The sequence below is a fragment of the Elgaria multicarinata genome, chromosome 20 (assembly GCF_023053635.1).
Source record: "Elgaria multicarinata webbii isolate HBS135686 ecotype San Diego chromosome 20, rElgMul1.1.pri, whole genome shotgun sequence".
Lineage (NCBI taxonomy): Eukaryota > Metazoa > Chordata > Lepidosauria > Squamata > Anguidae > Elgaria > Elgaria multicarinata.
This window is the reverse complement of record NC_086190.1, coordinates 857996-928937: the sequence shown is the minus strand read 5'-3', so window position 1 is coordinate 928937 and position 70942 is coordinate 857996. Positions and strand designations below refer to the sequence as shown.

The 70942-nt window shown below is 50.7% G+C and overlaps 1 protein-coding gene and 1 non-coding gene across 15 annotated transcripts; both read right to left on the bottom strand.

Moving 5' to 3' along the window:
* Positions 1-21433: 21433 nt before the first annotated feature.
* On the bottom strand, positions 21434-49173 carry ZBTB40 (zinc finger and BTB domain containing 40). Of its 14 annotated transcripts, none has more exons than XM_063145135.1 (15): positions 49120-49173; positions 47618-48379; positions 46486-46628; positions 35840-36032; positions 34574-34710; positions 32612-32813; positions 31489-31622; positions 30855-31023; positions 29289-29696; positions 27266-27472; positions 26567-26731; positions 25554-25771; positions 24729-24891; positions 23579-23745; positions 21434-22189 (listed from the first exon to the last, which is right to left on the bottom strand). In XM_063145135.1, the coding sequence occupies exons 2-15, from the start codon at positions 48315-48317 to the stop codon at positions 22070-22072; spliced, it is 3126 nt and encodes a 1041-aa protein (XP_063001205.1). In that variant the 5' UTR covers positions 48318-48379; positions 49120-49173; the 3' UTR covers positions 21434-22069. The 14 variants fall into 14 exon arrangements, 8 of the variants coding, with proteins under 8 accessions (XP_063001205.1, XP_063001206.1, XP_063001207.1 ...); XR_010026340.1 differs by having other exon boundaries at positions 22123-22189; positions 22470-23745; XM_063145136.1 differs by lacking the exon at positions 23579-23745.
* On the bottom strand, positions 28410-28481 carry TRNAG-CCC (transfer RNA glycine (anticodon CCC)). Its single transcript has one exon. It is a non-coding gene; the product is annotated as a tRNA-Gly (tRNA).
* Positions 49174-70942: the final 21769 nt, after the last annotated feature.

Genomic DNA, 70942 nt, shown 5'->3' with positions numbered 1-70942 from the left:
AGAAACTTTTTAGGCTTGGACTTTTTCGAAGTTGAAAATGCTGACTCATCTTTCTCCTTCTTCACCAAAGCCTTAACCCCTTCCTACCCAGACCATTTTGGAAATACGTCTGGTTTGCCGCTTGAACTGTTTTGGGCTTGCTTTTGTAAATTTTTCTTTTGTTGCTCTTCTATCAATCTCCCAGATATTGTATTTAATGATGTCCTGGACTCGCAGTGCTTCTAACGTTGTCACCAGAACGTCTCAAGACGGTGGTAAACTGGACAAAACCACATACACTTTCATCTCATCTGTTAAGGGTAAGCCCGCTGCACTTAAACTTTCAAAGCAGTCTCTTAATTTCTGCAAATGAGCTTTTATATCTTCTCCCTCTTTCATAAGTGTACGGTAAAGCTTTCTTGTTAAGCTTATTCTAGCTCCTGCTGTCTCTCTGATACAAGTCTGAGTTTAGTCCAGATAACGTCAACAGTGTCCCCTCTGCTTATATAAGACAGTTGATCGTTCCTCATAGACAAAACAATTTGAGCTTTTGCCCTCTCAGTGCGACGTCCCCACTCGCGTAACTCGGCTGCATTCAAATCTTCTGCTGGGGCATTTATTACAACTTCCCACAGTCCAAGATTTCTTAGGCTCATTTCCATCTTAAATGACCATGACATATAATTTTCGTCTGTAAGTAACTCAATAGGGACAGTGTTCCCAACATTTAATGCCATAATTTCAATTTAACAGGTTGTTTCTGGTTTACAACCCCTTCAGTGGTTTAATTTCTCTCAGGGCCTGACTGGCTATCCAGATTCAGATTCTTCAGTGCCCTCTTAAATTCAAACCACTCCTGCCAGTCTTTTCTGTGTGATTTTCCAGACACTGCTATCCGAAATAGCTTCTGTTGTTTGTCCCAATGACTTTTACAAAGACGCTCAGGGATTTAATCAACCACGGCTTAATTCTTTAGTCCTACTGCACTTGCTGAGAAAAACTCGTGCGTTTTGGCTCAGCTTGGAGTACTGGGCCCATAACCTTTTGAGTTATGGCTTTATAAGCTGATTAGTTATGGCACAGACTGGGTTCCTGGCACATAACCTTTTGTGTTAAGTCTCTGTCTGGGCACTCCAGAGAGTAGCAGAGATTACAGCGGTTCTCAGCCAAGTCAGCAAAGACGTGAATTAAGACAGAGATTTATGTAGGTTCAAATAAACCTTTTTACTGGCAAATAAATATATAATTTAGTTATGGCAGTACAGATACAAATACTTACAAACGGTCAGTCAATACAGCTCACATCAAGTTGGGTAAGGGACATGGAAGTAGTGAACATGGAAACACATTTACTTTTATAGACAATCTGTACAATGATGCAACTCCTTGCAACCCTTAATTGAAGACAATCAGTTAGACAATTATTCAATTATGACACTCAATGTCCAGGTGTAGAGTTGACCTTTAAGTTTCTGCTGAGTCCTCTGTTCCTCCAGATCCTCAGCAATTAACAAAGCAATGGAAAACATAACCAAGATCCATTCCAGGATCCAACAGATTCCGGCTGGACATCAGGAAAAACTTCCTGACTGTTAGAGCAGTGCGACGGTGGAATCAGTTACCTAGGGAGGTTGTGGGCTCTCCCACACTAGAGGCATTCAAGAGGCAGCTGGACAAACATCTGTCAGGGATGCTTTAGGGTGGATTCCTGCATTGAGCAGGGGGTTGGACTAGATGGCCTTGTAGGCCCCTTCCAACTCTGCTATTCTATGATTCTATGATTCCTCTTAATTTTTTTTTAACTTGAGGTACCCTTGAACTGTTCAGATGCTACTGTTTGCAGAGTCTAGAAAGTTCATTCACCTTGCTTTTGTGCAGCTAGTACGACATCACATGTGGATTTGCGTAGCTGGTTATGTTTAATGATTTTTCAACATTTGTGGACATAATACTTCTTATTGGTCTGCTCTTAGATCCAGGAGAGGGATGAAATATTTGTCCCTGCTTATTGGTTGTGATAGGCTGAGGCAGCTTAACTACATAGGAGTCTGCGGAATGAGTTGGATAAATACTGAACATGCCGTCTTTCATGCCCCCTGCCTTCTTTGCTGGAGAAGTTGGCTTAAGGGGATGTTGAATTGCTACTTTGCAGGTTGTCTCTTGGTAGCAGCAATGGTTTGTCATCATGATAAAGATTCATATAAATGTGAAAGGTCCACCTTTCATCAGATGGTGATGTTCTTTAGATGTTTTCTTAAAGTTTATTCCTCCTATATCATATAATTCAACAGAGGCCTAATTTAGACCAAGCAGAATATTGCACTATGAAAGCGGAATCTAAAAGGTAGGGGCCACGCTACTTCTTGATAGCAGTATTTAAATACTTTGACAATAACACATGGTCATCACACTCCTAAATTAATAGCACAAAAAGAAGGGGACAGACACCAAACCGGTTCTACAGGTTAAAAGTGCTTCTACCAGGAAAAGTAATGATATTGTGGAGTTACCATACACCAACATTTATATCATAACCCTGGACCCCCCCACCCGCTCACCCTGACAGCCCCTGGCATGACCCCTCCCCACCGCTGTCTCCAAAATTGGAGTTCCAATGTCAGAGAGGTGAGGGGGTGAGGATGTTTCTGTGGGGGCTTGGAGAGGGAGGGATCTGAGGTCGGATCCTTTCCTCCAAGGGCAGATCTCTCTCTCTCTCTCTTTCCTCAGAAGGGAAGAACTGTTGTATCCAACTTTGGAGGGACTGTAGGATTGCGCCCTAAGGAACATTAGCATTCCCTTGTCAAAGGCCTGGACCAACCCATTCATGGTGGTCAAAGAGCAAACCCAGAACTTAGGGACAGAAGAAGGTGGTGCTGGACTAGGCCAAGGGTCCTTCCCGTCCAGCCTTCTGCTCACACGGTGGCTATGGCTACATGGAGAAGCAGAGGCCAGCAAATACAGGCTGTACTGAATAAGAAAAGGGTGATGGAGCAGAAGGTGTTGAAAATCTGCTCTGGCTGAAACATTACAAACAAAACAGCCCTCTCTGTCTAAATTTAGATGGGACAGGCGAGCATCTGTTTCCTAAGTGCCCACTCTGAAGGGCTGCCTCCTCTCAAGCCTCAGCTCCTGGTGGACTCTCAGTCCAGGCGGCTCGTGTACTCCAGCCTGCAACTATGTCACCGGTGGCAGCCTGTGGGCTGAAGGGCGAGACGATCACTGTGTCTTGGAGCTTCCGCTGCCAAAGTGGACAAGCCTGATAACCATCCGGCAGAAGGAGGAAGATCTCTTTCCTAAAGGAAATTGCAACATTCTTCTGAAGGAGGAGGAGGAGGTGGCAACTGCTTCATTGCCAAGCCACTGTTTTCAGGCAGCAGAAGCAAAGAGGTCCCCTGTGCTTGCCTGGTGTCTGAAAGGCTGGTAGTGTTCCCTTTCCAGGGCAAATCTCTCTTGCCCTCAGTCCATCCTTGTGTCAGGCTGCCAATCTTCACTTGCCTAGATGCCCCCCCCCCCCGCTTCTCCCAAGCAGCCGCCACCCCAAATGGCGCTTCAAGGCCCCTGTCATAGGGCCAGTACTCCGCTTCCATTCTGATCAGCTTCTGTGCAGGTGTGTGGGTGCAAAATGTCTTGGGCTGGCCCTGCTTCCTACAAAATGCATTGGACGATTATGAGAACTGGGTAGGACATGCTACTCAGATGATCCAGGACTGCTCTGCTCAGGAGAAGTGGGGGGAAATAGGAGGTGGCTTGTGAGACTCAGCGTTAGAAATGTTTGGAGATGTCAAGGCATACAATCTGCCTTCTGGTCATGCCAGAAGGAGGACTGGATCCACAGAAGAGCATGTCTGGATCCACAGGCGAGACAAAGGGTCTTTCTTTCTGTTTCAGAGGAACAAATCAGCAAGAATGTGGAAATGAAAATCTGATTTTTCTGAGGGCGCTGGGATTTCTTTGAATATTGGTTGTGAGAAAAAAGGGGATTGCTATCAGTGGATCTGGACTTTGCTGAGTTAGCGCAATTGATCAGAGGAGCACAAGGCTGGCAGAATGGTTGTGCATTTAAGGCTACGAGAAAGAACATTCCTGAAGCTGTTGACCGAAGGCAGAGCCAAAGAGGAGCAGGAGGCCGTGATTCAGGCACTCTGCACAGCCAAAGGTGTTTCAGCCAGTGGAATAATAATAACCACAAGGATTTCTGAAGTAGTCAGTTCCACCATGCAAGGCAATGGCTTGCAGGGAAGGACTGAAGCTATGAGCAACAGAGTAGCTGTACCCAAAGCGGTCCCTATCGACACGCCTGAAAGGAGGAGGGGCAGGACCTGGATCTGCCTCAGGGGAGATCCAAGGCCACTCACAGAGATTGCAGATGCAGTCATTGGTCCCACAAAATCATGCAGGGACCCCTTGGAAGCTCCGCATGTACCTGGGGAATCCAGGATCTCTAATGGAGGCCTCTCAGAGGGATTAATTGTTGCCTCTCAACTACCTGATCCACCAGTGTACCAAATACAGCAGCAAGAAGGCAGAGGAATTCATGAACACCAGTAGCTTGAATCGTCTGTTGCCAATGGGGCAAACAGTCAGAGGGTGTCTCTACATTAAGGAACATCTCTGCACCCTTACCAGGATTTCTATGACTGGCTCTTTTAGATGACGACAATGTGATTTTGAATCAAAAACTTCCCCTCTCAGCAATGCTATTCTGTTCAATGAAACAGTGCCATTTAGTGGTGGGATTATAGCAGTATACTGGGGACATCCTGTGATAATGTGAACACTGCATTGTATCAGATTTTTTTAAAAAAAGCAAGATTACTGGGGGGAAGCGCGAGAGGCATCCTGGGGGTGGGCAGCATCATGAAAAGGACCCGTGAACTTTGGTGAGTGTCCAATCATGAACATATGACACACTCATGTAGAGAAGCTCAGAATGCTGCTAACAGTGGACTAATGGACAAACAAACGAATTTTGTTCTTGTATATGGTGACAGCAGCAAGATTGCTATTTGCACAGAACTGGAAAAATGAAACAACACCAACAATGGATGAATGGATGTTGAAGATGTTGGAACTTGCAGAGATGGCAAAACTTACAGCGATAATGAGAGAAAGGTCAACAGCTATGTTTATGTTGGAATAGAAGCCTTTGATAGAATATTTGAAAGAGACAGAGAAAAATGATGTATTTGTTTGTGGATTTTAGTATTAAGATGGGGAAAGGGAGGAAAGAAGCATAACTCAGTGAATCCAATGTATGAGACGTAGATAAATTATAAGAAAAATTGAATTGGATGGATATGTAAATGGTAATTAAGAAATTAATGGCCATCTTTGGCATGAAGAGGGCAAAAGAAAAATATACCTTAACCTCACCCTTAAATGTTTTTAGAGTAATTGTAGTTGTTATCGGTATACCTTTGTTTGTATGTATTATATGTGATGTCTGTCTAGTTGCTGTTGGAAAAAATAAAATATTTAAATAAATAAAAATGTTGCTAACTAGGGGTGTGCACGGACCCCCCGCTCCGCTTCTCTTCCAGATCCACGATTTGCGGATCGGCCCGCTCTGCCCCACCCCCACTCCGCCTATGTCCGCTCCGCTCGGAGCTCCGGATCCGGATCGGAGCTCCGTTTCCCCCCCCATGCATTAAGCTAAAAAAGTATACAACTTTTTTCTGTGAAAGTTAGAAACCTCAAGTTTGGCACCATGACACCTCATGGGGGTATACACACGCACGCCAAGACTCAAGGCAATCCCATCATCCCCTGATTTTTGGGGAATTTATGAAAATCAGGCACCCCATTCACCCCTTCCGTCAATTTGCACGTTAAAAATCTCAAACTCACCACCATGATAGCTTGTCCAGGGATACATATGCATGCCAAGACTCAAGGCAATCCCATCATCCCCTGATTTTTGGGGAATTTATGAAAATCCAACACCCCATTCACACCCCTTTCCATAGCTCCGTCAATTTGCACGTTAAAAATCTCAAACTTGCCACCATGATAGCTTATCCAGGGATACATACGCATGCCAAGACTCAAGGCAGTCCCATCATCCCCTGATTTTTGGGGAATTTATGAAAATCCAACACCCCATTCACACCCCTTTCCATAGCTCCATCAATTTGCACGTTAAAAATCTCAAACTCGCCACCATGAAAGTTTATCCAGGGATACATATGCATGCCCAGACTCAAGGCAGTCCCATCATCCCCTGATTTTTGGCGGGGCTTAAACCTGCAGACATCTCAATGGGGCCATTTCAAAGGAAATCCCAACATGCCATGAATTGGGAAGTAGAGATAAACCTATGAAATCTTCTTCCACACTTGAAAAATGGATTTGGAACTTCCAAAAGTCTAACTTGAGCGCAGGAAGGACTTCTCCCCTGAGTCAAAGCCACACACACACAACATCCCTGCGAGGCGGGCAGGGGAGGAGGGAGGGAAGGCAGGCAGGCAGCAGACATTTCTGGGGGCATAAGGAAGTGAGCCAAGGATAAGCCAGTAATGCATATAAAATGGAATAAATAAATAAATAAAAAAATAAAAAAATAAACGAAGGAGGGGTGGAATTAAAAGCAGCAGTGTTGCTGAATAAACAACAAGAAGAACTTTTTTAAAAAGGCTATATCTGTCTTTTACCAGTAATAGGGGGATGTGCCCAGGGGAGGGGGAAGCAGCTGCCAATTTGACTGGTCCTAGTGACCAGTCTTTTAAGAAGCAATGCTGTCAGTTCAACTCATGATAGGCATTGCTCCACCAGGTTACTCTCTTTGGAGGGCTGTGATAGCCCCCCAAGTACAGGAGAGAGTGGGGGCACGTCCACGTGGCATGCCCTAGGGGAGCTCATCCCCTTGCACCACATCTTTTCAGTTGTTCCCCAAAGTTAGGGTGGGTAGCAGTGCTCTCTTATTATTGGCTTAGTATATGATTTCAAGTTGTGTTTGTGCATTTGGTGGGGCTACTGTTTTAAAAAACACTGGGAAAAGTCCGTTCAGACTAAGAAAGAGAAGTTTCCCAGAATCCCAAGTTACCCATTTTGCCTATCCCCTCCTCCAACTTTGGGATCATGTGATCATGACCGGGAGTTGACTCTGCCCCTCAGCCCTTTGAAAAAGGTATTTCCCGCCGGGTTTTTTTAAAATTCTAGCGCGCGACCCGCACCATGCAGAGAGCTGAGAGTAGTCTCAAAATGACCCCCATCCACGACTCTCTGAGCACAAGAAATTTCAGAACGATAGCTTCAAAAACAACACAGTTATCCCCCTTTCTTTTCCGCAATGCAATCCTATGGGCGAAATGTTTCAAGATGGCGATAGAAGCGGAACGCGGAAACCGGAGCGCTCCAAAAATGGGCGCTTCTCTTCGCCTTGCTTCTAGGGGTCCGCGGTCCGCTTCTACTCTGCCTCTGGGCAAGGCGGAGCAGGCCAATTCGCTCCTGCTTCTGCACTTCTAATCGGAGCGGAGCACATGACTATTGCTAACAGTATATATCTGAACATTTGCATCCAAGGGTTATGACAGGACCTTCTTGATGACCACAGACTAGGCAGTAGTCTCAGTTAAACAGAGAGAGGTCTCTACCGAGCCAAACATTTTAGATGAAGAGGACAGTGATTCTGCAATGCAACTTCCAATATCCACCCATTGGTATAGCAATGGGACAGATCCCTTTGAATTAGTAAGGCAGCTTAGAAATGCTAAGCCATCAGTTTCACTGAGGAAAAACATTAACCCAACACAACCTCCTGCTTGGGACAGTAGTGCACCCTTAGTAGTTGAACCTGCCACCGATTCTCACCAGGCATGTGAAGAGCAGATTAGGAATGGGACTTGAGCAGAAAACTGCCACATCTAATCCCATTTCCCTAGTTTCTATAGGGGAGGCAGAGATCTGCCAGGAAGAATGCTCAGATGTAACCCCATTTTTCCTGCAAACTGGGATCACCCAAACAGAAGAGAATCTCCCAGGTCAGAGATGAGGGAGGAGGAGGTTGTGGGCACGGTGGGAGTGGGAAGGAGAGAGCAAAGGCTTTCATGGGGGTGGGGAGAGAGAGAGAGGCAGTGAGCGAGCAACGGTGGGGGCCCCAGAGAAGAGCGGGGTTCACTGGCATGGGTGCTCAGGGCTCCTTCGCCTTATTATTATTATTTATTATTATTATTATTATTTATTTATATAGCACCATCAATGTACATGGTGCTGTACAGAGTAAAACAATAAATAGCAAGACCCTGCCGCATAGGCCTTCTGCCCGTCTGCCATCTCTGGTCTTTCCCATTTGCTTCAAAGGCTGCTCTGCACTACCGGGCGCTCCGGTGTGTTGGTGCTCACATCTGCTGTCCAAAGGTCGCCGTTTCTGCCAAGAAGATGATTAGCCAACTGACCTGACCGACCAGGGCCTTCGTTCTATGTCGGACACACTGCAAATATTTGTGTTGACTTTATCCTGCAGTTACCTGGAACTGGGAGGCCGATCCACCACCCACCAGTCAGAGCTGAGTCAAGGCTGTGGGAGGCAGGTGTTGACATAACAGAACGTCCTGTCCCCATTTCCCTTTCCTTATTTTTTTCTAGGAATAACAGCCAGGGCAGGGGAGGCGCTGGTGGCTAACAACACGAGCTGTGTTCTCTTGGCCCTGGGCTTTGGGCAGATGCAAAATCGGCTCCGGTGTCTGATTTTTGAGTGACCTCAAGGTGCACCTGGAGGTGGGAGGGGGAGGCAGGCTGGCATCTGAGGCTTACTTCAGCATGTTTAAGTTTCATAGATTCTGAATTCAATCAGCAAAGCAGACCACGTTTGCTTTTTTTTAACATGCCAGAAAATGTGGAAGGAAACCACATAAGTTTGATAGAACTGAGTTTTTTCCCCAGGCAATAGGGCTGCCTCTTTTAGGGACAGCCTTATGTGATGCTCATGAGAGATTTGCTTATTTATTGCATTTATACTCCTCCTTTTTACCTCTAAGGAACCCAAGGCAGTGTACTCAATCGTCCTCCTCCTCCTCTCCATTTTATCTTCACAACAACAGCCCTGTGAGGTAGGTTCTGCTGAGAGTCTGTGACTGGCCCAAAGTTGCCGAGTGGGGACTAGAACCCAAATCTCCCGTCTCCCAGTCCAACACTCTAACCACTACACCACATTGGCTCTCATGCATCTTATGCCAGAATAAATAAATTGGTTAATCTTTAAGGTGCCACAACACTTGTTCTTGGTTTTGCTGCATCAGGCTAACTCGGCTACCCCTCAGGAAACTCACCCCATACACACACACACACACACACACACACACACACACACACACACACCTCACCCTGTTCCTAACATGACAGGAGAAGTACTTTGTCCACAGCTCCTCCTTTTCCACTGAGGTAAAAACTCCGACAGCCTCGTAGACAACATAGACCAGGTTTTGACAACACAACACAGCTCAGCATGGGTTATTTATAGAATTATAGAATCATAGAATAGTAGAGTTGGAAGGGGCCTACAAGGTCATCGAGCCCAACCCATGATGAGCCATGACTGCATATCCAACAGTTGTTGTGTTGTGCAGACCTGGTGAATATGGGTTAAACAACCCTCGTATAACCCATGGTCTATTTTAGGGTAAGGCAAACATTGAACAATCCTAGCCCATACTTGCTGGGTTTGCATGACACAAAAATCCCAAGTCATGGTTTCATATTCAAAAGAGCGGGACTCTACCATGGTAGTTCTGAACACTGAAATAAGCTCTCAGCATTTTCCGGAGGCAGTGCTATTATTTATGTATTTATTTATTTGTATCCCACCTTTTGCCCCAAACGTAAGACTGACCTTTTTGGACTTACATTGTGAGTGCTAGCAGTTTAAAAGGTTTATTTATCCTACTTTTCACAGGAGAAATCAAACACATGATCCTCTCTGTGCCCCTGCAGCAGGGCCAAAGGCAAGTTTAAATGCACTAAATCCCCAGGACGTCTGTTCACGCTGGATTGGTGGGGTTCAGGGTGAATGGAACAGGTTACACCAGGGAGAAGCAAACTTCCTTTGCAAAATGTTGCTGTCCTCGATGAAACTCTTTTAACATTTCTTGAAATGTCTTGGCCATTCTTCTGGCCAGGGGCCTCTAAATCAATCCGGAAATTTCACTTCCAGCAGGATTTGCTCTGACTCCCAAGTTGCAATACATCACCCACTAATGCTGCTTCCCCGCCCCCCCCAAGTGTAGAAGCCCAGCACCCACCACCACCACCACCACGCTACTCTCTAGCTGCCCTGCGTCCTCAAGGCCAGGGAGAGGCAGTTGCCCCCCTGTGGGGTTAGTCCCCCTCGGGCCTTTGCCCAGATGGATGAGCCTTCAATGAAACCCTGGCGGGGACGTGGGGCTGCTGGTTTTTCTGGCTGGAGCAGCGTCAGTCCCACCATTAGGTCTGTCTCTCCTCCGGTGAGGGCGTCATGGTGGCCGCCAGAGCCAGCGTGACTCATTGTCACCCTCGCCGTTCTGCAGGAGAAGGAGGCTGTTGAGTGGCAGATCATTTGCCTGGCCTGCAGCTGCTTTTTTCATTCCTCCTGCAATGGAGAAAGGGGCACAAACAGCAGTGACTCTTAAGGACCCCTTGAAGCCAGACGCCAGGTTTCCAGCTACAACGTTTTGCAGTATCTGAGATCTGGGAAAATCCTCCCACACCCCTGCTTCCTTCAGGGTGCCCACCTGAACCCTGGCGACATGTGAGGGGTGTCACATACCTTTGACCCTGGGAAGATATGAGACAAGAAGTTTATTCAGCTTTCAAGTGTTGATCAGGGCTGAAGCCTGGTTTCAGGAGTACCTGAGCAAAATAGGAAATTAATGCGAGCCAATCCAGCTGTAATGTAATGATTGGGGGCGAGGAGAAGCCTGTTGCAAGGAATGCCCACCATCCAAGAAGGTTTTGTGTTGGGGCCTGTCTACACACAGTCGTCGGGGCGCCCTGAAGGCACTTCAGGGCGCCCCGAAACTCCTAGTGTAGACACCTCAGAAGAGACGGAGGAAGAGGCGGCGGCGGCGGCGAAAAGTTCCTAGGGCTCGGCGGCTTCGCTGGTGAGTCCTTGCCGCCGAGCCCAACTCCCCGCCGGCCTCCTGCTGCCGGCGAAAGAGCTCTCAGACCCGGGTCGCTCTTACCCCGGCAGCAGGAGGCCGGCGGGGCGGCGGCGGCGGCAAGGACGCGGCCGGTTCCCAGCCGCCTCCTCCCCGGGTAAGAGCGACCCGGGTCCTGAGAACTCAGCTTCCGCTTCCGCCGAGCTCTCCGACCCGGGTGGCTCTTTCGCCGGCAGCAGGAGGCCGGCGGGGAGTTGGGCTCGGCGGCAAGGACTCACCAGCGAAGCTGCCGAGCCCTGGGAACTTTTTGCCGCCGCCGCTGCCTCTTCCTCCATCTCTTCTGAGGTGTCTACACTAGGAGTTTCGGGGCGCCCTGAAGCGCCTTCAGGGTGCCACGACGACTGTGTGTAGACAGGCCCTTGGTGCCTTGGTGAGATGATACAAGCACCACCAGAAGCGTGTTTGTTTGTTTGTTTATGCCCATCCCAGACCTTATCACAAAGGCCAACTTGGATTCATGGACATCCCCTGGAATGAAGGGCACCAGATTGGGGAAAGCAGCGCTACAGAGTTGCAGCAGCGTCTGTGGGGAGGGTCTTTAGCAGTGGAAGGAGAAAGGAGTATGCTTGATCAGGGTGCAGGGCTCTAGAGGAGCCTGGGGTTACCCACTTTCCACGTTGTTGCCTGCCAGTTCTTATACCAGCTAACAACGTAACTTTCGCTTGGCTTGGATTGTGAACTACAGCCATGTTTCTTTTGGATCTGAACTGCACATTTTTTTAAAAAAGCCCTGACAGCTGATAGATCTGGAGACTGAGCATTGATAAGGTCTGGGCACCAGGTCTACCAAGACAGATAGCACTAGCCTCTGAGAAAATTGTATAGCAGCTCTACAGAGACCAAGATCTAATTTCTGGGCTGTGCAACCCACTTCCAAATCAATTCCATGTGTAAGAACCCTTGGATGCTGAGTATCTGGTTCGCAAACAGAACCGAAATTGGAGAGGAGAGAAAGAGCAAATGAGAGCAAAGACAAGCAGCAATTCTGTATTTATGTAATTCAGTTGCCAACCTGACAACGTAAGTCAGGCCCTCATGTGACATCACCCCAGGATGCAACACACTTCTTTGCTGACTTTAAAATCAGCACAGGTGTTCCCTAGAACATTCTCCCTAGAGAATACTCTTCAGTTGGTCTGACTCTGCCAGAATGTCCATGTACCTGAAGGCAGTCTGTGGCCATCCGGGCTCCACTTGTGACTGTGGGGTTTCAGCAAGATCCAGAGAACATAGTCCCTCTGAACTTTGCAGACGGTGTATATAATATATTGCATGCTGAATTGATTTTCTCTCCCAATCTCTTAGTGTCCTCTAGTGGCCGAATTCATGCAGGTACCGAGATAGGAAAGGCAGGCCCAGAGGAGGAGGCTTAGAGCTGAACTGAATGGGGAAGGTTGGAACCCCTTTATGATTCAAGCCTCAAATTCTGCAGTATCACCTCTGATATTTACATTACAATTCAAGTGATGGGGAAATGGCCTCAAAGGTTCACTCAGCACCTAAAACGAGGGCTGCAGTGCATAGAAGGATCACGGACGGACATGGATGGGTCCAAGTTTGAAGGAGTTGGGGCTAAGCCAATCAGAGTTCCGAGAGTCCCAGGTCATGGGAAGGAGGCCCTCAGAGGCCGGCCGGTCCTTCCGCAGATCGAGGATGACCAAAGGAGAGGGGCAAACGGAGGACCTAAATTAAGCACACTCACACTCGTGACCAGTGCCTTGCATGCAACCCAACAGGGCTCCATCCTGTCCGTGATGCTGGGGACAACATCTACAAGAAACCGCTGGAGGCGGTTACTAGTACGTGATCTGACGTAAAGCATCATCAGTATGTATGCCGATGACACCCAGCTGCATTTCTCCATACCATCTGAGCCTGGAGATACTGTGCAGGCCCTGGGCTGGATGGGGACCAATAAATGGAGACTGAATCCTGACAGGACAGAGGCACTGTGTCTTGATGGTTTCTGTGTCCAGGAATTAGGGGAGCTGCCTTTCTGGATGGGGCTGCAGGTGCATAGCTTTGGGTGCTCCTACACTCATCCCTGTCTATGGGGCACAGGTGGCCTCTACCGCCTTTCCTGGACAGAGAACACTTGGCCACAGTGGCCTAAGACCAGACGATTGCAATGCACTTTATGTGGGGCTGGCCTGGAGGCTGTGCTTCAGTTCTCTAAGCTTGAACTGATGCTCTACTAAGCTGAAGTTTGGAAGGGGGCAGCACCACGTCATGCAAAGTATTGGGGTGGTGTGTTCCTCAGGCACACCTGCTGAAAAGCAGCCTGCCAACAACAGGCAGAAGAGGCTGCTTCAGAAAACACATCAGTGCCTTGTGCAGCCATTGCCACATGCCTGGGTTAAAATCGGGACTGGCTCAGAGCACTCAGCCCCTTTTTTCCATTAGGGAGGGGTGTGTGCGCACGCGCACATATGGCAAAACCCATCCCCAAATGCCCAGGCTGGTGGAGGAAGCGGGAAACCTTTCTTTTGGGCAACCTGAGGGTTTTATTCCCCCTTCTCTTTCTCTTTCTTAAAGCCAAGCCAAGCCAAGCTGCGCCGCCAAGCTGGCTTCCCTCCACAGCATGATTGTGAGGACGCTGCAGCAGCAGCACTGTTCCCAGGGACACGCTTGGCTCCAGTTTCAAAGCACTTGGCCGTTGGATGCCATGCAGGCAGGAGCTTATTTTAAGTAAGAAAGAGAAGGGGGGACCCCCCCACCCCCCCAGCCCCTAAGAACTGCAACTTTTGCCAACCCCCTAAGTCACAGGACTTTGCAGGGGGCAAGCTCTGGCAAAGGGGAGGGGCTTGTGCCCAGCCCTAGGTGAGGACTACTACCTAGATGGCTTTTTTGAGGGTTAGACAAATCTGCTTCAGCCGCACGACCACCAAGAGCTACAAGCCCTGAGCAGCTGGCTGAAACCTCTCTGATGGCCGCACACTGCACACCTCCATCAGAGGTGGCCATCGCCCGCCCTGCCCGAGAGCTCCCCTCCGCCGTTGGACGGAGGCCACTGAGCTGGATGGCTGCTTCAACAGACAAGTGTGCTCATGTTGTTGGAAACCCTGGGCCTAATCATCTGGGGGCAGGAGTGGATGTCTGCAGTTGACTCCTCATGAATGAGGGATTCAGGCCCATTGGGTTCACCTAAGAAACTACATCAGAGATGGTATGACGAGATATCTCCCGCTTTCATTTTCTTATATGGAAAACTCCCACCCACACCAAGATGTTCTGTTTCAGTGCTGTAAAAGGAACTTCCATTCAGCTGGAGCTAATGCTTCCTTCGGAGAAAGGATTATGGAACGCATGAAAGGGAGGTTTCCAAGAAACAGAGCAATAAGTCCCAATCCAAGTTCAGGACATAATGAAGAGCTTGTCTCTTGGCAAGCAAGGCTGCCAAGGATAAAATGAAGCTGCAAATGAAAGGAGAGATGAATACCTTGTCACAAACCATTTCATAGGAGAGCTACACAAAGGGGGGGGGGTGGCTAATGAATATGGAACATCTCATCTGGATGGAGGCGGCGTCATCATGGAGAGAACACCAGGTATACAAAGGCATTCATCCCAAAACGCTCCTTTGAGGCAGAGGGACAAAGTGGAATGTCACTTCCAAGAACAATTTATGTGTAAATCCACATGTACAGTACAAGGACGGAGCGAGAGATTTGTAGCATCTGTTATGTCTAAATTCCCTCCAAAGAATGGAATTGTTGGGAACATTTTTGGTTCCCACCCTCTGTGTAACACTGGGGAGGCAGAGACACTCACCCCGCCCCCCCCCCACATAAAACAACTTACAATACAGAAGCCACCTGGCTACAGTCCAGCCCGGTGACTGTGGGACTGCAGGAAACTCCAACGCTCTGGATTTGCCCCTCGTCCAGGAATGAACAGACTCACAGCCTCTGACGGACTGGTTTTGCAGGTCACACAAAAGGCCCTTCCATTATTCAGTAGCTGCCCAAGTTTTCTCTGCTGGCATAGAATCATAGAATAGCAGAGTTGGAAGGGGCCTACAAGGCCATCGAGTCCAACCCCCTGCTCAATGCAGGAATCCACCCTAAAGCATCCCTGACAGATGGTTGTTCAGCTGCCTCTTGAATGCCTCTACTGTGGGAGAGCCCACAACCTCCCTAGGTAGCTGATTCCACCGTCGCACTGCTCTAACAGTCAGGAAGTTTTTCCTGATGTCCAGCCGGAATCTGGTTTCCTTTAACTTGAGCCCGTTATTCCGTGTCCTGCACTCTGGGAGGATCGAGAAGAGATCCTGGCCCTCCTCTGTGTGACAACCTTTTAAGTATTTGAAGAGTGCTATCATGTCTCCCCTCAATCTTCTCTTCTCCAGGCTAAACATGCCCAGTTCTTTCAGTTCTTTCTGTCCTGGCTGCTGTTCTCTATTCAGAGGCCTTGGAGGACTCAACATTTCAACGCAGGTTGGATCAGACGGTTCATTAATAGGGTTGTTAACTGATTAGATAATTTTAAGCGATTAGTCACTGGCCTTTTAACAGTTGAATTTATTCAGTTTAATGTATTTGCATATTGCCACAACCTCAAAATAGGGAAGAGCATTTTTTTAATACTATTTTTATTGATTTTCAAGTAAGGACAAATACAATAAACACACAGAGTAAAAGAAAACACTCAACAACAATATAAATGTTCCCACAGCACCACTTTAAAAAAGCATGGGTGTTCATTCCTTCAATAAGCACTTGGTACAGAAAAAGATGCAGGTTAAGTTAGAACCTCGGACCAAAAGGATTCCTGAGTCATTGGGGGTCTAGGTTCGCCAGGATTCACATTAATAAATGTGAAAAAGTCCAACCAGTTTTCCACAAATGTGTCTGATGTTATTTCTCCTCTTGCTAACCTGCTATATTGTGTCAATTTATCATTTAAAGCTAGTTTCCAGATCTTATCAAACCAGCGTTGATGGTCAAAAGGTCTGTCGCTTTTCCAGAATTGGGCAATTTCCCACCTGGCTGCAACCAGCAAATGGGTGACCAGAGCTTTGGGAATAATGTTTCTATTGGCATTCCTAAAAATAGAAAGTAGAGCCAGTGCTGGGTCAGTTTCTACTTCAACATGAATAATGTTTGTAATGGTTTGGAAAACCCTTGACCAAAAAGTTTTGACCTGTTGACATTCCCACCAAAGATGAATGTAAGTGCCAGGAACTGAGCAACCACGCCAACAGAGCGGGGATATATTACCACTAATATGGTGCAGTCTAACAGGGGTGATATACCACCTGTGAGTGATTTTCAGAGTGAGCTCTTTAACTTTTGCTGATATTGTTTTATAGGGTGCTGATTGCCATAAGTTTTTCCATTCACCTTCAGTGAAACTGGTGCAAAGATCATGTTCCCAAATCATTTTTAACCCTCCCTTATCTGGGAATTGACAATTCAACATCATGTGATATATATCAGAAGCTCCCCCTTTAACCTTTCTAGAATAAGTCAGGCAAGCTTTCTCAAATATAGTAAGCAAGCGTGGAATGTTATGGAATCGATATAGAGCATTTGCAAAAGATACTATTTGCAGTTTTTGGAGCCAGGTACAAGGGAGTGGGCTCAGTTTTGCCTCTAATTGTTGCATTGATATGATTTTTCCTTGTATAAAGAGATCACGAATATGGAAAAAACCTTTTTCTTCCCAACCTGCAAATTGTCTGTACTTAAATTGATCTCTGAATCGGGGGTGGTCTAAAATCGGGGTTAGGGGGGAAGGGGATGCAAACCATTTTGCCCATACCTTTAAATTTGCTTTCAAAAATGGGTTATTAATTGTTTGAATATGTTTTTTCAGTGTTGGAAGGAATGGGATCGCCCTGATCGTAGGGATGCAGGGGGCGCTTTCAATTGACACCCACGGGATTGCTGTCTCATTTCTAATTATTTTGAGTAGTTGCCTCAATTGAAAAGCATCATGGTACAGCCTAAGATTTGGGACACCAAACCCCCCTAATTTAGTTGGTCGGAATAGTGTCGCTTGATTGACCCGGATGCGTTTGCCCCCTCCACTGAATGTGGATAGAGCTTGTTGCCAACGTTTGAATTCATTTCCAGGAATCTCTACTGGCAGGGTATGAAATAAAAAAGATAGTTTAGGCAACAAAGTCATTTTCAGGGCTGCATTCCTCCCTAGCCAAGATAATTTAAGTTTCTTCCACAGTGTCATATCTTTTCTTAGCGCATTCCATAAAGGATCAAAATTGCGTATACGCAGTTGTTTGATTTCCTTAGTGATCTGAATGCCTAAGTATTTAGGGAAGAGCATCTTTATAATATGGATGTATATGAAAAAAAAAATCTGGTGAAAACAAACTCCAAGAGGCAGAGGGAATCCCACAGGCAGCTCCATGAGGACAGAGGGAGCTCAGCGACCACAGGACACGGCCTGACCCCTGCGGAGAAAAACAGGCCAGCCGGGAGGCCTAAGGGAACAAACAAGGCAGGGCTGGCTGGCTGGCTGGAACCCAGACAAGCGCGCACACAAACACACTCACCACGACGTTTTCCAGCAGGTCCCGCTTGTTTATAGGAATCAGCCAATTCTCCACCTTTGGAGGGAGATATAAATCTGGAGAAGGGCCAATAAACTGAAGCAGAATCCTGGCAAGGCGGAAGCCCTGTGGGTGAGTGGGTCCTGAGTCCGGGAGCTAGGCAGGCTCCCTGCCTGTGCTGGATGGGCTTGAACTCCCTTTGAAAGATCAGGTCCTTAGCCCGGGGGTACTCCTAAATCTGCCACTGTTGCCGGAGGGCCACGGCGGCTCTTGAGTGCCTTTCACCAACTACAGCCTCTTCTGATCAGGGATCACTTGGCCACAGAGGCACAGGCACCAGGCACTGGATTACTGCAATGCACTCTAGGTAAGGCTGCTCCAGAAGCAGTAGCTTGTGCAGAACGCAGAAGCTCGGCTGGACTGTACGGACAGACACAATACAGCTGCAAAAATAATTCACCAACAAGGAAAGGAACCTCTCATGCAAAGCACTTGAGTCATTGCTGACTCCTAGAGGGACGCCTGCTTTTGCTGACATTTTCTTGGCAGACTTTGTAGCGGGGTGGTTTGCCATTGCCTTCCCTAGTCATGGTTACCTTTCCCCCAGCTAGCTGGGTACTCATTTTACCGACCTCGGAAGGATGGAAGGCTGAGTCGACCTGAGCCGGTTGCCTGAGAACCAGCTTCCGCTGGGATCAAACTCAGGCCATGGGGAGAGTTTCAGCTGCAGTAACTGCCGCTTACCACTCTGCACCACACGAGGCTTCTTAATTCACCAACAACTGGCCATCAAATTCAACCTCATCAGACAACCTACACCGTGCTATACATACTCACCCAAAACAATCTTGGAAAATGCAGGTCATAATTATTATTATTATTATTACTGGTACAGAACAATTCATACAGACAAGACAATATCTTTCAACTGACCAGACAGAACAGTTATAGACAAAAAGAAAATCACACGTACCTCATTGACATAGCTATACCTAATGACAAAAATGTTGCAGAAAAGGAAGAGAAGAGAGAAAAATCTACACCACTGGCCATGGGAGTTAAAGAAGTATGGAACACACAGTTATCCTATTAGTCACATCAGTCACCAGCATCACATTAAAAAAACTCTACAGAAAACCTTCAGACACTGGGCCTATCAAAATACATTCACAGCAACATCCAGAAAACATGCTCAGTTGTCAGGAAATTCTTGAATCAGTAAAAGACAGCATGACCTGGCAAAGAGATATAGTAACACCACCACCTGAGAGAGCACCTTCTCCCTTACCAGCCTGCCTGCTCACTGAGGTCATCAGAGGGCATGCTCCTGGTGGGTCCACATGTACCTTTGGCCCAATTGGAGTCCACCCAGAGAACAGCTTTCAATGTGGTGGCCCCCTTCTCTGTGGAACTCCCTGCCCCAGGCAGGTGCCAACACTGTGCTGCTTCCAGCACCTCCTGAAAACAGCTTTATTCCAGGAAGCATTCTTAAACTGAGCAGCCAGTTTTTATTTGTATTGTTTTAAAACGTACTATTTTAATACGCTGATTTCACCTGTTTTAAGTTTCTACTGTTTCATTTATGTTCACTTCTTCAGAATCTATTTTAGTTATGGAGTGGCATATAAACACTGTAAATAAAAGAATCCACCCACCCTGCTGTGCCTGGGTGGCCACTCACCCCCACACCCCACAGGCAAGCACTAGAGGCAGCACTTCAGCCCCACTGGCAAAACATGCTAGAACATTCCAAGCCACCGAATTAGCTATCGGCCTAGAGGAAACAAAGCTGTAGCTACACCAGTTGCTGGGGAACATGGGTGGGAGGGTGTTCTTGCAATCGTGCCCCACGTGTGGGTTTCCCACAGGTAGCTGGTTGGCCACTGTGGCAACAGAGTACAGGACTAGAGGGACTCTTGGTCTGATCCAGCATCAGGGCTCTTCTTCCGTTCTTATATTATATAAGCCTGCCCTCGTCACAGCTCCCAACAAAACCAGCAGTCCCGTTAATTTAGTTGCAATGCCTGTGTTGGAGGATGCAGCCGGGAGGCCTTGCCTTGCGTCTCCAACCGCCAATACTGCCGAGACCTATTGGGGTCCAGCTCTTTCCCTGCGACGGCCATCGTGGAGGCAGTCCAGAAGCCCTCGGCTCCTCTCACAGGACGGCAATTGGCTACACGACCCACAGATGCAGCACAAGCTTTATGCCGCAATGCGGCAGCAATGAAATTGAAGAGCATACCGGCTCTAGGTGACAGGACACCAAAGAGCACCTTGCCCCCCCCCCCCAATACCTTGGCTTAGTGCTTCAGCCCTGGCCAGAGGCGGTGGAAGTTGTCCGTCGAAACAGCTGGGCGGCCATAAATTGCCCACCCCCGGCACAGAAGCTTCGAGCTGCTAGATTCAAAATCCCCTAGGAGACACGCCATTTGCACACACCTCCTTGTGCCTGCCTTGAATTCTGGGAGCTCTGACGTCCTTCTTACAGGTGGGGCCCCCTTGAAGCAAAGCCATTCTGTGTGAACACAGCACGCGACCCAAGCATCATGGCAGGAAAAGCCCAATGGGCACAGTTCAGCCTCGCTTCAAGCAGCCACGTCTTCCGTTTCGAGACCCAGTGACACAAGGTCCCTATTCAGACAAGTCCTGATCCACGTGGAATTCCAGTCCCACCCGCTTCAGTCTGTGGACTCATTTGATGGGGCGGTGGGGGGCAGGCGGTGAGAGGAAAGAGGCCTGGCACGGCTGCAGGCCCTGCACCAGCTGGCCCCATGGTCTGACCCAGCATGGCTCTTCTTGGGCCCAAATGACGCCTTCAAGGCCCAGGCTTTCCAGCCCAGGCAGGAGCCAACAAAGGTGCAGGAGGCGCGTCCTCCAGATCCCTGCATCCCCCACCTTGTGCCAGAGAGGAGCTTCTGCTCGGATGGAGCCTTGGTCTTGGGCGAAATGAACGCTTCGTTCCGAGAAAGCGTCTTCTTCCTCTTCTTCTTCTCAGAGTTCATGGCATCCCGTTGAAACGCCGCTGTGTGTCGCACACCTCGGAAGGCTCTGCGCTCCATGGCTCTTTAGATGGCTGCTTCCCCCCCCCCCCACACACACACCCTTGTTCATCCCAATTCTCCTACACACCCTGAAAAGCACCAGCAGCTGGAAGGCCTGGGAGGAGGGTCCCTTTTGACAGCACTTCGCCACCTCTGGAGGAGCCAGGAGGGAACAGCTGTGGAACATCTGGCCTGGAACCTCCTCCCTCTTTTCTTGGCTTGAAGAGGGCTCAGGCAGAGGATTTGATTGATGGTGCAGCCTTTTCCGCTGATAAATCCAAGCAGGATCTGGATGTGCTGGGCTGCTGCACGCCGGCCTCTCAAATGGTGCAGGTAGGGTTAGGGTCCAGCTAATGCAAATGAGGCAGAAGCCGGAACTGGGTGTGTGTGTGCCTGGGAAGCCCTCTGCCACTCAAAAGACCCCCTCCCCACCCTCCCCTCCTCCCTAGAATCAGCAAGGAGAAAGCGCTCCCCATGCACAGTTCAGGGCACGGTGACGGGAGCGAGCGAGCGACTGAGAGCTCCCTCCAGCCCCCGCCCCCACCCCCCTGGCTTGACAATTCCAAGACCAAATGGCAAGACGGGCCGGGGTGCAGAGGTCATGGTCACACACATGCCAAGTCTCTGGCCAATCCGGCTGACCCCTTGGTGTGCAACAACCCTTGCAAGGCAAGACGCCTGTGGCTCTGAGAGCCGTGGCTTCCAACCAGGGTAAGAGGGACGGGATGGTCGAATGAGCAGCTGAGACACAGCGTCATAGGAAACAGCCCTTCTTCATTCAGCCACTTCCTGCTTGTTTTATTGAATAAACCGCCTCAGGAAGGGGCAGCCGAGGCCTCTCCCGGAGCGCTTCAGACCTCACTAGGCCCAGTCCAAGGCCCTGCCTGCCGCTCCTGAACCTGGAGTCCAAGTCCCGCAGGAGCTCGCCGAAAGGGGGACGCCCTCTGGAGGCACACACAGCTGCTCAGCGCCACGCCGGGGACTCCTGCCTGGGCTCTTCTTCAAAACAGCAGCCAGCAGGTGGGCTGGGGCAGGGGTCCGGAGCCAGACTCAGTAGGGCCCACGGCGGGGCGCTGGCAGTGGCTGGCACAGGCAGCAGAGAGGCTGCTGAGTTCCTGGGAGGCCCAGTTGACTCCGGGCACCACCACCGCCTCCACGCTCTGCTCCTCCCCTGCACACTCGTTCTGTGCAGGCAGTGTGGACGGAGGCACTGGAGACGCCACACACATGGCAACCCTGTGCCCCCCCCCCCACCAGTGGCAGAGCCCACCACACTCCCAGCTCGTCTGCAGTCGTGAGGGCAGCCTTTCAGGAGCCCAGCCCGGCCCACACTCCCTGCCTGGCTTCACGGCTTCTTCACCAGGCAGCGATGTCCTCGTCCACCTCGTCTTCGATGGTTGCTGTTGTCACCGGCTCTGCTCCACCTTGATGGCGCCCTGGGAATCCGGCAGCGCCAAGGACACCTGGGAGCCGGGAAGCTCCAGTGTTGCCGGGGCGACGGCTTCTTGCCTGGGCATCTGAATCGCCTGGCAGGGAGAGAGGCGGCCGTCAAGGGCTGGGCTGGGCTCCAGCTCAACCCCCCACCCCGCTCCCCAGGGGCAGCTGTCCCGCCCCAGCCTGGCTCTCTTGACACATGGCTCCATTTGGCCCACCAGGGGAAAGGACAGGTCAGGGAGGGCTCATGCCCAACGCACTACGTGGGGGCCAGGAGCCTTGGTGTACTCCGGGGGGCCAAGTGCTTGGAGGACACGGCAGCGGTCAGGAGCCATTGCCTCCTGTTCTGCCGGTGAACAGCCAGGAACCTACGGTTGCGTACGCCTGGGAAGCAGAGGATCTGCCACTGGGGTTTGTCCCCCGGCCCTTCGCTCAGTGAACAGAAGCTGCCTTTCCACGTCTCGTGATGGAAGCAGAAACACGCCAGGCTGAGAGACGCTTCGGTCCGACTGATGGAGCCAGAGACCCGAGTCCCATGAGCCCTGGGCCAGAAGGGGGGCACCGCTGAAAGTTCTACCCGTATCCTGCTTTGGAGGGGGAAGAAATGTCTCTGGTGGCCCACAACACACCTCTTGCTTGGGCTCCCTGTTCCTGCAATTGTGAGCCGGTGGCCCCTTTGGCACAAAGAGGGGGGGCACAGTAAGGAAGCCCTCCGGGGGGGGGAGAGTTCTCCATGGGAAGATGGGTCTTGAGGTGGGGGGGGGGGGACGGAGAGCCCCTTTGACCCCATCTCAGGCTCAGGCAGCCGCTCTCTCCACCGAGGGAGCCTTGAGATGTGCACTTTCGCCCAGACAGGTGTGAGGAGGCAAAACGAGGCAGCGGAGGCCTTGAGAACGGGAAGGGAGGAGGAGGAGGAGGCCAGGCTGCCTGAAGACATGCCAACGAAGAGCATTTCCTCCCCCACCCTTGTGGGAGTCCAGCCACGCAGCCTCACTTGCCCAGCTAGCCAGGAGCAAACGGAGGCGGGGAGGGAAAAGACCCAAGGCCAAGCGAGGGAGATGCAGACAGGAAAAAGGCCTGGTCCTCTGGCCAGAGGCAGCGCCACGAGCAGGCGCTTGGGACTCTCCTCAGAAGGGCTACCCTCCCACTTGCTGCAGACACGGGCCCTGGGGAGCGGCTTCCATCCTAGCACCCCACAAGTCGGTGCGGCGATTCAGGCTGTAAAATAGCAGGGGGGAAAGCCAAAGCCTCTTCTCGGGAGCCATGGAGAAGACGCAGCCCTCCTGCCTCTCCCGTCACGCTCCGGCTCCCTTCCCCTTCCTGCACCTGGAGCGGCTGCCACTGCCGCCGCCACCATCTTTGAGGGGATCAAGGCGGCCCAGCCGGAGCCCCTGGAAGACCGGGACACACAGCAGAGGCACGGAGGGAAAATGGCTGCGTGGGGATCGGGAGGGGGCAGGTTGCGTCCGAGCGCCACTGACCTGCATGACGTGGGCCGTGGGCAGGCCAGCCTCTGCGGGTCCCACAATGGGGTGCTCAGCACTGCAGGGCTCCTCCAGCCCAGGGTGCTGGGTGGCCAGGTGGCGCTGCATCACCCCCTGCAGGTGGAAGGAGGCCGAGCAGTGTGGGCAGGGCAGCAGCTGGGACCCTGCAGTGTGGTGGGGGGTGGGGGGAGAGAGAAAGCAGAGCCGTGAGAAGGCGGGGGGAGCGAGGGAGGGGGTGCTCTCTCACCTCCATGCTGGTGTTTCACGTGGGCCTGCAGCAAGGCAAGAGTGGGGAAGAGGCCCTGGCATTTCCCACACTCATGGAATTTCAGATCTGCAGGGGGAGAAGCCATGAGAAGCCAGACCCACCCCCGGAAGGGAAAGAGGGGCCTGGAAGTTGGCTGCCCCAGCAGAGCGCTGCGGGCCAGGTGACAAGCCAGGTGCCTGCTCTTCCTCGGCTGTGTCTGCAGAGCCTTTTGTGAGTGGCCTCCTCTTCCAGCCCAGCCCAACCTCACAATGAAGCCAATGCTGTGACCCCGCAAAGGGGGTGTGTGTGACTGGAAGAAACCGGGGGGGGGTGGGGGTGGGGGTGACTGGAAGAGAATGAGGGTGTGTGTCTTGTGCTGCACACCACAGACATCCCCCCATGTGCCTGCCACCCTCCCCCCGTGCGAATGACAAGGTCCCAGCAAAAGGGTTCCCCACAGCAGGGGCTGCCCTCTTGGCCCCCACGGCCTCCCTCTTGGGCTGGGACCTGGCAAGGAGCACCTCCACCCTACAGACCCCCTGTCATCCGGCCCTTCTCTGGCGGTGGATTGAAGGGGGGGAGGAGGGTGACCCCCTCCTTCAAGCCTGGAGGATTCACGGAGGTCCCGCAACAGCTGTTCAGTGGGATGGAGCCTCCAGGCACCCCGGCCTTCACGCCCTGCATATGAGTTTGCCAGGCAGCTGAACCCGCTGGGCCTCAGCCTGATCACTCCAGATGACGCGGAGAGCCCCGGCTGGGCTGGAGGTGGAAGCGGCCCGCCCTCCCGCAGCCGAAGAGGCAGGTGCTGGCGGGGCCCCGGAGCAGGGGCCGCCCCCTCACCTGGCTTCCCTCGTGGCAGACAGCTAGTTGCCTGCCTGCCTGCCTGCCTGCCCCACTCACCGGCATGCTCTTCCTTGAAGTGCCTCCTGTGAGCTGCAGCGCTGGGAAACGTCTTGTCACAGGAGCCGCACTGCAGCGAGGAGAACTTGGAGGAGCGGTGGTTCTGCTTCGCAAAGACGTCCGGGTGGTGGGTCCGGTTGTGGTACCACAGCCCCGACAGCTGCTGCGGAGAGCAAAGGTGCACTCGTTAACTGGGCGAGTGTGTTTTCAGACTGGGGGGGGGGGCAGATTGCAGGCCTGAGTGCCCCCGACTTGGGGACTTGTCCCGAGGTCTCTAGTGCGCAACGGTGGGACTGCTCCCATTTCTCTCTTGGCTTGCAGAGGAAGCTAAGGGACAGGGGCAATGCCAGCCCCTGCCCCGTCTCTTGACAGTGATGCCCAGAGTAGGGCCTGCTCCTCAGAGGAGCCGGGTCTTTGGCCCAAGCCCCGGGAGGGCCACGCTCCACGTGGGCTTACAAACCGACCTATAAGGCTTCTGGCTTCAAACAGTGGAATCTGAGCGGCTCTCTCTGCATTCGGAACAAACACATGCACACCCCGAGCCCTCTGTGCTTTTACCGGGTTGTTCTGGAGTGACGTTCAGCTGGTTTCTACTGTGAATGGCCTTGTGAAACATATTACCACCACCACCACCACTCTGGAGCCCACGCCAAAGGAGAGCAATATTTTCGATCAGGCACAATTTCTGCCAATTCAGAATTCAGCGCTCAGGTCCTGTGAGGCACCAGAGTCCTGTTGCGTGTCCCCCAACTGGCCTGAGCCACGAAAGGGAGGGAGGGTGGGGGGCCCTGGGGGCAGAGCGGCTGGGCTGCCAGCGCAGTGTACCTGGTAGGCCTTGTCGCAGACCTGGCAGCGGAAGGGCTTCCCCCCCACATGGGTGACCAGGTGGCGCTCCAGCAGGGAGGGGGCGCTGAAGGCCTTCCCGCAGGTGGGGCAGGGGTGGGGGGGCTCCTTGGCGTGGGCCGCGTAGACGTGCCGCTGGCGCTCCTGCAGGGTGGGGAAGCTCATCTGGCACTGCTTGCAGTCGTAGGGGTCGTCGAGGTCTGCAGCCCCCGTGAAGGGAGGGAAGAGAAGCCGTGAGGAGCAAGGGGGGGGGGCTGGCGCCACGGGCAGAGGCAGCTGAAGGACCAACGGGGGAGCTGCTGACCAGCGGCGCCCAGAGCGGCCTCCTGGCCCATGCTGCTGCAGCGAGCAGTGAAGAGGCTAAGCTGGAGAGGGGGGGGCCCGCCGGACATCGCCCCTCGGCCACGGGCAGCCAGCCAGCCAGGCCCTCCCGCCCTCAACCTCCCACTCGCTTCTGCAATCCCTGGCCACAGCAACACGGGCCGAACGAAGCGCGTCAGCGGTGCTTCCGTGTGCTTGACCCAGGGCGGCTGACTGTGTCCCCGGAGGGGGGGAGGGGGCTCGTGCTCTGAGGCTGAGATGCTGCCGAAAACTGGCCGTCAGCAGCCGCGTGGCTGCAGCTCCTGGCAGGGCCTCCTCCTCCTCCTCCTCCTCCAAGCCAAGCCATCTGGGGTCTGTCTGCTCCTGGCAAAGGCCTGGTGGGGGCTCTTGGACTCCGAGCGTCCGACCCAGCCTCTTTCTCCAGAGTTACATCACAAGTAGCTACTCAGGACTGATCAGGGACGAGGACACGAGTGGCAGCCCTGTGTACCTCAGCTTTCAAAGAACCCACTTCTAGCCGTCATGACCGAGAAGGAGAAGCCTCCAAGCCCATGAGAAGCACATGGCAACGCCTTCGAGGCTGGAGAGGGAGCGTTGCTGCTGCTGCTGCTGCTGCTATCCGTGGTAGCAGCCTAACCCTTTCCCGCCCCACCGCCCCTCCGCAGGGCACTCACTGTGGGAGGTGCGCAGGTGGATGGAGAGGCCGTTGGCTTGCCGGAAGCCCTTCCCGCACTCCCTGCAGACGTAGGGCTTGTCGCCCGTGTGGGTGCGCACGTGGCGGGAGAGCTCGATGGACTGGGCGAAGACAGCCGCACAGTACTGGCAAGCGTACATCTTCCCTGCAGGGAGAGACCCCACCCCACCCTCGAGGTCACGGAGCAAGCCACGGAAGCACGGGATCGGGCCACTGAGGGCAGGTGTCAGAGGCAGGGCAGGCTGGAAGCATCGCCTGAGCTCACAGGGGCAGGACGGAACTGGGGCCGATCCAGGAAGCCAGGGGGGGAGGGGGAGGGCTAGGGGCAGTCAGGGTGGGGGGGGGGGCTTTCAAAGCCTTGATAAACTCTGCCTCTCTCCTCAACAAAGCAAAGCCACCAAACCAAACCCAGGGAGAGCCGTGGGTGGGGGTGGCTGGGACTGGCATGCTCACAAGCGCCAGAGGGCTCACGGCTGTCCTTACAGGCTGGGGGGGCGGTGCTGCACTGGCTGCCCAGGCCACAGGGGCCCTTTCCTTTCCTTTCCCCTCCCTGCCACCCAGGATCACACCCAGGCAAAGCACCCATGCAACCGAGGAAGCCGGAGACCGCTCAGCTAGCCCACCCCCTGGCCACTCCCTCACCTCTTGCAGGCCCTCCTCGCCCACCCGCAGGGCTCACCCTGGGCGTGCTTCCTCTTGGTGTGGTAGGCGAGGGCGGACGCCTGTGAGAAGGCCATCCGGCAGTGCTGGCAGGCAAAGGGCTGGTCGCCAGTGTGGAGGCGCCGGTGATTCTTCAGGGTGGAGTTAGCAGCAAACTTGGCACCGCACTCCTCGCAGGTGAAGGGCTTCTTGTCAAAGTGCTCCGTCAGCTTGTGGTACTGCATCCCTGGGCGGGGGGAGAGCAGAGAGGGGGCGCGTCCCTGCAGCAGCAGCAGCACAAGGAAAGCGCTCCGCACCGACGGCCAAGAAGCCCCCACCCCACAGGGACAGCGTGAGCCCCCCAGCCTCGTGAAGCCAGCTGCTGGAGCTCAGCTCAAGGGCCTCCCTACCAGCTCCTGCCAAAGGACGCCGTCCGTCCGGATGCAGCTGAGCTTTGGTCAGCTCTCTTTACCTGAACGTATTCAAAAGCCTCCAAGAACAAGATATCAGGGCAGGGCAGAAGGAGGTCAGCCCCGAGAGGGAGGCGGGCAGAGACACAGAGCCTTTGCCAGAAAACACCCCCTCGTCTTCCTTGCCTTTGCTACAAAAGTATCGGCAGAACAATGCTCAGAACCCAGCATTCCCACACCGGACACACGCAGGGTCCTTCCAAGGGGAGGCTCCAGCAGAGCAAGGAACCCACCCAGCCACCGGCCCGTCTTCCACTCCGGGGGGTGGGGGGTGGGGGGGTGAGGAGAGCTCCTGTTCCCTGTGCCCCGAGATGCTTTTTTATACCTTTCCATAAACAGGTCTAGATTGTTTTCCTGGCATTTTAAGAGAAGTTCTTTTCCTAAGGACAATTCTAAGGGCTTCTATTTCCAAATTAACTACCTCCGAACAACAATGTTAAAATCCAGACTGCTTAATAAGATCAACAATCGCAAAAACATACTTATAACACCCCTGAATCTCCTGAAATGTTTTAGGGGCATGTGTTTTCTCCAAGGACACACTGTCCATGTGTCTGTTTCTCTCCAAACAAAACCCTTCTATTTAGGGACCTGGGCAGCTGCCTCCTTACTGAGCCAGGCCCTGGATCCATCTAGCCCAGGACTGTCGACACGGACTGGCAGCAGCGAAGGCTCCCCAGGGTCTCAGGCAGGAGTGACTCCTGACCCACCTGCAGAGGCTGCCGGGCATCGAACCCGGGACCCTCTGCATGGGAAGCAGATGCTCTACCCCTGAGCCACGGCCCCTGCCACATTCACGACCTGAGCGACTGCTCCCCCGTCTCCCTTACCTGGCCACTTTCCCATTTCTAGGGTTCCTTTAACGCCGCCGGTGCCGCCCTCCGCTGTGCCACCTCCTCTGAACAGATTACAGGATGGATAGATGTTCACCTCCCACTACCAGCACCCCGACACTCCCTGGCTCATCTGGAGAGGCTCGGGGGAAAGGGACGCTTCTCGTCTCTCTGCGTAAGGCTGCGTCTGGAAACGCCATCGCAGCATTTTAATCCAGAATTTGCTGGGCGGCATCTAATGACTGCGTTTCCTAATTATGCAGCTGGAGCCAGCTGGCCCAGATATGCAGCAAAACCACTCAGCACAGGCTAGAAGTGTTCCTGGGCGGCAGCGTCATTCCAGGCACGCTGGATTATGCTCCACCGTATTATAAAGGAAAAAACCTCGCTGGGCCTAGGAAGCGAGCTGCCGGTGAGAAGGGCGCCAGCCGGACCTGCTTCTGGCCACGCCCACGGGCAACCCGGAGCTCTTCCGCAGGAGCTCTTGGCCAACACGGGGCCAGCACAGCGGGGGGGGGGGGGGGAGGAGGAGGTCGAGGGCCTTGCTTTGGGATGGGCTGCCAAGGTGCCTCCTGGCCGCATTTTAGGAAAGGCCCGGCCCCTCCGCCCCGGCAGGCATTGGCACAGAGAGAAGCGTTCCAGGTGGCAACGGAAGCGCAGGGCTCCCACCGCCGGCTGCCGTCTCAGATCTTGTGGCGATGTGGAAAGCGGAAGGCGAACGAGGAGCCAGCGAGGGCAGAGGCTGCACGGCTGAGCCTACCTGAGGTGTGTGCAAACTCACGGCCACAGATGTCGCAGGGCACGGGGAGGCGCCGCTTCTTCGGCTTCCGGCGGCCGGCAGCGGTGGAGGCTGGCTGGTGGCGGGCCTCCCACTGGTGCCTCTCCAGCGCCGCCTTGGAGCTCCGCGTCTCGCCACACTCCGCGCACTGCGCCAGCGTCCGATTGGCCACGCGGCAGCGCTTCTCGTGCACCTTCAGGCGGCAGGAGTAGCGGAAGCTCTTCCGGCAGGCCTGGCAGGCCAAGCTCCTCCTGGGAGCAGCCCCCACGGGGGCCTCCCGGCTGCGGCCTGCCTTCCGCCCGGCTTTGCCCACCGTCTCCACCTGACACAGGCTGTTCACCTTCCATTTCCAGATGCCGGCCTGGGCTCCCTCCCCTTCCGTCAAGAGCCCTGGACACCAAGGAAAAGGAGGAGCCATGTTGAGGCCCACCGAGTCCGAGCGCATCTTGTCAAGAAAAGAGCAACGAGCATGAGCACAGGGCTGCAGCATCTCCCCTATGGGGACGAGCCGGGATTGCTGAGCTTAGTGAAAGGCGAGCGAGGGGGAGACACGACAAAGGTCTACAGACGGGTGCCTGGTGTGGGGAACGGGGACGGGGAGACATTGTTCTCCTTCTCCCATAATATTAGAACCCATCCCAGGAAGATGGTTGGTGGGCGATTCGGGACGGAGAAAAGGACAGCGCCGAGTTAATCTATGGAATTGGCTACCAAAGGATGTGGTGACGGCCACCCATTGGGATGGCTTTTAAAGGGGGGCTGGGTGAGTTCCTGGAGGAGGAGGAGGAGAAGGCAGCGGCGAATACTAAGGGCTACTAGCCCCGATGGCTCTGTACCACCTCCAGTATCCGAGGCAGTCAGCCTGTGTGCACCAGTTGCTGGGGAACATGGGTGGGAGGGTGCTGTTGCACCTGTGACCTGTTGGGCTCCTGGGTGAACAGAGCACTGGACTAGATGGACCCTGGGTCTGATCCAGCATCAGGGCTCTTAACACCCATCAACCCCCAATCAAATTCCTGGAGGAGACAGCCATCTGTGGCTACAAGTCGCCCGCCCCAGTATCAGAGGAGGCAGCGGGGCTCTTCCTATGCCCTGATCTTCTTGAAGAGAACCTCTCCAGCTCTCAGGGCTGCAGAGAATGAAGGCAGCCCTATCACGAGGGCCCAAAATGCAGAGTGGTCGGGGGCGCGGGCTTCAGCTCCTTGCCCCTTCCCTCAACTGCAGCTAGTGCAAAAGGCCAGATGGCTTTGTGGTCCACGTCTCCTGGCTTTGTGTGACAGAGCTCATTTGGGCTCCCTGCTCTCCAAAAGAGCAGGAAGGAGCTCCTGGCAGGCTGAGGCAGACAACAGTGGGCTCTTGCGCTGGGCTGGCCCTTGGGGGTCCCTGCCTGAACTGACCCACGCCTTCACATGGCCCTGAGAAGGATCCCCAGGCTCTGTGCCCTTCTCCAGCCCAGGCACGCAGATCTGCTTCTGACCCACAGGCCAGCATTGCCCGAGGCTTCCTCCCTGCTGTGTGGCGGGGTGCGGGGTTACTAGTGCTTCTCACCAGCCAGCTGGAGTTCCTGCATCACGGTCCTCAGGCCTGGGAAGGACTCCTGAATGCCACAGAGGAGCTGGAAGATCTGGACGGCAGGCAGAGGCGTGTCCAGGGCACTGCTCAGAGCGGCCTCCCAGGAGCTCCCAGGGGTCTCCTCTGGCAAGTGAGTGCTCAGCAGCTGGAAAAGACAGGTGGGGGCTCAGGAGAGGCACCTCCCTGGCTCAGTCTCCACAGCACAAGGTGCGTGGGAACCCCCCCTCCCCGCAGCGCAGTCCCAGGCCCCAGCCAGCATCAGGCCCAGCCCCCTCCCCCAGCTCAGCACCTGGGACTCAGCACGCACACGGATGGGGAGAGCGATCCTCCCCCATGAAAGGGCCTCAGCCTTTTCAAAGCCAAGCAAGCAGTGCCGGTGCCAGGCATGTGGGGCAGTGACTGCCCCATGCTGAGGGTGCGCCTGCTGAAGACCCACGGCCAGCTTGCCTGCCCCTGTTGCCGCCGGCTGCCTTCCCAAGGGGCAAAGCAGACCCTGGGCAGGAGTTCCCCCACTGGGCCGAGGGGCGCCCGCCTTCGCCCGCAGGGGCCTCCGACTGGCATGGCACACCCGGACCGCACAGGCCTCCAGGGACAGCAAAGCGCACGGTACCTCCTGAACGGCCGCGGCCAGGTCCGCCTCTCCCGGCGGCAAGCGCTCCAGATCAGCTCCCTGCTGGAGGGCCTCGGAGATCAGCGTCCGACGCCTCAGCAGGATCTCTGTGGCGATGCCCTCGCTTGAGCCGACTACGGAGGGGAAGGAAATCACACTCCCAGTGAGAGTCCCTGCAGAGCCCTGCCCCCCGCCCACTCCCAACAGTCCAGGAGTCACTGCGCCTCCTGCTCTGCTAAGGATTTGTCGTCACAGGGCCCCCGGGATACTGATGGGCCCGGATCCCCTGGCTTCAACCCTACACTGGAAGACCGGCAAGCAGAGCAAGCAAGGGGAAGCTGCCCTGCGGGGACGCCGGCTTTGGTGTGGGTAGCGATCCACGAGGGGAGTGGGGGCAGGGCGCCCTCCGGGCCACAAGCCGGCCCCCGGGGCTTCACTGGACAGGAAGGGCATTCGCCTCCCTGTGTCAGCAGCCCCACCGGGAGGAGAGGCGGCACCTGAACCGCTGCTGCACGGAAGCATCCATGGTACCCCCCCACTCTCCTCAAGGGGGCGCAGGGGGCAGTGGCGGCAGCAGAGGGGTTTTTATCGCCCCGCAGCAGTGAAGGCGTTGTTGCATTCAGGCCAACCCAGCCGCCTGTGGCCCAAGTTCTGTCCGCCCATCCGGGCCTTGCAGGCAGCAGGACTGAGCACTGGAGCTCCGCTGGGAACAGAGGAGGCCTTGAGGCTGCCAGGAGGGGGCAGGCTTGAGAACAGTGCAGCCAAAGGTCTCCTCACATGCAGGTAAAGGGCGCGGCAGGGAAAGGCCAGTGACGCCCTTCGCACAGGTGCTTAGGCCCACGGCTCTGCGCTCAGGCCCCCACCCGAAAGCCAGAAAAAGCTCCAGCACCCCCTTGAAGGGATCAGGGGCTGACCAACGGTTGCAGGACAGGAAAGGTTCCAAGGACACCCAGCCTTCCAGCAGAAGTCATGCAGGACCCCGAGCTGGGCCAGAATCGGGGCCCAAGTACTTGGGCCTTGCTGTCACCGAATGACCGGTGGCACCAGGGCGAGAGGGCGCCAGGCAGCCCTGGCCCTGCACGGCCGTGGCTCCCCTCCCATCCGCCAGCAGCACGGTGCTCACCCGCTTGGAAAAGAAGCGCCGCCCCGGGCTCCTTCTGGATCTCCGCCAGGACGTGCCTGAGTGGGGGCTCTGCCGTTTGGCCCGCCAGCAAGACCTGCCACAGGGCTGCAGTGGGGAGGGCCTGCTCCTCCAGGGCTGCTGAGGCCAACGCGCCGAAGGCAAGCCTAGGCTGCACAGCGCCAGCCACGATCCGCTCCATCGCCTTCCGGAGAGAAACAGACCCGGTGTTAAGGCAGCTGCTCCTGGACTTCGCAGGGGCTCCTCCGGGAGAAGGCCCCCCCACCACCACCACCCTGGACCCCTGCGCCCTGGGGCGGACCCTTGCTCTCCTGCCGGTGGTTTCAGGCTGTTTTACTAGAAATTTGAAGGCCTGGAAAGAAAGACATTTCCCCCACATATTTTCCAAGCATTGTTTTTTTTTTTTTTGGGGGGGGAGAATAGATTTTGCAATATTTCCTTTTTGAATGATGAATAAAACCTGTAAGAAACAGAAGCTGCTGCAGGGGGCAGCTCAGAAAATGAGCCTGACTAGAGACACTTCCATGGAGCAAAATCAGTTGCTGCTTATGCCTCCCCGCCCTGCTCCCCAAAACGAGAGCTTTCTGTGCCTATTATTATTATTATTTATTATTGTTTATTACATTTATATACAGCCCCCTAAGCTGAAGCTCTCTGGACAGTTTACAAAGCTTAAAAGACTGAACATTAAAAATCAATATACAAAATTTAAAACCATAAAAACAGCTAACATTTAGAACAATTTCTTTTAAACGCTCAGCCAGGCCAAAGCTAGTTCTGGAGTCAGTTAAAACTCAGCATATGCTGTTAAATGCCTGGGAGAAGATTAAAGTGTTGACCTGGCGCCGAAAAGATAACAATGTTGGCACCAAGCCGGCCTCGTAGGGGAGATCGTTCCATAATTGGGGGGCCACCACAGAAAAGGCCCTCTGCCTTGTTGCCACCCTCTGAGCTTCCCTGGGAGTAGGCACCCGGAGGAGGACCTTGGATGTCGAGCATAAGTTCATGACAGGAGAGGCGTTACGGCAGGTATTGTGGTCACGAGCAATACAAGGCCTTTTAAGTTAAAAACCTGCACCTTTAATCGGGCTTGGAAGTATACTGTGGAGGAGACCAAGTCCAGAATGCAGAATAACCTTCTTCTTTATTTCGCTATTGGCCCCGTTCAGACAACACGTGAAACCATGTTGCTTAACCACAAAATGGTTAATGGAATGCGTTGACCTTTAGGCATTCCATTAACCATTTTGGGCTTAAGCAGTGTGGCTTTTGCGCGTTCTCTGAACGGGGCATTTTCTGTTGTCAACTTTCTGCCTGCTTCTCGTAAACTGGCAAAAACTAAGATGCCAGGTGTCTTGGCATTCAGCAGCTTCTTGCTCCATTTGTAACAAAATTATACTAATTTAAAAGTAAACTCGGTTAGCAAATTCACACTTATTGTTGTAATAAGCTACACTTTTAAATTTAATACACCAAATATGTTAAGTTTGTGAGCAAACCAAGTTGCATGTAATACATGTTATGTTTCTAAACAAGTGTCCTTAGTTCTGCAAAAGGTGCAGCCTATTTTTCAGTTTTCCTCAAAGTTTAATCCCCCCCAAAGTGCAGAGGAATATCTCCCTCCACCCCATCATGGCTTCAAAATTTCTCATGTTTTTACACGTCTTTTGCAACCTTGAGGACAAGGACAGAAGAAACCCTCACCCTAAAAGGGAGCACTGGGGATACGGAGGGAAGAGAAGCAGGTGTGCTGAGGGTTAGGGTTTCTTCACCCACCCACCCCGCACACCTTCCTGACTGGGCAGGCGGTTTGGTGCTGGGCCTACTGGCTGGCCGGCCAACCCATGCCCTGCTTTCTGCACAGACCGGCAACGTCCCCAGCCTTACTCTTGAGAGGCAACCGGGGCAGGCGGCTGGCACGTGGCCGCCACCGGGCCTGCTCACCTGCCGGGTCCCAGGCGCGAGGTGCTGCGCTGACAAGAGCATCTGCTGCCACAGCTGGGCGTCCGAAACGTGTTTGGCCAGGTGGTCTTGGTGGCGCCTCAAAAGGCTTTCCCCACAGGCTTCCAGATCCCACCTGGCTACGAGATAACGAAGAGCTTTAGCAGCACAAGGTCATGGCTACATAGTAAAGCTTTGATGGCAGACATTTAAAGGACACCCTTTGCCCGAGGGGCCTCCTTCTCCTGGTGAGGCAGGTCTCTTGGGGTCCCCCCATTTCTGAGCCAAGGAATGAGGCGGCGGGCCAGGAGCGGAGGAAGAGGGTCACGCGGGCTGCAGAGGCTGGTTGCGTCAGGGTGACCTTCGGGGTGAGCAACTCCAGGCCCTCTGGCTGGAGGAGAGCTGGCTGGGATTTAGTCAGAGTTTCAGCCAATGGCTCTCCCTTAACGATTTCAACGGTTGGTGAAGTTGTGAGATGAAACGACCCTTCCTTTAGCAGCCCATCTGTCTCCTGAACGTACCCTTTAGGAAGAGGGCGTCCTTTCACCCAATGGGGTGAAGGCCTGGGGAAGCGTGGCTACAGTGGCCTCTGCCCCCTTGCGGCTGGAGCAATGCCCCACTCCACCGTCCCTTGCTAGGCTGCTGCTCAACCTGCCTCTGCCGGTTTCTTGGGATGCCCCACCCTCAGGGAAGGGCTGAAGTTCAGTGGTGCGTGTGAAAAGTGCCCGGCGCCTCGAGGTAAGACCAGAAAAAGACCCCTGCCAGACGCCCTCAATCAATCGATGATGCTGAGAGATGACAGCCTCACGCTAAGGCAGGAGTGGATGTGGAAAGGGGAGTCCTCCTTGGCATGCTGATTGCAGATGGTTTGTTTGGGGGTGGGCCAATAGCTGCAAATAGGGCTGAGTGGGTGGCTGGGATTGGCCCCGTGGCTGATGATGCTACAGACAGTGCCAGGCAGGAAAGGGGGTGCTCTCTCCCCAGGAAGAGGCCTCAGCTTTCCCCCAGCCTCGGCCTGAGACGTCCCTTGCCCTTTCGCCACCCAGCTTGGCGAAGCCTGACAGGGGCAGAAGGTGGCCAGAGTCACAGAGGCCTGGGACACGGAAAGGCCCTTCACACGACCTGTTTACATGGCAATCTACACGGAGACCCCTTCCACGGAGTAACCCCCTCGTTGACGGCGCTTTGGAAATGCCTACTGCAACCCTCACGCAAACAGGACTGAAAGGCCACTGCTTGCCGAAACACCTGATTTCCACCCAGCAGTACCTGTGCCATTGGAGCCAGCTGCGGCAGCCACTGAATTGTCCAGCAGGAGACCCAGGCTGGGGAATGGCACTTTCAGGGCCCCCAGAAGCTGAAGCACACTGTCGGTGCTCAGGGCCTTCTCCTCCAACGCCTTCTTGAGCACGTTCTCCATGGCCTCCCTGGGTGAGTCGCTCTCACAGCACTCCAGTATCGCCTACAAGGACAAGGCAAGGTTTCATGTACACAGGACTTCCAGGACCCTTGGCCACAAATATGTCACATCATCAAAGACTTCCTGCCCCCTTATGGTCCCAAGAGAAGGCAAGGAAATTAGAGCCCATTTGGATACTCTGAAAAGCGTGTTTTCGTCTTTCTGTTTGTGGATTTGTCCATGTGTTCTGCATCAAGGCAACATCCCATTCTTCAGCCTGAATGAACTTCACTTATATGTCTACTTTTCTGGCCTACGAGAGGGGCAAGAAGCCACGGAGGGTCTTGAAGGCCTAGCAGATCCCCCCCCAGCCAAGCTTCTGAGAGCTTTTATATTAATTTTATTTAATACATCCCTTAGCAGCCTTTCAGTGTTCTGAAGGCTAGCTCACAATGTAAAACATACAATTCCATTGCAGATGAATGGGATACAACTTAATAAATGGCAAAAATAAATGTCAGATTTTATTTGGGTAGGCAAGAGGGCTAGAATGAATGCTCAAGTGTTATATCAACCTACAAATTCAGGGATTTTAGCACTGCCCTTCATTAAATGGTATTGCATTGCTTCTATGTTAAAACGGTAAAACATGGTACCTATGTGAAAATCAGGCTTTATACCAGATAAAAGAACAAAGATTGAACAACATAATTTTACATCTAGTATAACAAACACATTCAAAGATATAGAAGTGATAAGGGCAAAAGCCTTGTATTAGCAATTTATATAAAATCTGGAAACAATACATTTCTTACTGCTATTCATTATAATGAACAAACTGAAGATTAAATTGCACTAAGTAATATGGTTTTTTTGTGAGAAATATGTAACAGAGTTTAGAAATTTCTTTAAAATTAAAAGTTACAGAGATATTCTTTGGGAAACAGAACAAAAGCAAATCTCAGCTTTTCAATATTTACAGATTAGGCATGTAATACTCAATTTAATATCAAAAACATGGAGCACTAAGAGATTGCTCTGACTCCCCCTGAAGGAGCAGGTCCATAGCTTTGGGGTTCTCCTAGAACCATCTCTGTCCCTTGGGGTTCAGGTGGCCTTGGAGGGCCTTCTACCAGCTTCGGTTGGTGGTCCAGCTTCACCCCTATCTGGACAGGGATAACCTGGCTTCAGTTGTCTATGCTCGGGTAACCTCCAAATTAGATTACTGCAACGCACTCTACGTAGGGCTGCCTTTGAAAATGGTTCGGAAGCTGCAGCTTGTGTGAAATGATAATTGATCATTTGATAACCGGATTGATAACCGGAACCAGAAGGTTTCGAACATATAACACTGATTCTGGCCCACTTGCATGGGCTGCCTGTACGTTTCCGAGCCCGATTCAAGGTGCTGGTTTTAACCTATTAAGCCTTACACGGCTTGGGACCACAATACCTGACGGAACGCCTCTCCCGACATGAACCTACCCCTACACTGCGCTCAACATCTAAGGTCCTCCTCCGAGGGAAGCTCGGAGGATGGCAACAAGGGAGAGGGCTTTTTCGGTGGTGGCCCCCCAATTATGGCACGATCTTTCCGACGAGGCTCGCCTGACGCCAACATTGTTATGTTTTCGGCGCCAGGTCAAGACTTTTCTCTTCTCCCAAGCAGTTAACAACATATGCTGAGTTTTTAACTGACCCCAGAATAGTTATTTTAAATGGATATTGTTGTTTTTATGCCCCCGCCCCATCAAGAGCCCCCGCCCCGGAACGCAGGCCCCGGACAACACAACGGGCAGCCCTGCTTTGCACGGCCTAAAATGTGCTTTTCATGCTGTATTTTGTATTTGTGCTTTTAACCTGTTGGTTGTTTTATTATGGTTTTAATTTTTGTGAACCGCCCAGAGAGCTTCGGCTATTGGGCGGTATAAAAATGTAATAAATAAAATAAAATAAAAGCGCATCCTTTCCGGAGCCAGTCCTTTCCTCGGCCAGAGTTGTCAAGCATAGAGGCCACCAATCGGAGCCACCAGGGCAGCTCTGCAAAGGCACTCCTGGGAGCCCAGGCGCACGCCAGGCTGGGAGAAGCTGGTCAGGTATGGATCTACACCATGATTTACATTTATTAGAGTTATGTCCCATATTTTAGGGCGCAAACCTCTGCACAGTGGCTTTCAAAGAATCAATAAAATACAACAATAAGAATATAAAACTTTCAGTGACCAGCCACGAGTCAAGGCATTCTGCTGAATGCTTTATTGCTTTAGTGTTTTATTGCCAATTACCCAGCCATAAATCTCTGGCCAAGAATGCAGGAGGGAACTGTTGCGTTTTAAGAAGAACACAGTCCTTTAAGTAAAGTTCTAGCCAGAGACAAGTTCTGAAGTGCAAGCCTACCGATCCGGGTCGAAGAACCAAACAGAGGGTGCTGGTGTCAAGGAGCCAAGAGCAAGCGAAGGTCAGGTCCAGTCCGATATCAAGAGCCAAGTCAGTCGTCCAAAATGCCAGGGATAAACGTCAAGCAGAGTCAATCAAGCCAGTCCAGGTCAGGAAACCAAAGTCGCAGTCAAACGGTAAGGCGTAGGGCACAGTAGCAACCGGAGGGACGAAAGGTGTTTGCTACACCAGACCAGCGGTCAGGTTCTCCCTTTTCAAACCCTGCCAGCATGACCCCCACCCAGATCCCAGCTGTGCCTCATTCCTTCACCTTTTGACCCAACCCCCTCCTACAGTTCAGCGTCTTTTCCCTGCCTGTTCTGCAGGCGCATACTTCGCCTCACCACCTGCATTTGTTCTGCCCTTCTCCTTCATCTCCTTTCGCGGGGGCTGGGTGGTCGAACCACCTCCGTCTCTGACTCAGCCTCAGGAGCGACAGGCAGAGGAAGCAACTGACTGGCCCGTGGCTCCTCCACGGGACCTGCATTCTCTTCCATGGAATGACTCCCTACCAACTGTGCACTGGTCTCTGGTCCGGCTGTGGGGGAGGAAACACCCTCTACTTCTTGTAAGTTTGCCTCCTCCTCATCTGAGGAGGCTTCCTCGGGTGCAACTCTAACACTATTCCCCCCCTCAAGGTCCTCCCCCCAAAAACCATGGGGCTTCGGTTTCCTTGGGTACCGGCGGTGAAACTGGCAGACTAAGTCTGTGGCATGAACCTGAGTAGCATTTTCCCAGGACCGCTCCTCTGGCCCATACCCTTTCCAGTCCACTAGGTCCTGCAGACATCCCCTGCGACGTCTAGCATCCAGGATCCCTTCCACCTCGAATTCCTCTACCCCTTCCACCATCACCGGAGGTGGTGGCCTTGGTTGGATTCGAAGTGGGTGTCCTGGTACCACCGGTGCCAACAATGCACGATGAAACACAGGATGGATGCGCATTGATTGTGGAAGTTGCAGGCGAAATGCCAGTGGATTGATCTGGGCAATGATCCGGTATGGACCAATAAACCGGGGTGCCAACTTCCGGCTGGGTTGTGATACTGGGAGGTGCCGGGTGGAGAGCCATGCTTGATCCCCTACTTTCAATACCGGCCCTTCGTGCCGCCTACTGTCCGCCCCTTGCTTATAAGCCTGCTTTGCCCGATCCAACTGTTCCCGCAATACGGCATGGACAGCTTGCAGCTCCTGTATGAAGTTATCAGCTGCTGGTACTGTGGAGGCGGCCACTGATGAGGGAAAGAATGAGGGGTGATACCCATAATTTGCAAAAAATGGTGTCTGCAGTGTGGATGCGTGGGGCGAATTATTGTATGCAAACTCCACAAGTGGTAGAAGCCCCGCCCAATCGTCCTGCTGAAAATTCACATAACAGCGCAGATATTGCTCCAAGGTGGCATTAGTGTGCTCCATTTGCCCATCTGACTGTGGGTGGAAAGCCGAGGAGAGGTGTAACTTCACCTCCAGTAGACTAAACAGGCTCTGCCAGAAACGGGACGTGAATTGAGACTAGGGATGTGCTCCGCTCCGATTAGGAGCGTAGAAGCAGTAGCGGATTGGCCTGCTCCGCCTTACCCAGAGGCGGAGTAGGAGCGGACCGTGGACCCCCTAGAAGCAAGGCGAAGAGAAGCGACCATTTTTCGGAGCTCCGAGTTCAGGCGGAGTGCTCCGGTCGCCATCTTGAAAACATTTCGCCATAGGATTGCATTGCGGCAAATAATCGCGCATAACTACGTTGTTTTTGAAGCTATCGTTCTGGAAATTCTTGTGCTCAGAGAGTCGTGGATGGGGGTCATTTTGAGACCACTCTCACCTCTCTGCGTTGTCCGTGTCGCGTGCTATTTTTTTTTGAAAATCGGGTCAACCGCGCGGCTCAAACTGCGTTTCGGCTTTTCGCCCATAGGATTGCATTGAGGGAAAGAATCGGGGATAACTGGGGGGGGGGGTTAAGCTATTGTTCTGAAAATTCTTGTGCACAGAGAGTCGTGGATGGGGGTCATTTTGAGACCACTCTCAACTTTCTGCATCGTACGGGTCGCGGGCTAGAAGTTTTTAAAAAATCGGCGGGAAAAATACCTTTTTCAAAGGGCTGAGGGGCAGAGTCAGCTCCCGGTCATGATGATCCCAAAGTTGGAGGAGGGCATAGGCAAAACAGGTAACTTGGGATTCTGGGAAACTTCTCTTTCTTCATCTGAACGGGCTTTTCCCTGTGTTTTTTAACACAGTAGCCCCACCAAATGCACAAACACAACCTGAAATCATATACTAAGCCAAGAATAAGAGATAGAAACACAGCACTGCTCCCCACCCTAACCTTGGGGAACAACTGAATAGATGTGGTGCAAGGGGATGAGCTCCCCTAGGGCATCTCATCGTGGACGTGCCCCCACTCTCTCCTGCACTGGAAGGCCATTAGAGCCTTCCAAAGAGAGTAAAACGGTGGAGCAATGCCTATCATGAGTTGAAGTGAATGGTCACTTTTCAGTGGTGGAGCAATGCCTGTTCTGAGTCAAAGTGAGCGTTTTACTTCTTCTCGGAGCTGTGGCTGTCAGTGTCTTGAACTGGCAGGTACTTCCCCCTCCCCCGGGCACGTCCCCCTATTGCTGGTAAAAGACAGATATAGCCTTTTAAAAAAAGTTCTTCTTGTTGTTTATTGAGCAACACTGCTGCTTTTAATTCCACCCCTCCTTTGTTTATTGATTGATTTATTCCATTTTATATGCATTACTGGCTTATCCTTGGCTCACTTCCTTATGCCCCCAGAAATGCCAGCTGCATGCCTGCCTGCCTTCCCTCCCTCCTCCCCTGCCCACCTCGCAGGGATGGTGTGTGTGGGGTGCCCGATTTTCAAAAATTCGCCAAAAATCAGGGGATGATGGGATTGCTTTGAAACTTGGCATGCGTGTGTATATCCCCATGAGGTGTCATGGTGCCAAACATGAGGTTTCTAACTTGAACAGAAAAAAAGTTGTATAATTTTTTAGCTTTCAATGCAAGCCTATGGGGGGGGGGGGAAACGGAGCTCCGGATCCGGATCCGGAGCTCCGGGCGGAGCGGAGCGGAAGTGGGCGGAGCGGGGGCGGGGCGGAGCAGCCCGATCCGGAAAATGGCGGATCTGCAAGTGAAGCGGAGCGGGGGGTCCGTGCACACCCCTAATTGAGACCCTCTATCCGACACTATTCCTTCCGGCAAACCATGCAAACAGAATATGCGCCGAATAAACAATTCTGCTGCGGCCTTGGCTGTCGGGGTGCCCGTGCATGGGATAAAATGGGCCATTTTGGAGAACAGGTCCACCACCACCAGAATGGTGGTATGCCCCTCTGACGAGGGCAAGTCCGTAATAAAATCAAGGGACACGACCTTCCAGGGTCCCGATGGTGTGGGTAAGGGGTGCAACAGTCCCGCGGGCCTCCCTGTCTGATGCTTTGCCCTGCAGCATGTTGCACAGGACTGTACATACCGCTCCACATCTGCATGCACCCTCGGCCACCAAAACTCCCGGGTTAGGAGGTGAAGGGTTTTGTACAGCCCAAAGTGCCCCGCTGGCTTACTATCATGGCATTGGTGCAGGATCTGTGCCCGCAGCGGTCCTGGGGGTATATACATCTGGTTCCGGTGTATCAGGATGCCATCCCGCACTGAAAAAGGCAATGAGTGCTTTGCCCCTGCCCCGACCACTTCCCGTAGCCGCGCTTGAGCAAACTGATCTTGTCCCTGTTGTTGTTGCAGTTGAGGAAGCAGTGTAGGTGGCAATAGGGCCGCCAGGAAGTTTTCAGGTCGTAACACCGTTGAAGCGGGATCCTCTTGCCGGGAACCGGCATGCTCCGGTTTCCTAGAGAGAGCATCCGCCTGCCTATTCTGAGTGCTGGGGATATATGTCACCTTGAAGTGGAACCGTGAGAAAAAAAGAGCCCACCGGATCTGACGCTGATTCAGTTTCCGTGATGTTTGTAAATGCTCCAGATTCCGGTGGTCTGTCCGCACTTCTACAGGGTACCGGGCCCCCTCCAGTAGATGACGCCAGGTTTCAAACGCGTCCTTGATGGCAAGCAGTTCCTTTTCCCAAATCGTGTATTTCTGCTCCGCCGGGGTCAGTTTGCGGGAATGAAATGCACAAGGTAAAAGGGTCTCCCCCTCCCCCACCGTCTGCAACAGAACTGCCCCAACAGCCACATCCGATGCATCTGCCTCTACCACAAATGGGGTCTGCTGATTCGGGTGCTGTAAGATGGGTTTCGCGGTGAACCGGCCCTTCAGGCATTGAAATGCTTGCTGAGCTTCTGGACCCCACTGGAACTTTCTTTTTCCGCGTAGCAAGTCCGTGATTGGGGCCGCCACCTGGGCAAACTCAGGAATGAAACGGCGGTAATAGTTGGCAAACCCCCAAAAAAGCTGGACCTCCTTTACATTCCGAGGAGGTTGCCAGGACTCGATGGCCAACACCTTTGCAGAGTCCATCTCTACGCCTTTCGGCGATATCCGGTGCCCCAGAAAGTCCACCGTATCCAAATCAAAAGCACATTTTTCCAATTTGGTGTATAGATGGTGTTCCCGCAATCGTTGCAGCACTGCTCGCACATGAGATTCGTGAGCCCGGGGACTAACTGAATAGATCAAAATGTCATCAAGGTAGACAATGACAAAACGGTCTAGATAATCTCGGAATATACCATTCATAAAGTGCTGAAATATTGCGGGCGCATTACACAACCCGAAGGGCATGACAGTATATTCAAATTGGCCATACCTGGTCTGAAACGAGGTCTTCCACTCATCCCCCGCTCGTACACGCACCAAATTATAAGCTCCCCGTAGATCTAGTTTGGTGTAGATGGTGGCGTGACATAGCCGTTCCAGGAGTTCTGGGATGAGCGGCAGCGGGTAGCGGTTCCGGCAGGTAATCTGGTTAAGAGCTCTAAAGTCATTGCAGAGCCTCAGTTCACCACACTTCTTCTTCACGAAGAGGACAGGTGCAGCTGCTGGGGCAGTAGACGGCCGAATGAACCCGTTTCAGGTTCTTCTCCAAGAAGTCTCGAAGGGCGGCCAACTCCGGTTCAGACAGGGCGTAAATCCGGCCCGCCGGTATCTGGGTCCCAGGAAGCAAGTCAATGGTGCAATCGTATGGCCGATGGGGTGGCAGGTGATCTGCCTCCTTTTTATCGAACACGTCTGCAAAGTCCCGGTACTTGGCCGGCAGCCCCTCAAGCGGGTCCTCCCGAGGTCCTTCGAGAACGGCACTCATTGTCCCCAGCCAACAATGACAACTGCAGTAGTCTGATCCAAAGACGACTTCCCCCCGGGGCCATGAAATGCGGGGGTCATGTAACGTCAACCATGTCATTCCAAGGACCACCGGAAAATGAGCTATGGCTGCCACCAGAAACCGAATCTGCTCCCGGTGTCCCTGGATCTCCACCCACAAGGGCTCGGTCTCATGCGTCACCAAACCTGACGCCAAAGGCCTCCCATCAATTGTCTCAATATTGAGGGGCGTGGCAAGTGGGTACACTTGAAACCCCTGCTGCTGCACAAACCCCATGTCCATGAATGTGCTGGAGGCCCCTGAATCCACCATGGCCATGGTCTGGACTGGGCATTGGTCTAGCTGAAACACAGTCACTGGCAGAGCCAGTGGCTGACAGGAGTGGCGAGGTGGAGTCTCCGATGATGGGCCGCCTCCCTGCCCCAGTCCTAGGACTCCCTTTAGGGCTGGGGTTGCCGGTTTCCCGACACCATGGGGCGTGGCCCTTTGGCAGGGCAGGTTCGTGCAAAATGCCCCTCTTGGCCACAGTAGAGGCACAGGCCTCCCCGTCGCCGCCTCTCCTTTTCTTGCATTGAGAGGCGGGGTCGGGCTCCACCCAGCTGCATAGGCTCCTCTTCCCCAAACTGGGAACTTGGTGCAGGGGTGACTGCTGGTTGCCTATGACCTGCAGGGGTGGCTGCTCGGGGTGGGTGGGATTGTTTTGCCACCCTACGGCTTTCTAGGCGCCCATCAATGCGCAGACACAACTGGATAAGTGCCTTCAAAGTCCCAGGCTGATCCACTCTTGCCAGTTCATCCAGGACTTCCTCATGCAATCCTTCCTGAAATTGGTCCATCAAGGCTGCTTCATTCCAGGTGAGATCCTGGGCTAGCAACCTGAACGCATTGGCATAGGTGGCAACAGTATCCCGACCCTGGTGGAGGCGCCGGATTTTCCTATTGGCAGTTTCTGCCTTTTGCGGGTCCTCATATGCAGCCCGAAATTCCTTCACAAACTCCCTATAGTCTTGGAGTAGTGGGCTCTTCTGCAACAGCAGAGGAGTTGCCCATTTAGCTGCAGCATCCGTCAGCAAGCTTATCACAAACCCCACCTGAACTTGAGCTGTAGGGAAGTCTTGGGGCCGCAGCTGCATGTACAGCTCACATTGTGCCAGAAAGGCTGCAAATTTGTCAGGTGAGCCATCAAACTTCTCTGGCGTGGCAATAGGACACTTACGAGAAGGTGCCACAGCTGGAGGGGGTTGTTGCTGTATCTGCGATAGCTGTGTTTGCAAAGCCGTCACCACTGCAGCCAGCTGGGTAATTTGCTGCCTTAAGACTTGGTTTTCATCTGCAACTGCCCCCTCCATTATTTTTTTTGGGGTAGCAAACACTCTTTCAGTGACCAGCCACGAGTCAAGGCGTTCTGCTGAATGCTTTATTGCTTTAGTGTTTTATTGCCAATTACCCAGCCATAAATCTCTGGCCAAGAATGCAGGAGGGAACTGTTGCGTTTTAAGAAGAACACAGTCCTTTAAGTAAAGTAAAGTTCTAGCCAGAGACAAGTTCTGAAGTGCAAGCCTACCGATCCGGGTCGAAGAACCAAACAGAGGGTGCTGGTGTCAAGGAGCCAAGAGCAAGCGAAGGTCAGGTCCAGTCCGATATCAAGAGCCAAGTCAGTCGTCCAAAATGCCAGGGATAAACGTCAAGCAGAGTCAATCAAGCCAGTCCAGGTCAGGAAACCAAAGTCACAGTCAAACGGTAAGGCGTAGGGCACAGTAGCAACCGGAGGGACGAAAGGTGTTTGCTACACCAGACCAGCGGTCAGGTTCTCCCTTTTCAAACCCTGCCAGCATGACCCCCACCCAGATCCCAGCTGTGCCTCATTCCTTCACCTTTTGACCCAACCCCCTCCTACAGTTCAGCGTCTTTTCCATGCCTGTTCTGCAGGCGCATACTTCGCCTCACCACCTGCATTTGTTCTGCCCTTCTCCTTCGTCTCCTTTCGCGGGGGCTGGGTGGTCGAACCACCTCCGTCTCTGACTCAGCCTCAGGAGCGACAGGCAGAGGAAGCAACTGACTGGCCCGTGGCTCCTCCACGGGACCTGCATTCTCTTCCATGGAATGACTCCCTACCAACTGTGCACTGGTCTCTGGTCCGGCTGTGGGGGAGGAAACACCCTCTACTTCTTGTAAGTTTGCCTCCTCCTCATCTGAGGAGGCTTCCTCGGGTGCAACTCTAACAAAAACCAAACCAATAAGTTAAATCTGAAAAGAGCAGCAGTGAAACCATGAAGCAAGCGTAACATTTTTTAAGTCTACAGGCAAGGTCACGAATGGTGGAGGAGGTTGGGGAAGAATACAGATTCCCCAAGGGAGAGAGTTCAGGCTCGGGCGTTCTTCAAGGGGAGCGCAGCCCAGCCCAGGACAGGCTGTACCCCATTATACCCTGGACGGGCTCATGCAGATCAGCCTGTTAGACCACCAGCTCAGCAATGCCTTGGAGGAAGAGACCACCGCTCTATGCAACGCAGAACAGTCTCCTGGCTGAGGGAATCCAAAGCCCCCGCGAGGCCCTGCCCAGGACAGCTCCCAGCGCAGGGGCCATCGACGGCCACAGAAACCTGGGCTACTGTTGTTCTGGGCTGGGACCCCAAACGGAAAGGATTAAAGCCTTTCTCTTGCCCACCTAAAGGATGGATGGAGGCGCCCCCTCGCTGTTTCCATGACCTCCCCCCACCTTAGCAGCCTAGGAGGACCCATGAGCGCACGGCCAGGGGGCGGCCCAGATGGGCGGCCATGCAGCCCCCTCCCCTCCCTTCCTACAGCTTACCTGCTTTTCCGCCCCAGAGAGGAAGCCAGCCTGGGCCGTGTCTAGGAGCTCTCGGAGGGGCCCCAGGTGTGTCACGGCCTGCGCGAGCTCTTCCCTGCTTTCCCAGAGCCAAGCAGTGGCAGCAATCACTTCTCCTGAGCTTCCTGGGCAAAGAGGAAGTCCAGAGAGTCAGAGGGAGACGGGCTGGGGGCGGGGGAGCGAGCGACAGCAAAGCCCCTGCCGCAGGAAGGGGTTTCTGGGTGGCTGCAAAGGGCAGTTTCACCAGAGCGGCTTTAACTGGTTTCTTGCAGCTTTTTATTGCTGCTGCTGCCACGACAAACCCTTCGGTGCTTTGGCACAGAACTGCAAGTGAGGTTCTACAATGTTAATGTATAACTCTAGCTCTGCTGTTTGCCTCCTCAGCTCTTTTGAGGAAAGGCAGGAGAGGAGCGGTTTCAGCAAAGAAGCAAGCAGAGGGTCTTGGAAGTGCAGACTGACCTGCCTGCCGCGTGCCGGGCTGAGCCAAGCAAAGCCCAAGTGGGGCGCCAGGCCCAAGACGCTCAGCCGGAGCTACTGCGTACCCAGCCGTGATGCTTTTTCTGCAGGGTTTACTAATTTTGTCTTCAATCATACTTTCAACTAATTTACTTGGAACAGACATTACATTAGCCACCCTGTAGTTCCCCTGATCCGCCTGGATCCCTTTTAAAAAGCTGGTGTTACATCAGCTATCCTCCAGTCCTCTGGTACAGAGACAGAGCTTAGGGACATGTGGCAGATTTAGGGTAGAAGATCAGCAATTTCCTACTTGAGTTCTTTGAGAACTCCAAGACAGAGACCGCCCTTTTCAACGATGGCACCTCAACGGTGGCACCACTACTACATGCACCCCTGAGGCCTGAAAAAGCTGCCCACCCCAGTCCACGACATCCTAGGATGTGTGCAACAGTTATCAATGTGTACGTGCCACTTCGGCAGAGCATCAAACGCAAAGACTTCCAACGGAGACGGTGCACAGACTCAACAGTCATCAAGGGATGTAACAAACACCTGAACCAGCCATAAGCTATTCGCTTGGTGAAACTACATGGAGCAAATGTAGCCTCCGTTTTGTCAGGGTCAGGCCACACCACCACCACCGCCACCCTCTCACCTGTGCCTCTCACCAGGCCTTTCCCCTCTGGCAGCGTGGGGCTCTCCCCTTCCTCACGCACGCTCCTCTGTCTGCCTGGACAGGGACACGGGAGAGCACCAGGACCCTCGGTGGGACGATCGGGGAGCCGCGTCTCCTCAGCTAAATCTTGCTGAGTAGCTGAAGTGGAGCACGTACTCTGTTCTCGCTCTGCAGAGGGTTCAGCGGAGTCCGCAAGGGCAGGGGAGTCCTCTTCGGCACGGAATTTTGCATCATGGGATGCCTCAGAAATGACTGCGCTACGATGACTGGGAGCATCAACGGTCTGCACCAAGGAGTCCCTCAGCACTTGCCTTTGACCGGAACAGCCCAGCAAATCCCGCAAGAGAGTTTTGCAGCTGACAGCCACATCGAACATCTGCAGACTGTCTGCTGCAGAGATGATTGTGGTGAAGTTGTGCTTCCCAGCGGGCAATTTGCCGGTATAGATCATTTCTAGCAGGAGGGCAAAGTCTTCTGGGGTCACCACTGAGGCATCAATGGAGAGTGTGTCTGTCCCATCCAGCACAGACCGGAACAACAGGCTGGCTGCTGCCAACACAAGCTTGTGCGCTCGGAAGTGCGTCGTCCCGACTACGACGCTACAGTCGCAGAACTGCTGTTCTCTGCAAAGTGTGTGGAGCTGCTGAAGCAGATGCAGGCTGTAGCTCGGGAGGTCCATCACTGTCCAGAACAGCCCACCTCGGCCTCCTTCAAGGCCTGCGCTGTTCTGTCCACAGCCGGCTAAGGGCAGATCAAGGGAGCAGGAAGTCAGGAGGGCACACAGCTACCTAACGTGTTCATGCTAGCCAAGCAAAGAGAAATGCAGGAGGAGGAGGGCGAAGGGTATGAAGGGCCATCCTAGGAGGAGTCTTCCTTGTTCCCAGATAACGGCTGGGTGGGACAAGGCTCAGAGTCAGGAAAAGCTGCCTCTTGCCTCCCGCTGGTGGGGAGGGAGGGGCTTGGTGTGCACACGGGTCCTGGGTCCCATCCCTGGAAGCATCTCCAGCTAAACAGGGTCCTCAGGTGGAAGGGATGGGAACGGCCTCCCTCTGCCGGAGATCTCGGAGGACTAGAAGCTTGGTATAATGCAATATACAGAGGTCTGGTGACTGTAATGATTGTGTGCTGATTGGGTTAATTGACTTGAGTGAGTGTTCTAGTGATTTGTATAAATGCATTCACCTGATATGGGAGAGGCAGTTTTTGTATGTATCGTGACTCATTTGAAATAAAGGTTATTCTTCGTATGCCGGCTGTAGGAAGTTCTTCAGATATATGAAACCATAAATATTACAGTGACCTGAGAATCTAAACCTTCATTCAAAGACTGAGCAACTGCCTAATCCTCAAGGTTTAAAACTTCAAGGCTTTAAAATATGTGTACCCAAAACTGAAAAACTGGATAAATTGAACAATTTGAAGTATATGTTCTTAAAATTTTCCTTTTTTTTTAGACTATCGTGTCTAGGTAACATATTCACCTTTGTGCAAGAACTTCCAGGGTCTTCCCCAGCTGCTCCCTCAAGGACTGACTCGTTCAGGTCTATTTCAAACATCCGCATGTGCGGTTTCTTTCCAGGGTCGATCAGGTTCAATGCAAACGTCCTGACGGGCGCCGAGGGCTCCTGTGGCAGACCTGCAAGGTAAGGAGGCCGAGGTGAGCCACCGCTGCTTCCCCTCCTCCCGGAGCTGCCCGGAGTGAGGGTCCAGGCCTCTGGCCCGTGATTCCCGGAGAAGCGGACACAGTGTCAGCGCTCGGCCGCTCTTTAGCGGATTGAGACACTCGGGGGCACGAACCGCCTCAATGGCGTCGCGCATTTGCTCAGTATTTCGCCTGCTCCACACAGGAGAGAAACTGAGGCAGAAACCAACTCGTCCAAAGTAATGTGATGAGGTGGGACTGGGCCCCAGACGCAAACCCAGGGGGCCTGTGGAGCGAGGGTCCAGGCCTCTGGCCCGTGATTCCTGGAGAAGCAGACACAGTGCCAGTGCTCGGCTGCTCTTTAGCGGATTGAGACACTCGGGGGCACGAACCACCTCAATGGCGTCGCGCATTTGCTCAGTATTTCGCCTGCTCCACACAGGAGAGAAACTGAGGCAGAAACCAACTCGTCCAAAGTAATGTGATGAGGTGGGACTGGGCCCCAGACGCAAACCCAGGGGGCCTGTGGGGCGCTGCCCTCTCTTAGTTCACAAAAGGGGTATGGGGGGAGAGAAAGGAGCCCCCCCGCATTTCTCTCTGCCGCTTCCCATAGGGGTGCGGTGTGGTGTGGTGTTGTGCGTGGCTCTTCCTTCCCGTTTCTCCAGGACAGGAACTCGGAATGTTTTCAGGGGGTTCCAAATCTGAGCCTCTGCCATCACCTCCTGCCGGGGGCGGCCAGGGGCCCCAGTCCGGCTATCCGGGGGTTCCCAGAGCTTTCAAGCGGCTCCTTGGGCGGTTTCGTCCCGTCCTGTCCCCCCCCCCGCGCACGCCACACACACCCTCCGGGAGAGCTCGGCCGCCCCCTCCTCACTGAGGACTAGCACCTTGCGCAAGGCGCGTGAGCGCTGCGTGGGCCCTTGGCGGCGGACCGAGCGGGCGAGCGCTCCCCCCCCCCCCGCTCCCGTCTGGCGCGCCTGCAGCAGCCGCTCCGCGCCTACGGGAACCACCGCCGCCGCCATCTGACACCCTTTGAGTGACGCTGCCCGGGAGAGGGGACGCTGCTTCCTTACGTCATCTCCCCGCGACCATATTTGAGTGATCTAGAAAAACACAACTTCCGGAGGAAAGGTAGTAGAGGAGCGTCTCTTCCCCACGCCCATATTAGGAATGACCACTACATCCGGTGAGGGAAGGAAGAAGCAGAACGTTACCTACTCACAGCCATATTGGGAGTGACGATGAAGGCCACAACTTCCGGGGAGTGAAGGAGGGAAAGAGAGTATTGTCCCTTCCCCTCAGCCATATTGAGAGTGACAAGACACGCCACAACTTCCGGGGAGTGAGGACACGACGTACCAGCGCGTCTCCTCTGCGCGGCCATATTGGGAGTGACGTGAGGCGCCATTTGAGGCGCGTCTGGCGCCAAGGGGACGGGGAGGGGTTTGCCGGTCGGCCATATTAGTAGCGGCTCGTCCGCATAGGCAGGGAAGGGGCGCAATCGGGGGCAGAAGGCGCCCCAAGACCCGGCCGTGGCCCGGGGGAGGGGGCGCCTAGTCCACACGGGGGTCCGCTGGCCCGGTCGTGCTGTTGCGGGCCTCGCCTTATGCGGCCTCCCCTGTGGGCGCCCGGGGATGGGCGCTGCCCTGGCACAGAAGGACGCTGCGGCCCTTCAAGGGCCCTGTGGACGCTGGCCCGTCCCCCCCCCCATGCACCTGGTCTTTGCTGCCCCCCTCCCCTTCTGCAGGGGGGAGGAGGAGGAGGAGGAGGAGGCACGAGCGCAGGATGGGGGGGCTTTTAGCACGGCTGGAGGGGCTGGTGAACAGCTGGAGGGCTGGGTGTTTGGGTTTTTATTGATCAAATCTGCCCACCTGGTTTCAAATGTACACCCGGGCGTGAAAACGTATTACAAAACGGCTGTTCCCCGCCCTCCCCTGACTAATACAGAGCCTGGTGCCTGTCTCACCTGCCGTCTAATACAAAGTCCTGCTACGCACTTCTACTTCTCCCTGAGGTGCTTGGTGGTGCCAGGTTCCCCGCCTTCCATGGCCACAGCCACCTCCACTGTCGCGAGGGGAGCCTCTCCCTTTCCGGGCGACTGAGCGCCTCCAGCTGGCTGCACACCACCGCCACCGAGCCGGCAGCATCGCATTCGGTGCGCGTCCTGATCTCGAACCATCTCTGGAAGCCCAGTGCCAGCAACACATACAGGTTGACCAAGCGGACCGTCGCCCAGGGCTCCTCCCAGCATCTTCCCGGCTGCCCTTGCCTCCCTCCCGCCCCCGCTGCTTGACTTTGCCATGGCTGCGTGAGCAGGCCTGGCCAGTCCAGCGGTTGCGCAACCTTCTCGATGGTCTCTCGCTGCATCATGCCTTTCTGTACAGCGAGGTCCTGGCATCGCAGCTGCACGCACGCACGCACGCCTCCGCCTCCTCCGACCGCCTGTGCCACGGCTGGCATCCCCGCATGTTCAGCACGTTGTGGTAGAGCCGCCGTCGCAGTTCCCACAGCGGGTTAGGGCACCTGTCTGTCACGGAAGTACTCGATGGGCCCCACCTCACCTCCCGTTCCTCTTGGAGGTCCCACGCTTGGCTGGGAGCCACAGCCTCCCCCTCCTGCTCATGCTGTCTTTTGCTTACGCCCTGCCCTTTGCTTCCTGGACTCCTCTTCCTTTTTCCTTTCCCAGTAGACCCAGCACCTCAGCTGCGTGATGCCCGCCCCTCCTTCCTCCAACCCCCCCTCTCCTCTGAGCTCCTGCACCAAACCTTCCACCGGCGCACCGCCACGTACACCTCAACCAGATAGTCGGGCCGCGCCGCCTTCATGGCTTGTGTCACCACATGGTCCCCGCAGCCGCCCTCCCACCAGCACTCGGCCCACCAGCTTCCCCTCCATCCCCTCTCGAAGCCCTCCATCCAGAAGTGCCTTTCCCGCTCCCCTGCCCACGCCCAGCACCCAAAATTGTGGGCCGAGAAGGCCGCTAGCAGCACCGGGCCCACTGCCGGGAAGGCCAGTCCGCCGTGATGTACGGGCTGATGCACCACCGCCCTGGCCAAGGGGAACGTCTTCATGTGCCACAGGAAGACGAAAAGCATGGCATCGATGCCCTGGACGATGCGCTCCGGGGCTGGGTAGACGGCCACTGCTGGGGGCAGATACGTGTGCACGTAGAGCGCTCGCTCATCTACCGTCTCCGCCCAGTCGTGCCAGTTATGCCAGCCATCGTGCCACACAGACAAGTGGATCTCCAGCAACTTGACATGCTCTTCTCCGTCCTGCTCCCCTCGCTCCTGCAGTTGCTGCCCCTCCACTGCTCCTCCTCGTCCGGCCCTCTTCTTCTTCTTTGCCCCTTGCTGCAGCCGCTGAGCCAGCGGCTCCCTCTGCATCTTCCAGACCTCGCCTTGCCCGTGGAAAGTGGCCACAAAGCTCTTATCCTGGTTCACCCAGGCACCCAACGCTGTCCTGAACTCCAAGGTCTAGCACACCTCCATCAGCTCCCGGTCATCGTGCACCATCAGGGACACATCTTCTACGTGCGCCACGATTTTCAGAGGAGGTAGCGGTGGTGGCACTTTGTTCCCTTTCTCCCTCTTGGAACCGTGCCCTGTTCCACCACTGTTCGCCAACGGGAAGCGGACTCCTGCGAGGCTGTTCTCCAGCTTGCACAGGACCCCATCAAGGCTGAGCAACCCCCAACCGCACCGGCTCCACAGCGCCCGTTCACCCTCCCCACCCCGCCTCCCATCTCCTGCAGGAACACACCGCTCTGGCTGAGGCAGATGTCTGTCCTCTCCCCAAAGAGCACCCCGTAGTACTCCTCCATGAGTACTGGCCCTGGCCCCCAATGCCAGGGACCGCATGAAACAGAGCTGCTCTTCAAAAACATCGAAACACCGCCCTGCCACCAAGTCCTGCAGAGGTCAGAAGGTATGCTCAAAAAATTGCCACACCTTGCTCTGTCCACATGTCAGCACCGTCGGCAGCTGCAAGAAGTCATGCCGCTTGAAGGCCCTCAGCAAGACGACCTCGTGGACCCTCTCCATCAACGTGCGCAGCGTCTCCGTCCACCCGCAAAGGATTCGACCCTCTTTCGAGCCACTGCTGCCGCCACTGCCCCCCCACTACAACAGCGAGGCCTCCATCCATCCCGTCCCCTCCTCCGCCTCATCTTCCTCCTCCAACGTCCAGCTCTGAAGGGGCCCGCTCTGGCGCCTTACTCTCGAGGAGTCCCGCCAACTCCTTTCTTTGTTCTGAACTCCCTCCCCCGCTTTTCGAGGGGCTCTCCCACATGGCCTCCCTCTTAGCCTTCCTGCAACACCGCCTCTACCGTCGCCACTGCCAGCGCTGCCTGCAAGTGGTGTGTGGTTCTTGTTCCCTCTCCTGCCAGCTTAGGCCCTTGGGTTTGCTGTGCCTTGCTCTCGAGGAGTTGGCTTGGCGCGCCTTCTCTTCCTGCTGCTGCTGCCATTTTCCACTTTGGCAAGGTGTACCCGGGGGTCCTGCCTCGCTCCCCACCTCCTCGGACACATCCTGCCATCTCCCATGATCTGGGGTTTCGCCTCCCAGGGTCTTGGCTCCCCGGGCTCACCCCTCCATCACTTCCACTAGGACAGAGGCAGCCTTCTTCCCACTGCTTTTCCAGCAGGCCCTTTCCAGAGGAGCCTCCTTCAGCAGCGTTTTTCCAGGGAACCCCAGATGTTTGGGGATCCATTCTAGCACCCTCAGATGCTTGAAGGTCTACTGCAGCTCCCTGCACTTGTTTGCTAATAACTGAAGTTTGCAAATCGTCTTAGGATTAGGGTTGGGGTTTTAGGGTTAGGGTGTTAGGGTTTGGGTTCAGGTGTTAGGGGGTTTGGATTCAGAGTTGGGTTAGGTTTAGGTTTAGGGATGAGATTTTTTTTTTTTTTTTAGGAATGAGATTTTTTATTTAAGAAAATCTTACTACCAACTGTTGCAATGCAATTTGTAAACAAAAAATTAACGTTGAAAATGTAACAATTTTTACAAAATTACAATAATAAGGTACAAATTTACAAATTTACAAAATTCAATGTATACACTATAACTAAATGAAATATATTACATATAATTATATATAAAACAATACCAGATAAAATTTCAAACTTACAGAATTAGAAATTTACCAGTTTCACTATTCTTAATATATTCATTCTACTACCCAAAATCATATACTCCTCACGTTATTGTTGGTGTTGAATCCTCCAACCATTTCCACCATTTGTTCCATCTACCCTGAGCCTCTGTCTTTTTTTCATATCTGGCTACCGCTTTTAACCTATTATAAACAAAATATACCGCTGAGTCAGGATTGGACTCCTTTTTTGTTTTTAATTGTGTGCTACGTTGTACACCAATGATTTATTTATTTATTTAGAATATTTATATACCGCTCCCCATTGAAAAATTTCGGAGCGGTGTACAAGGTAAAATGAAAATAAAAACAGAATAAAAACAGTTAAAACAAAATTTAAAAAGAAGCAAAAATCAGAAATCCAAGGCTGCATGTTAAAGAAAGGCTTCTTGGAATAAAGATGTTTTCAGGAGGTGCCGAAAGGAGTACAAGGTCGGAGCCTGTCTGACCTTCAGAGGCAGGGAATTCCACAGGAGGGGCGCCACCATGCTGAAGGCTCTTCCCCTGGTGGATTCCAATCGGAGGATGGATCTACGTGGAACCACCAGGAGCAGGCCCTCGGATGACCTCAGTGACCGGGCAGGTTGGTAAGGGAGAAGGCGCTCTCTCAGGTATCCTGGTCCCAAGTTGTTTAGGGCTTTGTCCACAAGTACAAGAACCTTCAACCTGGCCCGGTAGCGAATAGGCAGCCAGTGCAGTTCCCTCAGCAGAGGAGTTCCATGCTGGAAAGGGGCAGCTCCAGACAACAGCCGAGCTGCAGCATTTGCATTAGCTCCAGCTTCCGGAGCAGTTTCAAGGGCAGCCCCACATAGAGCGCGTTGCAGTAATCCAATCTTGAGGTTACCAATGCCTGTACCACTGTGGCCAAGCTATCCCTGTCCAGGAGAGGCCGTAGTTGGCGAACCAACCGAAGATGATAAAAGGCACTCCGAGCTGTGGCAGCTACTTATTATTATTATTATTATTATTATTATTATTATTATTATTATTTATTTATTTATATAGCACCATCAATGTACATGGTGCTGTACAGATAACACAGTAAATAGCCAGACCCTGCCGCATAGGCTTTTTATTTGTTTTCTACACTATATAAACATAAAACATTACAATAGTAATAATAATAATAAAAAGAAACATCAAACAACTGCTACATACATATTGAATAAATGTTGAGTACATATATGTTGAATAAGTATTACCTATACATTATCGTACTACAACATAATCATTCTTAACATAAAAGTGCACACCCCACCTCGGGATCTATTCCTGAGTCCAAAATCTGATCGTTTCTTCTGCTGGCGGTTTCCCACTTCCCTTAGTAAACACAAATATTAGGAACTGTTTCCAGATTCCTTCAAACTCATTTATTTTAGTTACGCCTTTTCTCCACTTAATATTACATGTCAGTTTATCATTAATGGCTATATCCCATACTTCTTTGTACCATTCTTCAATAGAATATTCCCCTTGAATCTTCCAGTTCCTAGCTACCATCAATCGTGCTGCAACCAGCAAACTCGATATCAGCTCTATAGTTTCTTTTCCATACTTTATATCTTCAAATAGTGACAGCAATGCAATCTTTGGTGTTTGTTTATTTATTTTTATTTATTTATTTATTTATTTATTACATTTTTATACCGCCCAATAGCCGAAGCTCTCTGGGCGGTTCACAAAAACTAAAACCACAGTAAAACACCCAACAGTTTAAAACACAACAGTTTAAAACAGTTTGTTCTATTTTCATTCCCACTATTTCTTCAATTTCTGAAAACACCATATTCCATAATCTTTGTACATATTTGCATTGCCACCACATATGTAAATACGTTCCTTTTTCCCCACAACCTCTCCAACAATTTGCTGAATGCTGATCATTTATCTTATTCAATCTAATCGGGGTTAGGTACCACCTCCATAAAATTTTAAAATAGTTCTCCTTTATTCTCACTGATAAACTTCTCAACACTCTTTGTTTCCATAGTCCCTCCCATCTCTGTCGCCCTATTTGTACCTTCAAATCTGACTCCCATACCATTTTCTCTGAGTTCTCTCTAAACTCCTTTTCTAACAATATTTTATATATTTCACTCATTAACCCTTTTAAAACCATACTACCTCCTTTACCTTTTTCCTTATTTACTATTAACTCTTCAAACTTCGTCATCTTTCTACAAACTCTATTATCTTTAATCCATTTTTTATTCCATTGTTCTAATTGCCCATATTCTAACCAAGATAATTTTTTCTCCTTTAACAATTTTTCCATATCCTCTCTTGTTTTTATGTCTCTTAACCAATCTTTTAATTTCATTTTGCTTTTCTCTTTTAATATTTTACATAATCTACCCTTCAGATCCTCTGGGAAATTCTTTAACATTATTATCGGTGCTAAGGGAGAGTTGCTCGGAAGCAGCTTCCCTTTAAATTTACTCCAAATTTCCCATTGAGTCCTCAGGAGTGGATTATCTATACTTCCAACCCACTTTCTCCCTCCATCTTTAAAAAAGACATTGTCCAAGCTCATCTCTACGTTACTTATAGTTTTTTCTTCCATCCAATATAAATCTCTTACTCCTATAATTGCTTCTACAATATGTCTTAATCTATTTGCTGCGTAGTATAATTTTATATTTGGGAGACCCAATCCACCCTTTTTTTGGCTTAAATACCAATTATTTTTATTCACTCTTGCTCTCTTTTCTCCATTACAATATTTATTAATAATATTTGCCAACTTTTTATCTCAGTTTCTGATATTTTTATTGGTAACATCCTAAACACAAAATTAATTTTAGCTAATATCTTCATTTTTATTAAGGCTATTCTTCCAAACCAAGATAAATTTAATCTTTTATATTTCTCCAATTTCTCTAATACCTCTTTCTTTAACCTCGTTAAATTCTCCTTTTCAAGATTCTCTAAATTTTTTGTAATTTTAATTCCCAAATATTTAATCTCCTCCTTAACTCTCATTTCTATTCCCTTATGTTCCCATTCCTTTTCTTCCTTCTTAGTATAATTAAACAACATCATCTCTGATTTAGACCAATTTATTCTTAACCCTGTAATTTCTTCAAATTCCCTCAGCTGATATTTAATTCTTTCTATTTTTCTTATTGGGTTCTTAATGGTCAATAAAGTATCATCTGCAAACATGTTTAACTTTATTTCCCTTACCTCTCCAATTCCTTCTAACTCTTCATCCTCCCTTAGTGCCTTCGCCAATACTTCCATAACCATTACAAACAGGACCGGCAAGAGCGGACATCCTTGTCTTGTTCCTCTGGCTAGTCATATCTTTTCAGTGAGTCCATCATTTACCACCACTACAGCTGTATTTTGGGAATATAACTGTTCTATTATGTTTTTAAAGTTATTTCCAAATCCCAATTTATCTACAATAATCTTTAATGCCTGCCAGCTCACACAATCAAAGGCCTTAAAAATATCCAATGCCATAATTCCTGCCTTGATATTTGATTTTTTTATTACATTTATTACATTTAAAACTCTTCCCACTAGATTATGCATCTGCCTTCCTGCCACAAACCCACATTGATCTTCTCCTATGTATTCTGATATAAATTTATTTAACCGTTTAGCCATAATAGATGAGAAAATTTTGGTATCCTGATTTATTAACGAGATAGGTCTGTAAGAATCAGGACTAGTCAGGTCTTTATCTGGTTTTGGAATTAGAATTATCAATTAGTGTTCCCATGATTCAGGTATCTTCTCTCCTAATAATATCCTATTATAAAGTTTCAATAACTTTGGAACTAAAAATTCTTTGAAGACCTTATAATATTCTGGTCCTAAACCATCTGCTCCCGGTGATTTACCAACTTTTAAATTATCAATAACATCTTCAACTTCTCTTTGAGTTATTACCTTCTCCATTAGCTCTTTATATTCTGGTTTTATTCCATTCTTTATAAACCTTCCAATATACTCCTCCACCTTTTCTTGTTGAGTTTCTTTACCCTTATATAGTTCCTGATAAAATTCCTGGAAAATTTTTATTTTATCTTTCATTATGTGACAATAATTCCCTCGATTATCCTTCAATACTTCTATCCCATTCCTCCCTTTTTCTTTTTGTGTGAGTCTGGCAAGCAACCTAGAATTCTTATTACTGTTTTTGAAATATTCCCTTTTCATGTAAATTAAATTCTTTTGAACCTCCTCTATATTTAAATTTTCTAATTGTTTCTTCTTAGCTTGTATTTCTACTAATTTATATTTATTTTTACCTCGCCAATATTCTTCCTCCAGATTCCTAATTTCTATCTCTAACTTTTCCTGCTCTGCACGTTGTTGTCTTTTTAAGCTACACGTCTCTCTAATACAAATTCCTCTTACTACAGCCTTCATGGTGTCCCAAACGACTGACCCAGCTGTTCCTCCCTTTTCATTAATTTCCCATGACTCCGACAATTCCTTCTGAATTTTCTCTACCACTTTATTATATTTCAATATTTTTGTATTCAACTTCCATCTATATGCCTCTTTATAATTCTTCTTGACTGTAAATTCTAAACTTAACAAGGCATGATCAGTTACTTTTATTACCCCCATTTCCATTTTACAAATCTTTGTTGCAAAATCTTTTGAGACAAATATATAATCTATCCTGGAGTATGTATGATGAACTGGGGAAAAATATGAGAATCCAGGCTTAATCCCATTGAGTAAACGCCACGAATCTGAATAATCATTTTCTTTTACTAATTTATTCAATATAGTTATATTATTCCTTTTTTCAACATTAGTGGGATTTGACCTGTCCCATCTATTATCCATAACCATATTAAAGTCCCCAGCTAATATAACATACCCCTCCTTGAATTCTTCTATTTCTTTAAATAACTTTATAAAAAACTCTCTATGTCTCTCATTTGGGGCATACACATTAATTAGCGTATATACCTTTCCTTCAATTTTACCTTTTAACATAAGATATCTGCCGTTATCATCCTTTTTTGTTTCTTCTAATATAAACCCACTTTTTTTTGAGATCAAAGTGGCCACTCCATTTTTTTTTGATGTCCCTAATGACTTTTCATAATAGGCTAACCACTTTAATTTTATCATATTCGAATTCTCGGAGCCTTGGTGTGTTTCTTGGACCATTATAATATCCGATCCTTCTTTATTAAACATTTGTACTATTCTCCTCCTTTTCACGACTGCCCCCAAACCATTAACATTGAGTGTTGATACTTTTATCTTTTTATCCATATTCACCCTTTTGAAATCTCTTCCGATCCCTTGTGCTCTGCAACTCAAATTTACTTACATAAAAACACAAACTCCATACAACAAACCCCCACCCCCTTACCCCAACCCCTTCCCTCCTACCTTCCCCCCTCCCCACCCCCCCACTCTGATCCCCCCCCACATCCCCATGAGTCTAATACTCCAGCCATCTACTTTAAAGGGAGGGGGGAGGCAGTGCTGCGCCTGGCCGGCAAAGTTTCTATGTTTAGCATTTCTATCTGCAATTATCTCAAAATATGATTAACAGTTCTATTACACCCCAGATGTCCCAGCCTCATTCCCCCCCCCATCCACTCCAGTCCCACTTGCTTCCCCATACAGACCCAGCCTCTTCAGCAACTCTTTACCTTGATCCAGTGAGGTTACTCTGTGTTCCCCCCTCCCTTATGTAAATCTTAGAAAAACAGGATAACCCCACGAGTAAGTGATTTTGTTCTTCATTAGTGTTTCAGTTATTGGTTTAATACTAGGGGTGTGATCCGCTCCGATTAGGAGCGTAGAAGCAGTAGCGGATTGGCCTGCTCCGCCTTACCCAGAGGCAGAGTAGGAGCGGACCGCGGACCCCCTAGAAGCAAGGCGAAGAGAAGCGGCCATTTTTCGGAGCTCCTAGTTCAGGCGGAGCGCTCCGGTCGCCATCTTGAAAACATTTCGCCATAGGATTGCATTGCGGGAAATAATCGCGCATAACTAGGTTGTTTTTGAAGCTATCGTTCTAGAAATTCTTGTGCTCAGAGAGTCGTGGATGGGGGTCATTTTGAGACCACTCTCACCTCTCTGCATTGTCTGGGTCGCGTGCTATATTTTTGTGAAAATCGGGTCAACCGCGCTGCTCAAACGGCGTTTTCGGCTTTTCGCCCATAGGATTGCATTGAGGGAAAGAATCGGGGATAACTGGGGGGGGGGGGTTTAAGCTATCATTCTGAAAATTCTTGTGCACAGAGAGTCGTGGATGGGGGTCATTTTGAGACTACTCTCAACTTTCTGCATCGTACGGGTCGCGCGCTAGAAGTTTTTAAAAAATCGGCGGGAAAAATACCTTTTTCAAAGGGCTGAGGGGCAGAGTCAGCTCCCGGTCATGATGATCCCAAAGTTGGAGGAGGGCATAGGCAAAACGGGTAACTTGGGATTCTGGGAAACTTCTCTTTCTTCATCTGAACGGGCTTTTCCCCGTGTTTTTTAACACAGTAGCCCCACCAAATGCACAAACACAACCTGAAATCATATACTAAGCCAAGAATAAGAGATAGAAACACAGCACTGCTCCCCACCCTAACCTTGGTGAACAACTGAATAGATGTGGGGCAAGGGGATGAGCTCCCCTAGGGCATCTCATCGTGGACGTGCCCCCACTCTCTCCTGCACTGGAAGGCCATTAGAGCCTTCCAAAGAGAGTAAAACGGTGGAGCAATGCCTATCATGAGTTGAAGTGAATGCTCACTTTTCAGTGGTGGAGCAATGCCTGTTATGAGTTGAAGTGAGCGTTTTACTTCTTCTCAGAGCTGTTGGTGGCTGTCTTGAACTGGCAGCTACTTCCCCCTCCCCCGGGCACGTCCCCCTATTGCTGGTAAAAGACAGATATAGCCTTTTTTAAAAAATTCTTCTTGCTGTTTATTGAGCAACACTGCTGCTTTTAATTCCACCCCTCCTTTGTTTATTTATTGATTTATTCCATTTTATATGCATTACTGGCTTATCCTTGGCTCACTTCCTTATGCCCCCAGAAATGCCAGCTGCATGCCTGCCTGCCTTCCCTCCCTCCTCCCCTGCCCACCTCGCAGGGATGTTGTGTGTGGGGTGCCCGATTTTCAAAAATTCGCCAAAAATCAGGGGATGATGGGATTGCTTTGAAACTTGGCGTCCGTGTGTATATCCCCATGAGGTGTCATGGTGCCAAACATGAGGTTTCTAACTTGAACAGAAAAAAAGTTGTATAATTTTTTAGCTTTCAATGCAAGCCTATGGGGGGGGGAAACGGAGCTCCGGATCCGGAGCTCCGGGCGGAGCGGAGCGGAAGTGGGCGGAGCGGGGGCGGGGCAGAGCGGCCCGATCCGGAAAATGGCGGATCTGCAAGTGAAGCGGAGCGGGGGGTCCGTGCACACCCCTATTTAATACTACGTCTCCAATTTAGTGTATGTTGAGAGAGATCATTATAAATTTGCACTGCTTTGCCTTTGTACTGCAACTGGGCCATAGATCTCAATTCTTTCATAACTTGCTCTTTTTTGTAATAATTACCAAATTTCACCAAAATGTCTCTAGTCCCTTTGTAGTTTTGCCCCCCCACACGGTGAACTCGATCTAAATCCGATCCATCTATTGGTAGGTCAGGCATCAGCTCTTTGAATCAATTCAGGATGATTTCTCTTAGATCTTCTCCTTGTGTTTGCTTTAGCTGTTTTATTCGAATCGATGATCGACGAGATTGATCCTCCAAGGCTATCAGTCTTAATTCATAATCTTTAAATTTAATATTTGTTGATTTTTCAAAAGCCTCTTGCTTCTTCTGGTTCAAATCAGCTTTTGTCTCCAAATTTTTGATATTTTTTGAGTTCTCAGTTGTCTTATCAGTCAGGACACACATTTGTTGTCTAAAAACATCCATTTGCTGATCCATTTTTTTGAAAATAACAGTGTTGTTTTCTGCAATTGCCGCTTTAATTTCCACTAAAGAAGGTGGCTGACTGCCAATTGCTTTTCCCCCTTCAGCCATGTTTTTTTTCCTTTTTTGGCACTGTATCTAAGAAAACTGGGTCTGTATCTTCGTCCTCCTGTTCTCCTTCAGGGACAGGATTTTCCAGGTTGGAGAGATTATGGTTACTTGGTTTCTTTTTTTGTGTATTTAATCTTTTACACTCCTTCCTAATTCTCCTTTTAATGTTAGACATAGGACACTTCTGGACAGGGCATAAATCTTTAAGTCCAGCTCCCTTTCTTGGCAGTTTATTTATTAGCTTATCTTCTGTGTGTTAAACACTCTTTCTTCTTCTCAAGGGGGGGGGGAATACATCAGATTCACAACAGCATTCACTAGAGGGGACCAGAACTAATCATACACAGTCTATCAATGCCACACTTCGCCCCCTCACCGAACGCTGCTATTTCTCCACCACCGCTCAACCCCGCTTCTCGCCAGCCGACGAAAACTACAACAAACTGCTTTCCTCTTTATAAAGCCAGTATTTCAGTCTTTTCCACTTTGAAATAGAAGATAAGAGGTGAGATTCGCTATAAATCAAGTCAGCATCTAACAAAAACAAACTCTCTCTGCTTCACTGCGCCACAGCAGCAGGCAGCTTTACTTTCGTTTTCCACGGATGCTTATAATAACATTCCGTAAGCTCTCACCTTATCTTTTCCATCTTTTCCAACACCGGTAAGTTAGAGAGTTAGCATTCATAATCCTTTTCCATCATTTAATTAAAGATTTATGCACATTAAAAAGGAGATAATTGTTTTTCCATGTTAAGCCGGTTAGAGCATCAGAAGAAACTCGCCGACTCCATGGCTGCCAAGCTCCGCCCCCCAGATGCACAAGACAAGGTGGGACAAATATAGAAAGCTCCAAAAGTTGCCCTGAAACGACGTTCAGATACCCATTCTGGCAAAAACTCGTATTGCGCAAACGGGCCGTAACAGCAGCTTGCCAATGAGATAAGTGAACCAAACTATCCAGATGCACATGACTAGTTGGGACAAATATAGAAAGCTCCAAAAGTTGCCCCAAAACCACGTTCTAATACCCGTTCTTGCGGAAAACGCGTATTAAGAAAATGGGCCGTAACGGCACCTTCCCAATGAGGTAAGTGAACCAAACTCACCAGATGCACAAGACAAGGTGGGACATATATAGAAAGCTCCAAAAGTTGCCCCCAAACCACATTCAGATATCCGTTCCGGGGAGAAACGCGTATTGCGCAAAATGGGCCGTAACGGCAGCTTCCCAAGGTAAGTGAACCAAACTCACCAGATGCACATGACAAGGTGGGACAAATATAGAAAGCTCCAAAAGTTGCTCCAAAACCACGTTCTGTTACCTGTTCCGGCAGAAAACGCGTATTGCGAAAATGGGCCGTAACGGCACCTTCCCAATGAGGTAAGTGAACCAAACTCACCAGATGCACCTGACAAGTTGGGACAAATATAGAAAGCTCCAAAAGTTGCCCCCAAACCACGTTCAGATACCCTTTCCGGGGGGAAACGCGTATTGCGAAAAATGGGCCGTAACGGCACATTCCCAATGAGGTGAGTGAACCAAGCTCACCAGATGCACATGACAAGGTGGGACAAATATAGAAAGCTCCAAAAGTTGCCCCGAAACCATGTTCAGATACCCGTTCCGGGCGGAGATGCGTATTGCCAAAATGGGTCGTAACGGCAGCTTCCCAATGAGGTAAGTGAACCAAACTCACCAGATGTACATGACAAGTTGGGACAAATATAGAAAGCTCCAAAAGTTGCCCCCAAACCACGTTCAGATACCCTTTCCGGCAGAAAATGCGTATTGCGAAAATGGGCCGTAACGGCACCTTCCCAATGAGGTAAGTGAACCAAACTCACCAGATGCACATGACAAAGTGGGACAAATATAGAAAGCTCCAAAAGTTGCTTCCAAACCACGTTCAGATACCCTTTCCGGGGGGAAACGCGTATTGTGAAAAATGGGCCGTAACGGCACCTTCCCAATGAGGTGAGTGAACCAAACTCACCAGATGCACATGACAAGGTGGGACAAATATAGAAAGCTCCAAAAGTTGCCCCCAAACCACGTTCAGATACCCGTTCCGGGCGGAAACGCGTATTGCGAAAAATGGGCCGTAACGGCAGCTTCCCAATGAGGTAAGTGAACCAAACTCACCAGATGCACATGACAAGGTGGGACAAATATAGAAAGCTTAAAAAAGGTGCCCCGAAACCACGTTCAGATACCCGTTCCTGGCAAAAACGCGTATTGCGCTAAAAAGGGAAGCAACCGCAGCTTCCCAATGAGATAAGTGAACCAAACCCACCAAATGCACATGACAAGGTAGGACAAATATGAAAGCTCCAAAAGTTGCCCCGAAACGACGTTCAGATACCCATTCCGGCAAAAACTCGCATTGCGCAAACGGGCCGTAACGGCAGCTTGCCAATGAGGTAAGTGAACCAAACTATCCAGATGCACATGACAAGTTGGGACAAATATAGAAAGCTCCAAAAGTAGCCCCCAAACCACGTTCTAATACCCGTTCTTGCGGAAAACGCGTATTGCGAAAATGCCCCGTAACGGCACCTTCCCAATGAGGTAAGTGAACCAAACTCACTAGATGCACAAGACAAGGTGGGACAAATATAGAAAGCTCCAAAAGTTGCCCCCAAGCCACGTTCAGATACCCGTTCCGGGCGGAAACGCGTATTGCGAAAAATGGGCCGTAACGGCAGCTTCCCAATGAGGTAAGTGAACCAAACTCACCAGATGCACAAGACAAGGTGGGACAAATATAGAAAGCTCCAAAAGTTGCCCCCAAGCCACGTTCAGATACCCGTTCCGGGCGGAAACGCGTATTGCGAAAAATGGGCCGTAACGGCAGCTTCCCAATGAGGTAAGTGAACCAAACTCACCAGATGCACATGACAAGGTGGGACAAATATAGAAAGCTCCAAAAGTTGCCCCCAAACCACGTTCAGATACCCATTCCGGAGGGTGAAGAATCTTGACTGCCAAGGAGTAAGTGGACAGACGAGGAACAAAGTTTAAACAACTACAGTGGTTCCTTGAAACCTTTTTTGCTTGTATTTTGTCATCCTAAGTCATCTCTTGCTATCATACCCATCTCCACCTCCTCCTTTTTCAAACAAAAGTCCTTAGCTATTGAAGGTTTTTATTATCGCTATCTTGGCTATCTTTTTTAGGGTTTTTTTTTTTTTTACCTTTTTAACTTTTAACCCTAACTTTTACTCTTCAATTTTTACAATTTTTACCTTTTTATCCTTATATCTTGTATCCTGCACTTTACATCGAGGGGCGGGATTGAAGCTATATCATCAATCAATTGCTTTATTGGATTGCTGGCTTATTGACTTATTAGGTTGGAACATGGTCCTTACAAGAGGTGAATGCAAAAAACAAGGGATAAGTACACCTCCTGTGTTCAATTTACCCCAGAGAAAAAAACAAACAAAAATCTCAGCTTTCTTCCCTCATAGAAATCAGCCTCACAACAGTCCAACAGCTGAGGATCAGGATATACTTGATCGCTCAATAGATTCCCCTTGGCGGAAATTTGAAACTTTTATTAACAATGGGAGTTGGGAACCTGCAATAGATCTAGCTACTGAGTTAGCTGAAGCTGAAGCTGCAGCTGCAGCTGGTAATGATGGAGATACAGCAGACATCAATCAACAGTTAGCAAGGGATCCCTGTTCAATGACATCTGAAACTTCTACCACTGAGCTCTCAACGAGCAAAATTAATCAGCCTGACTTAACAGTCGTGAATCCAATCTACCCTGCACTAGAATCTAATACTGATATTGGAACACTCAATGACACACTCTCCAAGATCTCTAAAGGGGATTATTTAAGGATATTCCTAGATCTAACCAACAAACACTCTCTAGAGATAATTGAAGACTTGCAATCTATTAAGAACTTTTTGTCAGAGTCTTATACCCTATTGGCTACACTAGTAAAAATTCATACAAGAGCCGAGTCAACCAGTCTCACCTCTTCTGGGAAGGACCACTGTGATAAGGGTATTAACACAGAACATCCCATAGGACACCTTATACCTAGGATCAATACTACTTCAAAACAAAAGAAAAAAGGTAGCTCTAACAATAAGCTACAAAAAAAGAGTAAAAACATTAAAACCACCAGAACCTCTCTCCAAAATAGAAGCAAAAACAGAAACAATAAAATGAACTATCAGAAACTCTTTAAGTTGATAGATTCTCAAACACCCGACCTGATGACAGACCACAAAAAAAGGCATAAATCTAAAAAGCAAAATGAAACAACCCAGCAAAACAACATTGACATTACAGTCTCAGGAGATACAGACTCTGGAGACCCAGAAGCACCTCCCCTCAATAACATGCCCTATGACTTAACAACCTCCTTGAATACAATTCAGGACCCTTGGCAGTTCGTTCTAGCCCCTAGCTGTCCAACACCTCTCAAGCAAAATCGAAGACAACAAAATCAAAGTAAACAAATTCCATCCACCTGGAATTTAGTCCTTGACTGTACCAAGTTAGTTTTATCAAATTTCCCTAAACCTAGAGGATTGCTATCGCAGCTCCAACGGAAAACTCACTTTAATAGGTTATTAACAGAAACAATATCTCAGACCATTAAAATAGAGAATATCCTTCAAATAGAATATCTTTATTACAATCAGGATCGTGCTCGTGCAGTTGTCACCTTTGCGAACAAATATACCACCAGCAGAATCTATGGAGAAAAACAAAAATTTGCGGAATTTAATATCTTTGTCGGCAGATATTTTAATAACAGGACTATCGTGCCTCTATTTTATAAGGATCCACAAAATACCTTGCACTGTAAAACTGATACTTTAATAATTTTAGAGACTTCACCAACAAAGGACTCTTGGAATAGAGACCAACAGACTACATGTACCATTGAAAAAGACTGTGATGAATTTCCTACTATAGAAGAAAAAAGCTTGATGAGCTCTTTTGCAGCACTCCCATGCCACTCCCAGGATGATATTATAAAAAAATTAACCCAGCTACGAAACACACTCATCAATATGCAGCATCCCAAGAAACATGGTTTTGTTCTCACCAGGCAGAGGCATGCGGGAAATGAGATACAAGAGATTGAAAATAACCTCTCAAATACAACAGACCAAAAAAAGGAGGAACAAACTCCACCTAAAGAATACAATTTCGCTGGTTCAACAGCGCCTGCTATAACCGCTGATGAATGGTTACAAAGAAGAACCCTCACTCCGGATGAAATTGGCCAGCCAGACATCACCCCTGCAACCAAGCTCACCTCCACCAATAGACAGAATCCAAACTTCAAGATAGGGGGTGGGTCTGTATATCTGGACAAAGAGGGCAAGATCAACGAAATTGTCGAGCTGGAGTGACTCGAAGAGAAGCAATCCAACTCTCTCTGCCCTAACCTCAGTACTAATCTTTCGACAAACCCGCCTTTGATTGAATTAACACTCTCCTTGCCGGACTCTGTCAAAAAAGAAAAAGTAATAAGAGATAATTGTATACAATCACGGCCATTTAACGGTACTCCACCCAGCTATCCAATTGTTCCACACTTAAAAGTGGTTAGTTTAAATGTTAATGGTCTGGGCACAATGGTTAAACGCTCTCGCATAGAATCCCTACTCCGAAATGAACACCCAGATTTGATTATGCTGCAAGAAACACATCAAAAGAAAAGCATAAACCCGGGCCCTATACTACAAGGTTCCTGGCTAGGCACCCAACATACAGCCCCAGGAACCTCTAAGGCCTGTGGAGTTGCCCTTCTTACTTCTAAAAATAGTCCTATTGCATTTCTAGATACACTCGTGGATGCAGAAGGCAGATTCATCTTTGCCAATGGTTCCTGGGGGCCTACCATCATTACGATGGCCTCGATCTATGCCCCTAACAGAGGTCAAGCTGATTTCATAATAAAAACTCTTAAAAAACTCCTGATATTTAAGAAAGGACACGTGATAATAGGTGGGGACTTCAACTTATGTCTTGACAACTTTATAGACAGATGCCCCCCTTCAGTGTTTAGATCAAAGGAGGGTCAAAGAATACAGGATTTTCTTGATGATATGGGTTTGGTTGATGTCTGGCGCCTGCAACATCCTACTGACAAAGAGTTTACATTCCTTTCATGCAGACATCATTCATTCTCACGAATAGACTACTTTCTAACATCTCAAGATCTATTCCATCTAATCTACAAGACCTCTATTGGCCCTAGATTGGTATCTGATCATGCAATGGTGTCCATGGCCCTGGCAAGGCAGCTTAAACAGAAGCCTAGATTTTGGCGCTTTCGTCCAATTTTAGCAACCGACGCGAAGGCCAAATCCAACTTGCAAACAGCGATTAACAATTATTTCATGGATAACGACATAATCGATGCTGGACCTCACTTAATATGGGACGCAATGAAGGCGACCCTCCGGGGACATTGCCTGAGTGAGCAGGGCCGTCTTTGTAAAGCCAGGGACACTACGAGGAAGAGTCTTAGAGAAGAAATAAAGAGACTGGAGTCAGATTTAAAGATCTCCCCTAAACAAGAGATATATGATAAACTTCAATTAAAACACCATGAGTTTAACCAACTAGAGACTGAAGCTATCCACATCAAACTCACTAGGGTCAGGGCCACCTACTATGAATTTGGCAACCGGTCTTCCAAGCTCTTGGCCCATGCGCTATCTAAAAAGAAAAACAAGGCCCAGATCAAGGAAATCCGCTCAGTCTCAGGCAAGCTATACTCGGATAGAGAGGATATAACAGAAGAATTTGCAAAATTCTACGCCTCCTTATACAACTCAGATGCACCTACTACATCAGATATTGCATCTTATATAGACCAGATACCTCTTAATAAACTTTCAACAGAACATAGGGCTTACCTGGATAGCCCTTTCTCAGTAGAAGAAATCAATGAAGCAATTAAAAACTTAAAAAAGGGGAAAAGCCCCGGTCCTGACGGCTTTAGTGCAGAATTCTACATGGCTTTTAGAGAGCAACTCATCCCCTGGTTGCACCGTTTATTCGTAGCAATCCAGGAGGGTAGTCAGATTCCAGAGTCTTGGAAGATCTCTAAAATAGTGGTGGTCCCCAAGCAAGGCAGAGATCCAATAAAAATGGAGTCTTATAGACCCATTGCCTTGATAAATGTAGATGCCAAACTTTTTACAGCAGTCTTGGTTGCAAGACTCAACACATTTATAGCTTCCTATATCAATCCAGATCAAACCGGTTTTATACCAAGACGCAGTGCAGCTGACTCAATACGAAGAGTCATTAATATAGTTCAATATTGCCACACGACCAAACAACCAGCAACACTTATCTCTCTCGACGCTTTCAAAGCCTTTGATCGCGTTGAGTGGTGCTTCCTAAAAGAACTCTTAGAAGCCATGGCCTTCGGCTCTAAGTTCAAGAATATCATAAACCAGCTCTATTCTACTTCCATCGCTTCAGTAGGGGTCAACGGGCTTGACTCTCGTCCCATACGACTCTCTCGAGGTACCAAACAGGGATGCCCATTATCCCCCCTCCTTTTTGCTATAATAATAGAAAGTCTTGCCTCCAAAATAAGAACCAACAAAGATATAAAGGGCATATACATCCAGGGAGCAGAACATAAAATAAATCTTTATGCTGATGACATGCTTCTTATGCTCAGCAACGCTTCTAGAGGCCTATCTCAGCTACTATGTGAGCTAGAAGACTTTAAAAAAGTCTCAGGTCTCGAAATTAATAAAGAAAAATCAATTCTTATGACACTGAACACTCCCCTAGAGACTACAAATTCTCTGTGTGTCCAAACAGGCTTCAAACCATGTTATGGGGGGTTTCGCTACCTAGGAGTGACTATTACAAAAGACCCACTGCAGCTGCTTAAAAGAAATTTTGGGAAACTGTCTAATCAGATCCTACATGACCTTACTAAATGGAGCCAACTAAAACTCACATATCTTGGCAGAATAGCCGCAATAAAAATGTCTTTATTGCCCAAAATATTATTCCTTTATCAGGCCTTACCTATAAATATCCCTCCTAAGTCCTTCTCCAAATGGCAAGCTACACTAGACCGCTTTGTCAGTCACGGCAAACGTTCCCGTATAAATAAGGGGACGTTATATAGGAAACGCACAAAAGGAGGCCTAGGAATGCCCAATTTACTGATGTACTTTGAGGCCTTCCAGCTTAGGCAGCTAGTCAAAATAATCAACTGTGAGACTAGTATTCCCTGGGTACAAATAGAAACGATATCCCAACAACCCACAATCCCAGCTCTCCCCTTCCTAAAAACTTCCTGGACCATCGTCAAACAAATCTCCAATCCATTCACACGCCTTACCCTAGCAATATGGAAAAAATGGTCAACCTATCTCTCTCCCCCAGAGTCTCCAATGCTACCTTTTTTAGATCATCTATCTTTTAGACATGAAGATAAATATGCCCAGTTTGCTGGGTGGGATAGTAAGGGGATCTATCGTTTGAGGGACTTTTTAGTC

Bases quoted from the DNA above. Each gene is read 5' to 3' on its own strand.
- ZBTB40 (XM_063145132.1), bottom strand. From the start codon at position 48,317: ATGGACCTCCCGAGCTACAGCCTGCATCTGCTTCAGCAGCTCCACACA. The intron at 31,623-32,611 runs GTGAGCACCGTG...TCCCCTCCGTAG, and splicing joins GGCGCTTCTTTTCCAAGCGG to TCGGCTCAAGCGAGGGCATC. The intron at 26,732-27,265 runs GTGAGCCCTGCG...CTCTCCCTGCAG, and splicing joins CAAGAGGAAGCACGCCCAGG to GGAAGATGTACGCTTGCCAG.